The 72,089-nt window shown below is 41.1% G+C and overlaps 2 protein-coding genes across 8 annotated transcripts in view; one reads left to right on the forward strand and one right to left on the reverse strand.

The window, feature by feature from the left end:
* Nucleotides 1-19,537: 19,537 nt before the first annotated feature.
* dmrt2b (doublesex and mab-3 related transcription factor 2b) lies at nt 19,538-23,187 on the reverse strand. Of its 2 annotated transcripts, XM_036522260.1 has the most exons (3): nt 22,531-23,187; nt 20,938-21,034; nt 19,538-20,464 (listed from the first exon to the last, which is right to left on the reverse strand). In XM_036522260.1, exons 1-3 carry the CDS (start codon nt 22,867-22,869, stop codon nt 19,683-19,685), a joined length of 1,218 nt encoding a protein of 405 aa, XP_036378153.1. In that variant the 5' UTR covers nt 22,870-23,187; the 3' UTR covers nt 19,538-19,682. The 2 variants fall into 2 exon arrangements, with proteins under 2 accessions (XP_036378153.1, XP_036378154.1); XM_036522261.1 differs by lacking the exon at nt 20,938-21,034 and having other exon boundaries at nt 20,322-20,464.
* A 36,714-nt stretch (nt 23,188-59,901) lies between these two features.
* Nucleotides 59,902-72,089, forward strand: part of lrp8 (low density lipoprotein receptor-related protein 8, apolipoprotein e receptor) — a 107,835-nt gene continuing 95,647 nt past the window's right edge. For all 6 annotated transcript variants that reach the window (XM_036516379.1, XM_036516387.1, XM_036516392.1 and 3 more), the window contains exons 1-2: nt 59,902-60,047; nt 60,916-61,035. In XM_036516379.1, coding sequence (XP_036372272.1) covers nt 59,981-60,047; nt 60,916-61,035 — 187 coding nt within the window. In that variant the 5' untranslated portion in view covers nt 59,902-59,980. The remainder of the gene's footprint in view (nt 60,048-60,915; nt 61,036-72,089) is intronic.

The raw sequence follows: 72,089 nt of genomic DNA on the forward strand, positions 1-72,089 counted from the left end.
GCTATCGCCCTTTGGCTCCAGGGCTGTTGTCTTATTATGGGTGGATGGACCGCCAGACTCTGATGTGTGGGTGAAGATGCCTTGTTCCCCTAAACACGAGTGGAGAAGGAGAGACTGGAAAATCGTAATCTCGGAGATAACCCCCACCACATACACATACCCTACCCCCCCCAAAATTCAGGGCTTTGATTGTTTTAACCATTTTCTTGTTCTCTGAGGGGCTTGGGCAAAGTTGTGTGTGCCCCTTATGGTCCTGCTAATCTCCCTGTTTTGTCTTTTTTCCTGGAATTGAAATTGAATTTCTCAGGTTTGTATGTGTGGATGAAGTGATATTTAACACAGCATGTTGATTTTAGTCAACTCAGTCACAGACAGGAGCTGAGGTTACGTGAGAGAGTGTGTGTGACTGCCTGACTCACCTTCATGCCTGCTGTGGGATCCCTGCTGCAGTAATGGATTCAGTGTACCTCTAGGGGGCAACAGAAAAACGTTCATACTTCAGATGTACCAAGGAACACACCGTTGTTCAAGTGTAAGAGAATTATAATCTAATTTGTCCTCATGGAAACTCTCTTGACTGCTCTAGCTCATCTTCATTTATTTAGGACTTGATGTGAATACGGAGCCGATGAATTCACCAGCTTGTTAATGGAAATTATTAGCTCTGTTTCAGAGAGGGCGGAAGCACCTTCTGGGGGAAAGGGGCCGGGGGCAGTGAACACCTTGTTGATTCACTTAACGCTGACAGATACAGCCCTGCGGTCTGCACCACTGCTCTAGTTATCACGCCTCTAATGTCCCGGTGTCTGCTGAGGACAGACAGCCACCTGAAAGCCACTTATTAAATTCATTGTTGCATGCAGTTTCATTTGTCCTGATAACAACATCCATTCAGGTTGCTTGTCACAGCCACTTTAGCTGGTGATCACATTAGCAGTAACTGCTGTGATGTCCTGGATAGTATTTTTGCCGTGGTTTTATTCTTGCAATTTGCAAATGGCATTTTATAGGCATCCCTTGTTCCTTTCGTATGTCATATCTCAGTCGAGTATTTGTGCTAGGTCTGTGGCACCTGGGACAAGGACAGCTGCCAGAAAGACTACAGGGATAGTAAGTCAAGGGATATGTAGTGCTGTGTAGTACATTCCTACACCATGGCCCAAATGATGGTAGTTACATAACTGCTATGAACTTTATTATACCGATGGCTTCCATTCAACGCAGCTTACCAGCAGGGTGTAGTGTAAAGTCTGATTGTCATCCTGCTCCTCTCTTTGGTGCAATGTGAACAAAAAAAAATTGAGTCATGGCACATGCCTTGTTTTTCCACTCGCTGGTAATTCTCCTCTGAATCATAGGCTGAGGTTATGGCATGAGAAAGATATTTTCGACATTGACCTAGAAATGCCAAAGTTGTATATGGCCCTCAGTTGTCAAAACCTCAAACAAGGCATATATAAACCAAAGTGCGCTTGTGTTAATGGACTAAAAGAAGGACTGTGGTCATTATATAGTAATATAGTCTTGAATAGCGGGGTATGTATAGTGTGATGGATAAAGCCATAAATTATCTGGACATGTCTTCAGATGGCTGCCAGCTATTTGGTTTTACAAACACTACACAAGATGGATATTCGTTTGTTCATTTGACTGCTCTTTATCCTCTCTGTCAACATGTTCATATTTGATCTCAAAGGATCTGCACAGGTATATAACACACACATTCAATACCCCTCATGTCTGTACATCTCGGTGGGAACCAGTTGGCCTGTTGACTGTTGCATGATTAAGCACTTCTCTGTAAAATGTTTGTTCAGGTTTTTTTTTTCCCCAGCCCAATGTTCGCTTAATGTCATCACTTTGACTTCCATGGCTTCCTCACCTGAAATGGGGCCTGCTATGAATGTGATGGGTTCATTGCCTGTGTCACATTCCTCCCTAAAGTGGGCTTTGTTTGGTAAAGAGATCTCTTCAGGACACGCCCTGGAATGCGATGTAGTTGGGGGTCTCTTGACAGGTGTCCAAGGCACAGAGAATGGAAAACGCAGAAAGTGAAAAGATCACTTAAGTACCTTACGCACTCTCTTTGTTGGTGCAATGTAGGTAGCTTTTACTTGTGGAAGAACCTCAGCAGACAGTGCACTGTCAACTACTTTAGTGATAAAAAGCTGTTTGACGTCCACCAGAGAAGTGGGGCAATGTGAATATGGTGCCCTTGCCACTAGTGTTCTTTAGTGCTGGGAAGCTGTGAAGTCTTTGCTGTAATGTAAATTCCTGTAAAAACCCTTTCAAACTGACTGTCAGAGTTCCCATCACATAAAACATGATTTACCCCGTTATGTGCAGTTGTAAAATCAACCTAAAGTACTTGCGGCTTCGTTCTTTGAGATAAGAGCACTCGAGGTTGTCAGCTTTGTTTCGTACGCCGTTTATTACACGAGAGCCAGGTTTTTAATCTTTTAAAAGCTTTTGACACTTGAGATGATTAAATCATGCCCACGTTATGTAAACAATGGCGTTTATTTAAGATATTGTGGAAATTAGATTCTGCCCCCCTTCCACTTTGTGACACGCCAGCTAAATGTCAAATCTATCCACGGCTGCCACTTTGCAGCATGACAAAAGCGGTATTGGGTTTCGGGCAGAGAAGCCAGCCAGTGTTTGCAGAGTATCAGTTGGGACCCAGCCCTGTCTCAGCTCCACTGGGGGAACAGTGCCTTCTGTGAATAAGATGGAAAAGAAAAGTAAATGCCAAACCCGCTGTCAGCTCAGCATTCCCCACTCAGACACCTTAGCACGCATCGAGACAGGCTCGGCCAGCCCACTGTGATTTCACCGATGTGTTAAAAGGCGGTGTCAATCATTCCTTCTCGGCAGACCTTTTCTGCTGAGATCAGTGCCCCCATCTTTTAGGGGTGGGCACCCCTCTTGTTCCGTTCGTCGACGGGCGGACTGAGCTTCGTTGGCAGAGCACAAGGTAGCCCGTTACCTTGTTACGTTACCCTGTCGATATTCAGCCATTTATGATAACACAAGTCTTTTGGTTTTGTGTTTCATTTGACTGATTAATTAACATTATGTAACTGTACACTTTATATACAAAGTATATGTTATTCGTTTATTTGCTCATTGTAAGTTCATGATGAGTTGACTAGAAATTATCTGCACTTTGAATCAATAAATGCAGGAACCTGTAAATTGAATCAAGAGAGCAGCCGGAGCTACACCAATAATATACGTAAGAAAGAAAGGAAGATGTCTACATGCTGTATAAGTTCGTGATGAAAGACTATGTCCACATGTGCACTGCCTCTATAGCCTTTATGTGTATACTAATAGGTTATGATTATAGATGAATAAATACATGACATTTGTCCATGCAAGATTTGATGGGGTATGGTAGGAGATGTACGTGTGGTAATACCTGCATGCAGTGGACAGTGGAAGTGCCGTTAGTAAGTACTGTACAGGTAGATATAATTATGTATATTGCTGGATGGGTATGATTTTGTTGAACTGAGATTTCACAGCTTTTTGGGTCCACTATCAGTTGATATGGTATAGGCAAATAATGCTGTTGTAATACCTGTATGGTTGGTTTGAGCAGGAGTTAAATAGTTTGATGAAGTTTATTGTACAGAAGAAAACTATTTGGGAGGTACTGAAGTGATGTTCATATTGTTTGATAGTGTTGGATATTGTGGGATATACAATGTATATGTATATATATATATATATGTATATATATATATATATATATATATATATATATATATATATATATATATTAGCAGTGTAATTTAGTAGCCTTAAAATCCAGTTATTCAGTCATAAAATATATGTGGGGAGGGTTTACAAGTATGGTATAGCTGGGCTGGTGTGAAAGGTTTACTGTTTGGGTCCTCATTATTTTCACTATTCACAGTATACTCACAAACCACTGGATTTTTTTGCTTTTGAAAGGTTATAAATAATAAGTAGAAGTTAAACTGCATGGCATCAAGCAACCACCTGTTACTTGTATGGTTTGTAAGTCTAGTGAAAAGCTGGAGAAAAGATACAGAGAAAAGAAAATCATCTCAATATGTAATCATTTTTCACACTCAAATGTATTATTTATGTGGATTTTTATGTAGTTCAGCCCTGATCAATCTGAGATTGATGTTCTTCTTAACTCATGAATGACTCAATCTTACATGAGCCCTTGCACACGTTATTTGCCTAAAGGTTAAAAGCAGCTTTACAAAGAAGCTCATCCATTGTATATGTTGCATTTATTAAGCAATTTTGTTTGGGGCATTTCAGAGGGAAAGGGGGTTAACAGACAATTTGTCAGCCTTTTCATGCTGTCAGTATTTTCTTTACTTAGCTGTTCCTTTACTCCCTGTAGGAAATTCTGACTGATTGATGGAAGGCTCTGTTTATCCAGAGAGCTGAACAACTAGGTCACATTTTCTGACATCTTCACACGCCCTTTGAGCTCTTAAAAAAATCTCAGAGTGACACTATCTCCCATGCTCAGTTGTACCACTCGTTTTCCCATTGTCAGACTTCCTCTCTACCACCTCTCCCTGTCTTTGTAGAGAGACCTTGGGGCTACCATGCGTTTGATGAGATTGCCAAGGTGCCTTGGCTCATGTTCGCAACACAGAAATAATATTGCTAAATGAGGCCAGGTAGGTGTCCATCTTATCATGCTTTAATTGCTATTAAAGATGATGGCCTTCACCATTTAATGTAGTTACAGTGAAGAAGAAAGTGTGGTGAACAGCGCAGCATTTTGCTTGTTTCCATAATATTGTCCTGACCTATGAAAAAAAAACTGCAGACTGGCACTTTTCACAACACAAGAAAACACACCAAATCCACTCCCAACCCTTTTGGGAAATGTTGATCACCAGCCAGCCCTTGTAATGCTGCAGTGTCTGCCAACAACCAATCATCACACTTTTCACCTGGCAGGGCCCTCAATGCGCATCCTTTGACTAGTCATATAAAAGTGACAAAAAGCAGAGCTGGCTCTGGTGCTCTCTTAAGTGCTTCTTTCAGGTAGGTATAAATTGTGATCTGGTCTTAAAAGGACTCCATGCTCAATCCTATTTCATTATTTGTACTGTGCAGCAGGGAAATGGCCCATTCAAGGTATATCTGCAAAGAACAGCATAGCCATTTAGTAAATTATGTAAAAATTGAATACATTTAGTAAAAGTGGGGTAATGCCATTAGTAATGTCTCTGTATCATTAGCCTTTGGGGAATATCTTCATTGCACAAGAGACCAGTGATGGTCCATTTCCCACACTCAGCATCTGCACAGTTCCCCACAACAGTATTACACTGTAAGCCATTGACAGCAGTAACCAACCAAGCAACGCACACCTGCTACTGTAAATGTAAGGTATTCCACATAGACAGAAATGACAGTGCCCATAGCAGGTAAAGCAGAGACACACAGTAGACAAAAACAGTAAATCAGAGAATACATAGTATATTAAATGACAACCCCTGAAACAAATAAAACCACTCTATAAAATTCCCTGAAAAGAGCAAACAAAAAAGGAGATGCATGGCATTATGGAATGTCAAAGACAAGTTAGCCAGTTTTTGACATAATGCTGTGGGTTACACAGTTTCTGTTGGGATGGGAGGTAAACAACCTTTTGGGGATTGATCTCAGTAGCAGTACAACCAGTTGCCATTTTTAATGTCCTTGTGGTACTGGAAAAGTCACCAAATGAAAACTTGTATGAAAAATAAAAACTAATTCCACAAACATGAACAATGGGTCCTGCCACTCAAATTGAAATCAAAGAAAATGAAAAACGTATTGTTCTTGGAAGTACAATACATGTTTATGAACGCCTGAAACTTGTTTTATGTATAAAGAGAAATGCGACCTGATTAGCCATCAAGTCACAGTATCAAATTTCCCTTATTGGTTTCTCCGTAATTACAGCCCCCTTCTGTGTAATGCTTTGATCTGTTATGATCAAAACAGCAATAGAGCTTAACCGTGTTAGCATGTGCATAAGTGTTACGCGCTTATACACATGCGTCTTCTCAATTTTCTCATAAGTGAGAAAAATGAAAGCCACCTGTTAATGGAAACCTTTCCCTCTTTCTTGCACACGTAAACCAATGCCCCTTGTCAGGACTGATGGGCTGATTTATTCCTCTGAAACTGTGATGTGTAGGTCTACATAGTGTTACTGATGGTTGGGAGATTCTTTCTGGACTGTATTTTGTGTGTCTCTCATGGTATTTCAGAGCTGAATTACAGGTTGTCAGAATCTGTCTCATTAATGTGCTCTGCAGTATGTGTTCTTATCCTTGTCTGTTGCCTATGAAGGGTGGATTTGCTGCACATCACCACAGGAAGAATAAACCTATAAAAAACTGAGACTTGTCACATTTGCAGTATTATGGCAGGACGGTGATTTGAAGCATGTAAGAACCAGGCAATTGACAAGTCAGCCCGATTCACGAAGCCTGTGAACTTGTTAACCGTTTAAAACACGACCTCTGTGAAGACGAACTGCACGCAACATGGAAAAGCCTGTGTAATCAATGTTCTTTGGTTACCTGGCAGTGGCCGCTCCACGCTGCTTTGTCGACGAGGTGGCTCAATAGGCCGAGAGCCAGCCACAGCGCAGCCTTCCCCCACACGTCATGCACAGCCCCGCTCGCAATGAAAGCTCTCCTTAGTAGAGGATCTACACTGGGACTGACAAGAAAAAAAAAATCCCCTGGACATGAAATCCAATGTGCTTGGGGATTGGGTTTGGCTTCAGAAGGCTGTCTGGATCTCAGAGCGTGCTGCCAATCTTTGGAGTGCCGTCAGTTTCCCGAACAGCTGTAGGTCCTACACAAAGACAAACACAGGCTAATTTGTTACATATTAATTGCAGGGGCCCAGAATGGCCTGATCCAGGCTGACAGTTGCACTGACAGTAATGACTGTTTTTAAACAGAAAGCCTCTTTGTATTTGTCTCCAAAACCCCCATTTTTCCACTGTACCTACCAAGTTATTTCTCCTTGAAAGGAGCAGCGCATGTAATATGTACACTCACAGGAAAGCATCTAGTGTTGTCTCTGAGTAAGTGAACTAGATTTACTGGTGCATGAATACTTCATAATTAGTGACTCAACAAATGGATTCTGTTACATTCACTCCGATGTGTCATATTAGGTGTTAAGTAACACGATTATCATGCGTTTGGATACCTAAGAAAATTATTACTTTCTGTAATAAATCTAACTCATTCATCATAATTATTGTTCCTTCATTTGGCTGCCAGCTTTATCCAAATGGACTAGTTTTGTAACTTGTTTATACAGCTGCCTTTTTACAGATATTGGTATATTGCAGAAGTGAAAAAACAGCACACTGGTCCCATAACCCTTTGGTTGCTGATCCGACCCCTGTGCTGCAATACGACCGCTGTGACAACACTAATAGCTTTTCTTCAATACGAGTTCTGTTTTAGAATGTTTTTGTTTGTCGTAGCTGTCATTTTCCCCCTCTCCCCCAAAAAACTTCAGATTAAAAGAGCAGTGGTTACGGATCTTGTCTTTCTCTGGAGACAGTTCCAGTGTGGTTTACCCTGGACGAGCGATAGCATCGGGCTGAAACAGTGGGCTTTAAGTTCTGGAAATGCAAACAAGCCGGAGGGGCAGATCGGCGAGGTGCGCGGCGGAGCAGCGATGGGTCGAGATAGCGAGGGAGGGGGGTGAGGCGTCAGGGCTGACACGCAGGCTGGCAATCAGGGGCCGATCAGCGCGAGTGTCTCCAGTGTCACGCACCACAGCACCCCGTCCTGTTAGTGCGCAGACCGCACAGAGACCCGGGGAGGAAGGGAACAGCCCACGCACAACAGAGAGGCCACAGGACTGTGCTCTAAAAAGCTGTCTGCTGTTCACCACGGAATCTCATTTAACACAGTCTTCCACTTGGATCTTGAAACTCATTTTTACATGTTCTGAAACAAATCAAGGGTTTCAACATGACCAAAACGTACCAAGCATACACCGTGGCAGTAACTCACTGTCTAATTTATAAATGACTAATATGTCTGGCAAAACACATTTCTGTGTTTCATTTTAACATAAAACTACATAAGACATCTTTTAAGCTATGACTGAACGTACAGTACACTTCACTTCTCACGAAGGTACAGCCTCATTTATTTTGTCCAAGTGGTGACAGACACATGAAAGAAGAGTACAGTCCACCCTCTGTTGATAGGACGTGTACTGTGCATTGCTAGCCGGCATACCATAGTATGCTGGGTGTCTTATATTTGAACAGAGTGATTGAAGACTGAAAAATATTTATGTCCTACTTAAAGGTTTACTGCATTTTTTCAGTAAATAAGTTTATAAATGACTTGGTTTAAGGCATTTAAAAATGCCTGTGATGACTGTATGAGGATAGTGGCACACTATATTGGTGGATGGTCCAGTCTCTCCTCTTACCCCATTACCGTACTCAGAGAAAATCATACTTGAGGAAAAACGAAACACATCACTCTAATAGGATACGTGAGTCATTAGTCAAGTGTTTTTTAAGGGCCCATTCCAGTGATTGGAAGTTCACCTGGGAGCAGTGAGTAAGACCTCAGTGCTGGAAGAACAGTGAACGCCTCAACTTATACAGAATGTGGAGCTGGGGCCCAGTTGCACAGTCTCATGTCTGTGCACTTAATCCAGACTTTCAGCCACTTATTTTTCTGACATTGGATTCTTCACAAATACAGGAGCCAGCTTTAATTAACATTTGAATTTGTTTTATTTTACTTATTGGTATACATAATATAGTAAGCAATACGCTAAGTATATACAGTGTTCCTAGTTACACGTTATGAATATATTATGTTTTTTTTCTATCATAAGATATATATGTATTTATTTTTGGATTTCACAAAGTAAGAGTTCCTCTGAAAATCCATGTGCTGTAATATTTCTGAGATCTAAACAGAAAGATGAATACATGCATACCTCCCCCTTACAATTTTCATGCTCAACACCTATGTGCAGTAAATCCTAAATCCTCCTTCATTCAACCATTTGAACCACTAATTCTGAGCTTAGTAAAAATGCTAAAGTGGAGGTATCTCAGGAAGATGCCTGGCTCCTCTCAACACATGAAAGTAAAATGGTTCTGCAAAGATTGAATTCAGCGTAAGAGGAAACCTAAAATAAACGTAGGGCCATGATCCAAGCACAATGCTCGGCCCAAAACAAACACAGAGGCGCTGGAGAGACACGCTGCTCGACCTGCCTCAGGAAATCAAAATAATTACCGAGACACTCGGATAAAACGATACTCTTTCCATCCGCACGGTCGCGTTTCAACCGCCCCTCAGAGGAGGCCAGTCAGAGGAGCTTTGGAGCACAAACTGCTGCTCACGAGCACAACCTGGAAATTCAAACACTCCTTGGCATTCGGCACAACTCCCCCAGCTCTTTTGAAAGGCATAAAAATCATTGAACGTCTTGTCAGTTTTCCTAACCTTTTTTGTTGTTGATGTTTCTTGTTCGTGGTCTGCTGTGCTGAGCTTTAGGGACAGAAGTCGGTCAAATCTCTTAATTGCTTTAAGAAGGCTAACATAAAGCATTGACATGTGTACAAGCCTTGCTGTGTTCTCCCCTGCTTTCATGGGGGAGGATAAAGAATTGGTGAAAAAGGAACTCCAACAAAACAAATATGTGTACAGTTATAAAAAATGAGAAACAAGCAATTCAACACATATTAACTGTTCCCTTTATGTTTAACCGCACTATTCACTATTCATTTGAACTATTTAATTCCAAACTCATGATTGCCAGTCATTAACTTAATTCTATAATGCATTAATTAGCTAGTATGTGAGGGTTTTGTTAACGATGTTCCAGGCAGCTGATTGAGAGTAATAACTCATTTGTACAGGCTTCTCATTCAGTTCTCCTTGAAACTCCTGCTGTTAATTTGGGCCTTTTGTGTGGCAGTAGTGTGTATGGCAGTGATTTGCTGTGGAATGAGAAAACTGCACTGTGTGGGAACAGACATGTTGGATTTTCCCTGCTTTCAGTAAAAAGTAGTCGTGAAGATCTGTGTTCTCTCTTTTATTGGTGATGAAGCAGTAGTGAGGTTTGACTTCTCAATTGAGTCAAATCTCGCAGAATGACCATGGATGTGAGACACTGCCACTGTACTATGTGTTTATTTATGGTGTGTTTTTGTATTAAGGATTTTCTCACACATTTAATTCATACCACAGGTTTTTGTACTTCTCATACCAATCACATTACAGTGGCAATATACCTGTGTAATTACATATTTAACCACAATTTAATTTTTTTTCTGTCTACATTTGCACTTGCATTGAATGTTGTGGAAGTTTCATGCAAGTACCAAACCTGCTGGACTTACCGCTATCAGTAACTACTTTGCACCTTGATTCAGAAAGAAAAATAGATATTGTATCATAGTGGAAACTTGTCAGCAAGAAATGTTAAATATTAGTAAAAGCTCTATGGTTACTGTAAAAAGCCCACTAAAAATACATTTGATTTTTCAAGATATTTACACCTGTTTCAATGTTATTTTATTTCTGTTATTGTACTGTTACTACAGTTCGTTTACATTTATTCAAGCCAAATGATCCCTGCAAGCATGTGTCGCTGTGTAACATATTTTTAAAACCAGGTTTTGGTTTGGAATAGATTAGTCTTTTTGATACACTGCATCTCAGAGAGAAATACAGAGAGAAAAATGGTTCCAAGGTATAATGGGGTTATATGGTTTCACTGTATATTCAGATATATTATGGTGTGTTGTTTCCTGCATGTCATGGCCTTGTGTTTAAGACTGCAAGAAAAAGTCCTCAGTTAAGAATTAAGTGTAATGGTTTATCAGCTTATGAGATAAATATATATATTTTAAAAATGTGACAGCATACGGCACATAAAAGGTGAACGTTTCACCTACAAGGGTTCTGTCAGCCTATTGTATTGCACATTGCTTCCTGTTTATAAAAGCCCTGATGCGGGATTTCACATTCCATCGTGGGGGCTCAGCAAAACAAGTTCCAATCTCTGCAGTCAGAACACATTAAAATCATAGACTCCCTGCTCAATTCTCCCGCTTCCTCTCCTGCCTCCTCCAGCCCCCTGCATGATTGCAGGTGCTCCTTCTGCTGCCTCTAACTGACATCATTATAATTAGAAGGCAGGAGCTGAGAAATAGATGTTTAAGGGCTGAAAGACTCAAGAATAAATAAATTGGACCTGACAACATGAACTAAGAGTGCAAAACAATATGTGATATAATACGAGTTTGTGTTAGCATAGCTTAACATTCACCTGTTTCTGTACATGCTTTCTTTTACTGCAGGGATAAAGTGCAGTAATATAAGTATTATGTTCAGTGTCGGGTGAATGACATGGAGGTTATCTACATAATGACTGAGATGATACAGGAAGATGATACTTTTAGGTATTTAATCTTGTTTTGCAGAATTCCTTAAGTGTGTCTGTGATATTTCTTAAATGTGTTCTGCCGCTGCTCAATCCTCACAGTGACGAAATGCTAGCCCTTCTTTGACACTCAGTTCCACAGGGACAGGATGCAGCCATGCTGGGACATATTGGGGGAAGGCATGCTGTCATGTTAGCAGGGTGCTCCTCTTGCACAATCCTGTAATCAGACCTTGATCCCCTTGATGTGCTAAAGCTGCATGTCAGGTGGCTCTGCCTTTTCAGCTGCTAAGTTGTGCCTGATATTCCCGTCAGACAGTGATGCATCATCATTAATTTTTGAATGGAGCCTGAATGTGCTCTGGGTCTGTGCCAGAATCAACAGTGGTCCAGAATTCATTCCTGCTGTACAGGAGAATATACCTGAGTCAGTTTTTTGCAAGTAAAAATGTCAATCTGCTAAGCCCCTGTGACAATCACCCCGCTCGCCAAACAGTTCTGAAGTCAAGTCGTCTTTCAACTGTGACTTCTAGAGGAACTTTTGCTATTATACAGGATTGGTAAGAATGTCAGTGTTGTCACAGAGACTGAAAGCCAACCCTTGTAGCTTACAACTCTGAACACATCTGTCCAGTCATTTACTAATAAAATAAGTTTTAGAACAGGCAGAGTAAATATTTTGCACAAACCTCTCAGCTCACAGGATTACTGCAGTGCTTTCACATTTCACATGTCTAACTGAGCAGAATGTGAAAGAAGCTTACCATAGTGTGACCTCTAGTCCTCACTCACATGTGAATGGTGGGGGGTTAGTGTAAACAGTGTATTCCCTGTCTATTCACTGTTATGATAAAACATATATTTTCAAAAACAAAGTATCATGTCGTATCGTGTCCTATCCATACTATGCTCCAATTGCACCCATGCAAATAGCTAATGTACTTAGTTAAGTGGGCAAATGGAAGACATTGGCTACCACTATTAAGCCACTTATTTTGTCTAGAATGGATAAAGTAATAAATACTTCCATTATTTCTTATTCTCATTACATGTAACCAGAACATTGATTGTGTGTGCAGGTTGACCTTCTCTCTAAAGGCATACTTGCTTGCATAGCATGGCATGACTGATGGTTACCTTTTGATTGGCAAATGAAAAAGTGAGCTTTAAATGGAGAGGGGAAGAGCATAAGCATACTTGCATCTGATGTTCAGGTTATCTTTTTATATTTTAAAATAAAGGCTCCAGCATCTTGCCTCCACACTGCCTCTGTAACATGGATCTTAAGCAGACCTGACCAAATCAGTCACACCCACTTTTTCCCCTCAGTACACCCTGTCAAAACTCAGCAACCTCACATACTCTGGTCTCCAGGTCAACAAGCCACACCTCTGTGAACCCATGCGAGCATGCATCTTAAGCCTTATAATACAAACTGTTGTTTATGCTAACATACTATGGCAAACATACATTTAAAAATAATTTCAAATCCTAATGAGGAATATTACTGTATATTGATTGTAAATTTGAATGAAAAACAAAAGAAGGCAAAGAGCAGGAAAAATACAGTTTGGCATATTAAAACTTCATTCAGTTGTTTTTTCCATGACGTTTGACACACCATAGTGAATGTGACATCCATTAAAGCACATGGATTTCTGTGGTGACCCTCACAGTAAATCTTGTCCTCTCCCATCTGACAACATGTGGCCAGTGTTTGGCAGGACATATGTCTTATACTCATGTAACAGGAGAGACCCATCTTTAAATACGTGTTCAAAGCAAGTACTTTAGTGTAAGATATCAAACATTTGGCAGCTCACCAGTGTGCGTAACCCAGTAAAGTATCAGCAGTAAGAAATACAAGCAGGATGTAAAAAAACTGTGTGTTCCTTGTTGTTGGGGGGCGGGGGGTGAAATCTGTCCTTCTGCCTCGAAGCACACAGGCCCTGAATCAGCCATTTAAAAAGGACACAACCATGTGTAAAAAGGATTTTTTGTTTAGTTAATGTTTTGTTATTCAGCACCAAGTGTTAAGGGAGTTCTCCCCTTCTGAAAATTACCCTGTGGATCATTAATAACTGTATGTCTGCCTTATTGGTTCAGCATGCAGAGAGTTTCTTGTGCTTGGGTTAATTGGGAGTGATTAATGTGATTAATAGCTTTGTTTGAAGTGAAAACACAAGACAGAATGGTTTGTGTTACAGGCTAAATATTTTTCGGAAAAAGCCATCAGCAGGGAGTCATAACAAATGCAATCAGGTCTGTGTATGGACTGAGAAGTGGACAGAATGCCAAAACAGACTAGGTTACATAAGGTGTGGGACACTGCATGGAAATCTCTTGGCCAAATGTTTTGGGGAAAAAGACCCCAGAGCATGCATTAGGGGGGAAAGAGTAATATTGACACGGCAGGGCCTGGCAATAAAGAGGCACTGTTTCTGCTCGAGTCTCATTATTGTCTGTAGGGCTCGGGCAGTTGGAGCTCACAGTGGCTTTTGAGGGCCTCTGTATGGAGTAACTGTTAGCAGTCATTTTCTTTAGTGCTCCATCTGTAGGAGAGAGAAACTGAGGTGGCTGAAAAGCTCCCGCTGTGTAATTTGTAAGGACTGAATGATATTTGCAGGCACAGTGATGTTAATGCATGTCCGTCCGTGAGGCGCTCTGCTTATTAATAGAAAGCCTGAGGTCATGTTATTGTAGTCAAAGGGATTGTGGGGTGGATGTCTGGTCATGAATGGGCAGGGCTGAATTGAATAGCTGCACAGTTATGTAATAGCAAGGCTGCTTGTCTTTAGATTATGAATATCAGTTTTTCTTTCAGTTAAATAAGTGTGCTAGACTATTTACTGATTTACAGTCAGCTGTCAACATGTAAATAAAACAGGAATTACACTGTGACTGTTTATCCTTTTATGTCCTTCTTCATTCTTAAAATTTCAGACCAAAATAATGTTTGCACAGTAACACTAAAACATTTATTCAGATGTTTTATGTAAAAATGTTAAAATTATTCATGTAATCACAGTTGTCCTGTCACCAATCAAATACAAGACAAATGAAGACTGTCTGCATTTAGTGGAGGGTAGAAATGATAAATCCATTCAGTTTAATACTCAGAATATGAAGGGGGAAAATTATATTTATATAATTCAAGGTTATCTCTTCACACTCTTTCTCGTAACATAAGGAAATATTTCGTTTCAAAGTGATTTATTGGGTTTATTTTGAATTACCTAATTTCCTGTAATGAAGCCATACACAGAAGGTCTATGAATCAAAGCAGCTTCTGAGACATTAGTCACAATAGTGCTCTGGACATGGGCTTCTTCATATTCAGGTGCAGCACTGCCATGAGGTGAAAATTATTTTAACAAATGGTACACAGTAATTCTATCTGTGTAATAACCCTCTTAAATGGCAGTATATATTGTCTTGGCTATTAGAAGAAATTTATTTTTTATCCCCCAAACATTTTTCTTCCTCCCTGAAATTGGGAGCTGGATTGTCATGTCTGTAACGGTAATCCAGTTAGAACAAATAGCATTTAAAGGTGCTGTTGTTCTTGGCAGGTAAGAGGTTCCCATTCACCCAGCAGCTGCAGTGGCAACAGTGCAGCTTGTATCACGCTATCTCTGCCTGCCAGCCAAGCACATGGGCTCATTTCTCTTGGCTTAGCAGCTGTTATTCTTCTTATGCCCCACACTCACCGCCTCCCAGCGCTGAAATGTAGTTTTATGTGTCAATAACCCTTTTTTTCCCTTTACGAGCCAGGTTCCAGTGCCATCAATCAATCTTAAGAAGGTGCCAATAAGTTTGCACACTACATTTATAGACGGGGACCATATAACATGTGAGGATCGTGTTTCCAGAACTGGGAATATTACTGCCATTTGTTGGTTTCGGTTACCCAAGAACAGAATCAAATCCAGCCTTCGTAAATATCACGCTAATGGTTCACACAGGGGGACAAATCTATTTTCATCTGTATATAGCAGCCACCGTCAAGTCATAAAGTTCCTGCACTGGTCTGGCATGTGCTGCTTCAACTGGATGAAGGACATGAGGTTAGGCTTCAGGGGTGGGTCTAGAGGGTGCACAGGCGCTGATCGTTATTTTGAAGGCAGCCTGCATGAGGACTGTGTGTGGGTGGTGCAACGCTTATGACACGGCAATAAGAACCGTGTCCTAATTACCTCTGAAGCTGAAAAAGCTGCGGTTTGTGCGCTGGGGCTGCAGAGGTGGGCTTTGGTGACCAAACAGCCCGTGAAAAAGTAACAGTATAGCAACACAGCTGCAGCTGGAGGACCAGAGGCAATTACCCTGGAGTCCAGGCTCGCGGAGGGGAGCTTAAGGCGAGCTCACCAAGAAAAACCCAAACATTTGGATATGGAGAGGGAAAACTATCCTCCCTGTTTCCACAGAATTTTGTAAAGTTGTGAAATTTTAATTCCGCTGTGGCTTTCTCACTTTCAGACCCATTTTTGGAAAAAAATGCCCTTAATTGTCAAGTGCCCTCATTTTGGGCTTCTGTATGTGCTGAGTATATTGAGACTCATGTAAGGTGAAGAATAGGAGACCAAATCAGTCTGCTGTAAATCCAGCTTACTTCATATACAGTTTGTGCAGAGTTGAATATTTTTCCTTACAGAAAATTAGAAAACAATCATGTGAATTTCTTAAAATCCAGTCAGTTTCACTGGTATTAAATAGCAACATTTATGTCATAAACAGCGCCATATTCCTGAGAATTTCAACAATTTGAAGGCGTATTCATAGAAAATCAAAGAACAAATTTCACTGAATTAAATAGCCATTTCATCTGTACAAAAAGAGAGGGAACAGAACTGCAGGGCTTTACCTAAAGGGGAAATATAGTTACAACCTTTGGAACTGAAGACAAAAATTGTACAGGGTGAATCTGAAAGGACAGGGTCCAGCGTTTCCTGATATCAAGGCATCGAGAACAGGGGTAAAATATTTCCCAGAGAGTATACATACGTCTAATAGTTCATACACGAGGCAAAAAAGGCTTGTGCACACAAGTGTAGAGAGTAAAGACCTGCTACCGCACTGTTTTGTCTTAGCTGGATTGCCATTTCCATGTTGTCCCAGTACGTACGGAGTATATTCTAAGGTCAGTGACACACACACAGACTTTTTACTGGGCTCAGCAGGTGATGTATCTGTGGCCTCTGGCCAGCCCACCCACTCTGTAAGAGACACCCCAACTTAGAGCACAGGACGGGCTGTAACCCTATAGCCTGCGTTTTGGATTATGCCTGCCAAGTGTGGGAAGGGAACCCTCTGAATGCCGCATTAGAGAATCTGGCAGGGGGATCAAAGGCCTGCTTTGGGCCTTGATACTAAACGTTGCCGATATTCTGTCAAGAGAAGGAGATGCTGATATCTAGATTATACAAACATGCTCGGGTGGCTTCTTGCTATGAGCAAGCTACATGGATAAATAAACTCCATGAGCTTTTTGAGGGTTTATGCTTTGAAGTAATACATATTTTTCCAGCATGAACCAGAGAAGTGTTTTTAAGGGAAATAAAATGAAGGCGTGTGCATTCTCTTTCGGGAAATTAATGTAGCAGAAATGGACAAACAAATCTTAACCTATTCAGTAACAAAAGACAGGAAGTTAATGCCTTTTGTAGAGTTGGTAAAATCTCACAATGAGTTTAGAACCTGAAATCTGCTCAGTCAGCTAGCTGGCCTTTAGTCAATATTGGCCCTCATTTCTCAAAAGAAAACGTTAATAAACCAGAAAAAGGAGGGAAGTGCACACATCTTCAAACAATGGGAACAATATAGCTAATCGGCATTCTGCACAATCCTAATGAGAAATAGAGCAAGAATGGCATTTAGAAAGAGGTCAGAATCTATTAAACCATGCTGCCAGGCTCTAAAGATCCTGAAATGAAATGTGGGGAGAAGATAAATGGAACTTCTTTGTGCTAGAAATTAATTTATATCCTTGTATTATTCTTCAAAGGAGTCATTATCTTTGTGTCTGATTGATGTTTGTGTCTTTCCTTATTGCAGTAGAAATGTTAATTTAAGTGCTAAAGTGATCTTAATACTCTAAATCTGTGTTGATTGAGTACAAAAGCATTGATATGTTCTCTCCCTGCTTTTAGTGTTACTGCGTCCCCTTCTGAAAGGGTGCAATAAGACGCCTATCTGCATTCCATGGTGCACTGAGATAGCTCCACACGTAGCCAGGAGCTGTATGCTATCACCCATGTTGACGCCACACGGCCCAGAGCTGTCAAAACTATCTCCCTGCCATATCATAGAGTTTACAATAAGGGGAAAAAAGGCAGTATTTGATATAGATCAGCACAGGGTTCAAACAAAATTGCAGAGGCTCCGCATAACGGCTTATGATAAAGAACAATGCTGGCAACACAAAACTTCCCACCCCTCCATCTTAAAGAGAAGCTGCAACTCAAGGCATTCTTCTGAGGGAAGATCCAGGAAAGAAGGGGCATCTTGTTACAATCGACAGTACCTCTCTGAGCTCTGTCACTTTGCTAGCACAGAGGTCTGAAGGCCCACTGGTCCCTGGGCAAGAGCATACCACACACAAACCCAATGAAAATGACTGTGTATGATGGTGTCCACACACTCTGTTAATTACTATGTCTCTGAGGACTCATAAACCGATTAGTATTCTTTGACAGTGAAAAAGATTTTTGAAACCCACAGAATTTTTTGGACAGCCTTTGGCCCAGGATGCCTGAGAGAGCCAAATGCTTTCATGCTGTAACTGGGCACAGAAAGCTAGTTTAGCTGTTTCTATTCAAACTGCAGTGGCTTTTGAAATTTGAAGCATTTTATTAGTTATAAACAGTATGTATAAAATATGTTTAAAATTAATTTATTTATGTAAATGTAAATATTTTCATAAAGATGTATATAAAAATACACAAATACAAAATAGTATATTTTTTCTAACTAAATTCAAATAATTGTGTAATTGTGTATTTTTTAATTAGTCCATTTAAATGACAGTAGAAATTTTCTTGCATTATTTATCTGAATTTTTTTTGTTTTTATTATTTTATTATTAAATCATTTTATTAAATTTCTGAGAAAAATAAATGTTCAAAATGACTCTACCTTATGGATGATGAAATAGTTGACAGTGTATTTTATTCTTCTTTAGCTGTGTTACAAAATTCAGGCAACTCTCAACTTTTATTTAAAGTTACTGTGCTGAAGAATGTTCTGTGTCATTTAAATCTATTCAGCCTGAAGCCGACACTCTTATTCAGAATGACTTACATAGTTTAGAATTTTTACAAATTATCCATTTATACAGCTGGGTATTTACTGAGGCAATTCAGACTAACATCCAAACCCAAAGGCACATCAGTGGCCCATCTAGGAGTAGCAACAGGGTTATAGACCCTGCTCCTTAACCACTACACTAGCGTTATTCAAACCTTTCCTGGCAGCCCACTGTCCTGCGTATCTTCTATCTATCCTTGCTGCTTGATTAAATCAGGTGTGCTCAGCTAATCAAAAGTGCCACTGATGAGTTCAGTCAAGTAGGTAGAGCAAGGATAGACAGAAGATATGCAGGACAGTGGGCCGCCAGGAGTAGGACTGAGAAACACTGCACTACACCACACCGCCACCCAAAATCACTGAAAGATTTTGAAAACATACAGCATGTGCTATAACAGACACAACAAATGCATTACGACATTAGAAATAAAATGTATTTGAAACTGATTTGTAACTCTTGTAACAAAGACTTTGTATTTGATGATTTAAATTTTCCTGCATACAATATGATCATAAGTTTGTGGACACATTTAAATTCAGTTACAGTGTATGATATACAAAGATTGAAACATTTTCAGGTTTTTACTAAAGGAAAAAGAGCAAAGCCTGAGAAAGAATACCAGAAATGGATGAGAAAAGAAACACTAAATACAAAACCATATAAAAAATTAATTAAAGCATGTTATCATTATTGTTCAATGCGATATCAGAATTCCCACTATGGATAAGATAAAAATATACAGTATATTTTATCCCCTAATTTGAATGTTGGCATCATACTGTCTGAGAATAAATACCTTTGTTATTCAAAGAGTTATTCATAATGGGATCTTTTGGACGACTGTTTTTAACAGCCATGATTCTGTGTTACGAACGCCTCAGGCATTTATGGCTAAAACATTTGTTCATTTATGTAAGTGTTTTCAGCTCTTTAGTAATGAGTCCACAGAAAAGGGTAGAGTGCATACAACAGTGTTTTTGACTGATTTTGTCTGTAAGCTGTAACAGTTGTCACCTGCTGAATTTTTCTTAGGTGTGAGACAGTGAAGATCTGGAGGGGGACAATACGTGGCTGGGTGCAAACAGTTTTGAAACACTTGGTCTGGCAGTGAGGCAGGAGACGTGATGCCTGGCTTTGGGACGCTGGGAACTCTGGCGCTTGGAAGCGCATTTGGTCCGGGAATATCCATGTCAAAGCCACTCAGATTCTCAAGGCAACTCCGCTGTTGTAGGCAAGGAAATGGCACAAGGTATCCCTCTTGACAGGTCTTGCTGTCCTTGCAGTATTCCCAATTTTCCAGCTCTTTCATCCTGGTCACATCCAGGCGCTCAAAAGGCAGGGAGCTGCACTGCGCTGGTAACTGTGCGTAACTGTTCTCTGTCGACCTGGCATTAAACAGCTCTTCTGGACAGCAGTGAAGGTCACACTCAAACAGCAACGGGCTGGTTTTGTACACAGATGGGTAGGCTGTTGATAGTGGCTCTGCAAGTGGACAGCACAGGGGAGACGCAGACGACAAAACTGGATGAAGGATTTTAAATCCAGACACATTTTCTAGTTCTCTCTGTCGTAATTCCCTTTCGAGCATAATGCCCTCCAGCTCTTTGTCGGCGAAGGCGCGTCTTTTTCTCATCCTCTCACTCAGGGTGGGGTACTGCATCCTTTTCGACCAAGCAGCATCTTCCAAAGCAGGAGGTTTATATCCTAAAGAATGAGAGGGGTGGTCAAAGTTTGAACCTTCACTTTATGTGGTACACTTCTGAAGACCTGAAAACATTATATTGTAAAGCATTTAATGATAGGATTTACATCCAAAAATATTTCCCACAGAATTTCGCTTAAAGATTTTTTAATTTCTCAATATAAATTTATTTTTGACAAAACCTATTTAAGGCAGATTTACACATATTACTTAATCACTACATATGCATTTTAAAATGTTTTCATTAGGAGGTTGAACTCAGATGGTTGCCCATCAATCAACAGGTTGACAGAAAAATGACAGCTGTTATTTTCCTCACTGCACTGTATTTCCATAAACAGAATACACACATATAGTATTATTAACATACACATATAAAGATATTTTTAGTTCTGTAATTGCTTACTGATGGCAGCAACACATTATGTGTCTTCTTGAGCAGAAACTGAGCCGCAGAGCACTCATTAAACTTTACCTTCCAGAATGCTCTTTGCTAGAAGACTGGGTGCCTTTGAGTACCGCTGGTATGCTGTCTTTCGGACTGGAGCTGATATCTTGCCATCTTTTTTCCCCTGCCACAGATGCATATATAATTATAAAACTAAAATTACTGAGAGAAAAAAAAACTTATTTATATAATAAATAATTATAATAAATAATAAAACTGTACCCATTGTGTAAATTCAGCTGAAAGCATCTATGAACTTTTAATTAACATGTGTCACAAGAAATGCTTTAAACTGAGTTTAAAGGCACTCTGAGTTTTCTACTTTTACAGCAGAACCCAGGCTGTGAAAGTTGACAAAATATTTTACATACACTGGAAGTACCACAGGGCTCACTTCTGGAGTCAATTATATTCATCATTAACAGGTTTCCACCAGGTATGATACGGTGTGGCCATTGGATTGCGTTCAGTATTTATGCTGCAGATCTATCTGTGGACAGTTTCTCAAACTGTAGCTTAATCAGATATGTATTGATTGCATGATTTTAATGGTATCAAGAAATCGATTCAAGCAGATTTCATTCAGATAAACTTCTGCTTGTGTGCCCCACAAACCACGTTAAGGAATACCATGACTTTACCGACAGCTGACAAAATGAAGTCCTCCCGAGCTCATTTGTGAAAGTCATCAGAATAATTTTTGACTCAAATCTAAATTTTGACAAACTTGATATTAATATATATTTTTAGCTCCACTATATCGCCATACTTATCACAATCTGATGCAGAGGTACTCATTTATGAGATGATGCTTTCTGGAGTTTCCACATCTTTCTAGAATAAACTGTAAGGCATTCAGCCAGCAGCTTGGATTTTAAGCAGGAGAAAAGCCCATTTCTTCTCCCAGAAGAATTCAGTTTTAGATTTAAATTTAAAGCTGTATGTGGTCAGGAGCCTCTTACTTAGAAAAATGTGCAATGCACTGTTGTTCCCAACACCAGAAAAGGTGTATTTTATGTTTTGATCTTGCATTTTCAGAGCCTTGAGGTGACCTTTTTATGGTATATAAGTGTGTGTGTGTGGGTGGGTGTGTTGGTGTCTTCACAGTAAGGATGTACAAGTCCTCGTGATGCCCCAGCAATGTTTCTACATTGCAACAAAAATTAAAACCAGACTATATGCTGTCCTCCTATTTGACTGCTCTTGTTTAAGAAATATTTTCACAAGTTTCACGCCCTGTGTTTTAAACGATTGCACGTGCAGAAAATGGAGGGAATAATATATTGTACGTTTATCCGACATCCAATGATTCAATTATACTGATAAATCAACAAGTCTACTCACTGAACCTCTGAGAGCAAAAGATGGACATCAACGACAGAAGGTATTGAATCCAACATACATTCAAATTAAAATATTAGAATGTTATTGTCATCATACTCAGTAACAGTGAGTTTAATAGTTTAGTAGCTTACAGTGTCGACATATATAGTACTGTTATTTTATTGTTAGTGCACCATGCTGAAATAGATAAGAAGATTAATAATTAACAAACCGGTGTTTGTGATTGTGATCTTTAAAAATGCAACACAGATGATTCAAGACACGCGAGAGTCAGACCTCTGTAGCTTGCTGTCTCCTCAGGGCGACCTGTGCTGCCATCACTCGCTGTCGTTCCACCACAAGCAAACAGTTTGCGCACTGGCAGTCACGCCAGCGACAGAATCGTTTGTGGCCCTTCAGGCAAGACACCACCCCATGGTTTCGGCAGCGAGCGCACTTCGGGCTGCGGGTCAGCCTGCGCGGCAGCTCGGGCTTCGCCCCCTTTTCGTTACATTGCTCCGGACGCAGACATCCGTCAAGGCTCTCCACATCGATCTCCTCCTCATCGCACTCGGATTTGACTAAATCAGGCTTTTTTGAGTCTCGCTTGGTATCTACTTCCAATGGGGAGGACATCTATGATGTACGTCTTCCCTGCTCTGTTATTACTACTGTATCCACACTTATCACAACTAAAATAACTAAATCTAAATCCGTTTTTCAGATGTGACGCTCTTGGTTCTGTCTTTTGGTGTCACCTGTTGGTGTTGCAAGGCGCAAATTTTCATGTCTTATAAAAAATAACGTCAAGAAAAACATACTAAAAAAAAGTTCGTAGTGACAATTTTTTTTTCTTGATGGAAACTAGTAACCGAAGCAGTGCACTTTCATAAACCACGCGGCTGCTCAGTGACGTCCGGTCGAACTGTTTCCAAGAACAGTGCCACACTTCTGTGTCTCTGGCAAGCAATTTCAAGTAAAGTGATATAAGATATGTACACACATGACACACACCGGTACCTGCCCCGCCACCTCATAGTTTGAGCTCCTCTTTCAGTTATTGCGTTGGATTAATTCCCTGTGCGGATCCCAAAGTAATCTTTGACGTCACGGGCACTGAATTAAAGGCAACCTTGCCCATTCTTAAACGTCTATGTGAGACATTTTGTGCACTTTTTTGCTGACTGTTCAGAACGGTTGATAATCACAAGAGCGCGTCTTTATTTTAATGAGACCACTATCATTTTAATAGTAGTCGTTTAGGTTTTGATGATTTCTCATAAAGGTATGTGTCTATAGCCTACATTCTTTCCGTTCTTACTAGGTTCAGATGCCATCGCTGTGTTGGATGAAAAAATGTGTGCCGAGATTTCTCCCTTAACGGGATGGGATATGGGATATGGTTCAAATTACTGGGCAGGTGACGAACTTGTTAGGACATTATTTGCAATGAATACAGTTTGCTCCATTAAAATTAGCCGATCGTATAATGTAACATTAGACAGATATATCCTAACAAACAGCATTGAATTAGGCTATGTCAACTGTAAACGTTTCACAAATAAGTGACGGTATTAATAAAAAAAAAGTTTTTACGTAAAGCAGATCATTAAACTCCTTACATACTAAAACGCCTAGATGTTTAAACGGTTAAACCAACGTGACCTTCATTTAAATGTTTAAAGCACATTGCTTGTTAATTATGTAGTCTAAATGCCACAGGGTACGGATTACGGTTTTAAACGACACGACTAAAGGAGTCGTAAAACAAATTACATTTTCCCATTACTTGAGGACATCATTCTATTCCCCCTTAGCCATCAATGCTGTTGAATAATTGAGAATTTGCTATAATTGGATGGTGGATATTTGGGAGTTTTGTGTGCAGAGTAAAAGAAGAAGACTATTTAACAAAACATAATGACACAACGCAAAGTAAAAATACCGTCTGCGTATTTTATTTTCAAACGTTGACGAAACTATTTTATGAATGGCTTATCGATTTGTTATTTATTAATTTACGGTAGGCTACATCTCATAAAACGATTATTTTTTAAACAGACTTTATCCGACGTTACAGTGTTGTTGACCATGGAGTTTGCGATCTTAAACCATTAAGATTTTTTAAATGAGAGAGCGAAGCCTTGGATTTGCAGGTGCGCGTCTTTGTGCAGTTTGTGTATTGTACATCGTCACATATGTTTACACTAGCGATTTAACACCGTTCTCTGCTAATGAGGAGTAATCAGTAAAGTGACAACAGCGCCACCCTGTGTAGTTTTTACTAGAACCGAATAAATCAGCGGCGCAGGAAAATAATGGAAACCTCACGTTTCTGTGAAAATATAACCAATTTAAGAATATGTGTTTTCCACCTTTTGTTTCAGAAACAGTAGCATATAGATATAACATGAAATTCTTTGTGGAGAGGGAACTGGTCTTGACTGAACGTGAATCGCATTTGTACAGTTTTGATTGAGCGCAGGAAGAACATCTGGACCTGTCCTGCAAGTAGTGAAGCTATTCAGGAATTCTCTCACTGTAAAATATTTCTGTAATACTCTGTTTCATAACAACAAGATATGAGAAGAAATGTAGGTTTTGAATATGAGATTCCCTGAGAATGAACAAATTTGGTTTACATGATCTAGAAAGAAAAGAGAAAAAATATCAATGTATGCATTATATCATATGGACTCATATGCTATTTAGGTAGAAACATGGCATGTGAACACTTCCATCTATCTGAAAGGATTAATGAGAGATATGAGCAAATTTGATGAATTGACTTCTTCTAGCAGAGGGAAGAATTTACTTCAAATATTATTTCTGGTATCATTAAGGATGAAGGAGATATACACTGTGCAGAGGATCATTTTATAATATCACAGGGTTACTTCACGAGAAATGGATTTCAGACCAGTAACTTTTTAATTACAATTGTCCTTGGTCAAATGTGACATAGTTAGAGCAGAGAAGAAAAATAAAACACAAATTCAAAACGTTTCAATTTCCTCAGTGCTATTCATAAATGGTAATATTCATTCTAGTACAAATTTCAAAAATATAACAGAATCCTGTATATGTGAGAGCAAATCATTTTTGTTCTTGGGAAGAGGAAGTGAGTTATCAAATAGCTATATGCCACCATCAAAACTACAACCAATCATTTAACATGTTAAACATGCAACCACCATTTGAGTCCTATTTTGGCATATTAGGAAGTCTAAATTCTAAATTAAATACAACCGCTTGTGCTCCTAATCATGTTATTTCCATGACAACCTAAGAAATCACAACACTTACAGCTGCATTTTCATTTGGAGGTACTGTATACAGATATGGTAAATGACAGACAGGGAAAAAGATCTTAGATGCCCCCTACTGCTGCATGCAATCAATTACACTTGAATAAAACCATTGCACATTTATTTAGTTTTAGCTCGTTAGATGTGTAAGACAAGCCAAAATGTAGTTCCCCTAAAATCAGTTGATGGGAGAGGAATGCATATCTCCAGTAGCACTCACATATTTAAGAATATACATATGTATTACTGAAATATAAACAAAAACCTTCTTCTTCTTTAAATATTTGGTTGTTCTTTTTTAATGGGAACCTTCTAAACATGGAATGATAAATAAGAAAATGACAAAATCCTCATCTTTAGTCAGACTGGTTAGTGTTGCTTTTAGAGAAATGAAGAATGCTTATTTTACAAGGTTATGAGATTTATTACCTGCTGTATTTTGTACTGGTAAATGTGTCTGCTGTTGAGAGTGTGTGTGTGTCTCTGTGCCCTCTTAGAAGCCTAAGGTTTCTTCTGAGTAAAATAATCAGAGGAGGATCCTGCCATCAAGAGTGGGTGTCAGTCGTAGTCCAGTTCTATTCAGCATAAACACATGAGGGAGGCAAAGTCAAAGAGACAGGCAAGATGCAAATGATGCCGATGTCACTAACTGAGCTATAATTGCTATAAAGCAATACAATATCGGAGCATTGTCTCCTGTGATCTGCATTGCGAACCTCCAGAACACCTATATTTTCCCCAGTAGCCATAATTCTGGGCAGTTTGCTCTTGTGCTTTTTCTCGTTTCCCCTAAAGCACAGTCATATGCTTTAATTACAAATACTACAGAATCTGGTACTGCACAGTATAGGTGCTAGATCCACAGTGTAATAAGAGCTGCATAACATATTAAATAGTGCAGCGTTTCTCAATCCTACTCCTGGAGCCCCCCTGTCCTGCATATCTTCTATCCATCCTTGCTCCAAACACACCTGATTAGTGTGATTAACATGCTCTCGATTAAATCAGGTGAGCTCAGCTAATCAAAAGTGCCATTTATGAATTCAGTCAGGTAGGTAGAGCAGGGAAAGATGGAAAATGTGCGGAGTAGGGGGGCCCCAGGACCAGGATTGAGAATCAGTGAAATAGCGCATATCTGGTTTCTTTTATGTGTCTGGGTTCTGGAAAATTAGGCATGTCTGTCTGGAAAGTGAGGAAGTGTAAATGAAGGCTCTTGAAGGGTGTAGGCCCATGAGGCATGCTTACCAGAATGGCCTGATAAATTGTTTTGGCAGCAAACAAAGACATGAACGGTAAAGGTCATGGTCACCTGTTCACACAAGCATGTCTGCCTCTACATGGCCTCCATTGTGACATAATCAGTTATGTTTAGAGCACATCAAAGGCAGCATGTGATGGAAGTGCTGCTCTGGCCCCCTACAGATAGGCTCTAGCATTAGAGAGGAACTGGTAAAGGAAGGGGTCGTAGCGAGTCCTCCCTGTCTCATGGTAACAGCATCAAAGAGAGTTTGAAGTAGAAGCAACAAGAAATGTTTAACAACCTAGTTATGAAAAATGTTAGAAGTTTTCTTAGTTGGCTTTCATGATTTGTGAAAGATGGAAACTGTTTTATTCTTTTTTTGTTACATAATTTCCCCCAAGATGATTTTTACTTCATGTCATGATGAATGATAATCTCTGCATTGAAAACGTATGACACTCAGAGACGGCAACAGTAAAGTTCACCTGTATTTCCCTCTGCTTCCTGGCTTCCAAGAGACATCCTTGTGTGCAATTACATTGGACATTTTAATGTACAGTATGTCAAAATTAAGACCACCCACTGCGCACTACATCTAGTGTTTGCCAGAGTACATGAGTGTGTGTCCCACGCCTGCTGGCCGAAGTCTTTGTTTGAGATTGCACTGGGGCTTCCAGGTGGCATCTTTATCACTCTTTTCATGCCAACATGGGAGCCCGGCAAAGCTAGTTCTGTTGACTCATGAATAAGCAGCTGAAGTCTTGAAAGGGCACAAATGCTGTTCGTTTAGAGACTCTTACCATCAGCACTTTCCCTTCTGCCTGCTCTCTTCCTGGCTTGCGCGCTCTCTAAATAAGGCATCCTCTCCCTAAGCTTTCCTCAATCATCTTTAGACTGGAATTCTTCTCTTTTTTTGAGAAAGATCCAGCACTTATGCTTTTAGGTGTATGTTCAATCCATGATTCCGGCATCTTACGCAGTAAGTGTTCATTTCAGCCTTTGTGTGCAGCAACCTGGTTCAGCTGATTCTCTGGTTTTGAAATACAGACTAAACGAATGTCACGTGTTCACTGTAAGGGATTTAAAGAATCTGTTTAGTCAAACTTTCTCATATAAGCTTGAGAGGTCTTAAACATTCAGTTGGAAGCGATATGAAACACTGCTCTGGACCTGAAACAAATTAGCAAGCATAATTTCCGATGAAACTGAATTAAATATATTCTATGTTACATATCACCTCAGACCTTTTAATTCTGTGATTCCCTTGGTTGTCACCTTTAGAATAAAACTGAAATAATCCCTAATTGTGAAGAAAATTATACCATTATAAAATGCAGTGCATTACTTAAGTATGAGCTTTGCTATTAGGGTAAAGACACAATATACATATTTATAGAAAATATGTAGCAAATTGCACTAATCTCTGTTACTGAATTTATAGATGTTGCTCTACTGGTGGAAACGTATGAATTATTCACTGAAGTTGGCACCCCCTGCTGGCTTGTTTGTGATGTGTATGGTGGACCATATAGAGGAATTGGATGCTATCGCACAGTTGGCAGCTGCAAAGTACTTTGGCTTTTCAGACATCAGACAGTCACTAGCTGCTCACTGAGGATCTGAACATTAAAAGTTGTCTGATTTCCAGTTACATAAAATGCTTGTAATGTAATGCATATATGGGTTACTGGTTTCTGTAGTGTAGCTGCTTTGGTGCAGTTGTCGTTCTCAAAATGAGTACAGATTTTGCAACCACCAGCCTTGGCAGAAGACCTTCCAGTGTGTGACATCACTGTCTGTTATATGCTCATTACTCCAATGAGCCCTGTTCTGAATGAGATTATGTCTGCCCCGATGACTTCTAATACTCATGCTTGCCTTTGCCCGAAGCAATGAAATTTGGAAAGCCCGGAGGAAAAGGTTTTGTCTGCAGAGAGTGTTTCTGCAGAGCACTGTGAGAGATGACCATTCCCTCACCCTATGCTTGATTGTGTGTTACAGAGCAGGGAAAGGCCAGACATTGATTTATTAATCCATCTCCGAGCTAACGGAAGTGTGTGAGAACTCTGCTCTCTGCCGCTTTTGTCTTGCCTCCCAATGCCCTCCGCTTTATTTTATTGATAATAAACATATCACTTTCTGACTCGGAGAAAATGTAGTCACAAAAGGTGGAGCATTCTTGACTTTATTCCAATTTTTTTTTTAGTCATTCTTTTTTTTTAACGTTCTAAAGCCTAAAGCACTTTACCGTTAAGACCTGATAATAGCCTTTTCAAGTTTGCTGTGAGTTTGTTGAAATTCAGAATGAGCATGCTGAAATCAAGCAGTAACTTTAACAGTATGGATATTGGAAGTGTGTCAGGTGCTCATATCAGAAGCTGTGGGATTCCACATGAGGGTCCCTCTGGGCCACCTCTGACCTCTCTTTCAGGAAACCACCCACCCATCCCACTGTGAAGGACATGGACAGGCAAGTGTGTTTCCGACATAGCAAATAAAATAACTAATTATATCAATTCATTCAGTTGTAAAGGAACAGCCTGTTTGTAAATGAGGCTGACTCTCAGATCACAAATCCACCAAAGGATAGAAAGTGCCACCTAAAGTGATGTAATTTGAAGGTCCCATCCCTGCACTGCTGCACCTGTGGTGCTGCCAACTGTCATGGACCTGTCGACAGGTAAGCAGCTCAGCATCTACACCCCACAAAACTCAGTTCATCACACACACACACACACACACACACACATCTGTGGAAACAGGAATAAGGGCTTTCCTTATCTACAGGGAGCACTGCTCCTCTATTGCACACTCCTTCAGGTCACTGGCTTCAACTCCGTTCTTGTCGACCCCACACCAGGAAACTGTGCCAATTCGCCTCAGCTGGCTGGCCTGAAACACAGAACTAGGGCTCACCAGTTGCACAACTTGTTAGGTATCAGAGCCTTGACTCCTGCTGATGATCTTGCTGTAGCCAACTTGTATAGCGTGTTGGGTACACTGGCAGTACACTTGAAAATTTGAAAAATCATAAGGTTTGTGTTCTGGGTTTAGCTGGGACCTCCGCACATCCTCCTGATTGTTGCACATCTCGTTAGCCAGGGCAAACAAAAGCCTGCTAATCAAACGTATCTGGCGCACACTAAGTTTGTACCACTCCAGCACTCGTGCCACTCAGATTACAGCTCAAAAAGCAGATTAGAATGATACTGCTTCCCTCTGATTTTCATGTATCAGCGGAAAATGAATTTTGACAGATTAACAGGTTCTGCTCATTTGTATCCTTTGAGTGCAGCGGCACGCTACCTTCACCTGATTGCTGTACCTCAATCTGTCACAGCACCAAATTTCGGAGAGCAAAATCAAAAGAGCACAGAGGGAATCTGGAAGTTAAATTCAAGGGCAGAAGCAAGCTGCACTTTTCATTGCTGAAACTTAAATTGAAATGCCACCTTGCCTGACTTTCACAGATTCCCCAGTATGATTCCAGGATCATCTGCAGAGGGAAAATAGAGTATGTACATATTGTGTGTGCTTATTTTTGTCAGCGGCTGCTCAGCAGTAGCTCCTGAACACAGTACTATTATGTGAGATGCCAAAGTTTAGATCAATACAGGCTTCTGATATAGCTAGACTTTGCTTTGCACATAAAAAAACACATTTTTAAAAACCTGAGAATGATTGCAAAATTACAAAAGTGTTCAGGTACAATTGATAACAAGCTAGTACTGTTGAAAATAACAAGCTAATAAATAAAATGGTCAGGGCTCAATAGAAAAAAGATCAAATATTTGAGATGCAAGCAAAGATTAATATGTCAATCACTATATCATTATACCTTTTTCAAGATCACAAATTCATACGCTGGTGATATATTCATCACACCAAGTCTTTTACTGTATGTGTGCAGGTTAATCAGGCTACTTCCTCACGGGGCTGTTATCTGTTGGTCTGCTGAGGAACAGTGAGGTAGTCAGCCATTGTCGCTGCCATTCCCATAGACTACTGTCTCAGACTGGTTGGCTGTGCTTCTGAAAGTATGGTTTTTGGCAAGCTTAGAGAGCAGATGAGCACTGCCAATGTGCTGGCCCCACAGAAATGTATTATGAATACTGACACCAGCACATCTTCTGTGTCATACTGGCAGAGGCCTGAATTAATAGCAGTTCCTCTCCCCATCCGACCCCTGGATGGATGGAGTGGAAGGTCAGATGGGGAGGTAAAATATAATCAGATAAAGGAGTCAAGATAATCCCAAGATTTACCAATGAGATTGGAGCCTGGAATGTGCGAAAGCTTGGTGCAGCAGGCAAATTGAAAAAACCGACACACTGGCTTACATGCTATAGGTGGGATATTGTAGTGTCAGCAGCAATTTGATGTTGTGGGGTAAGAGAAACTAAATCTAAGCACCAGGACATACCAGCAGTAGCATGTATGGTGCCCAGACGAAATCACATAGTTTGTTATGAGCAGCCCTGCTATCTACAGTAGAGTAATCACATCAAAATCACAAACCCACAAGTTAAATTTGAACAGAATTGGAAAATATTACTATCACACAAACTTGCAGTGTGCACCTGCATTAAATTAGGATGATGAAGAATGTGACAGATTTTATGAAAGAAGCAATTATGAACTCACTTGGAAGAGGCGTACAGGTAATTATAGGTGATTTACACAATAAGAATGGAACACATCGAGACTGGGGTTGCACAGTCTACAAATTAGGAACAGAAAACACCAACAGGAGATGAATGCAGAAGCCTCTAACCGTCGACCTCAACAAATTAAAAGACCCAATCCTAGCAGTGGGATTCCAAGCTGTAATAGGAGAAAAATCTGCAGCATGGAACCACCTCTAACCAGAAAAAAGTAATCAAGCAGAACATTCAACAATAACAGACACTGCAGAGGAGGTCTTGGGTAAGAAATGAAAAAAAATCGAGCTTGAATTCCATGGTGCACTGGAAATATGCAATAAATAAAAATCACAAAGAGAAAGATGGATGATGCAGTGCAATGTAGAGGCTAGTGACAGAAGGTTGCGCAGAATTATTGAGAAAATCAACAAAGCATTCAAAAATGGCTGAGAAAAAGCAGAGGGGGCTAATGGAGGAACACCAATGAAGGCTGGAGACACAACAGCAAGCAAGCAATTTCATTCTTCTGCTTACAGAGAAAAATATGGTCACAGCACTGTGACAGTCTTTACAACCATCAACTTCAAATGGATAATAGCACACTTCAACAAAAAAAAAAAGGTCACAAGACAATGATGGAATGGACATTCCAATCACAAGACAGGAAATAGAGTCAGTTCTCCGGGAATTAAAACTGAACGAGTCGGCAACTGTTAATAACATAGTAGGTGAAGTCATCAAACATGGGGCAGAATGGTGACAAAAGCACTTATGGCCATTTGTCAGATAATTTGGCAGGCAAAGCACTGGCCTGAAGCTGGGGCTAAAGCTCCGATACTGTTATTACCAAGAAAGGCAATTTCCTCACGTCTCAACAACAGCACCATCACCGTAATAAGCCACCTATGCAGAGTGATGCTAAGCCCAGCTCTCAACAGACCTGAGATGTCAAGCTGAGGTGCCACTGGTGACAAGCAGAGCAGCAGACAGAATTCAAGAGCAAAACATGTGTACTAAAAATGAAATGTACGTCATTAAACAAAAGGGCAGCAGGCTTCGCCAGAACCCGTTGGATAATGTGGGGTCCAGTCCATCAGGGCAGCGGGTCAATGTTGCCATGGAATGGCATGGTGAGACCCAAAGTGGTTTTTCTGGAAAAGACGGGACCAGTCAAAGTCATTGGACAAGGAACCCTGGATCCAGCAGTGCAAAAAGGGGTATTGAGGGGAAGACTGAAGCCCTGCATGTGGGATGAGAGAGGAGGAGAGAATTAAGAGGTGCAAGAAGAGGGAGAAGGAGAGGTAAGCAAACAGCTGGCACAACTGGAAGAGGAACAGCTAGCATCTATATATTTACATGCTGGTTTGGATCGGTTGGGGGGGAGAGCAGTCATTATCAAGCAATTTACTTTTTTCCTGATATTTAATTGTTAAGCTTTTATTGGTGGGACCAAATGGTAGTAACCAGCAACCAGTCAGACACCCCAACAATAGTATAATTCAAGTGTTATTATTTTATTCAAAAGGCCTTTTTGTTCTTTTTTTTCTTTTCCAACCCCTCTTCTGCAGTTAAGCTGTGAAATGCCTGACAGATGCAACACACCAGTGAGCCCACAGGCTCAGATTTGCTTGATGAGCTGCTTGATGACCTGAAGAAATTTCACTGTAAGAAACATCTCTGTTCTGACACATTTCAGGAAAAAATTCTGGCATTTGTGATTCTTTCGTCTGCCCGCAACATCCACTAAAATTTTTCTCGTATAAAATTAAAACTTACTTACTTATAAATTTACTTTCATCCTGTATCTTTGTCAAGACTTACGTTAAATAATAAGACTTCTTGTTAAATAATTTTCTTCTGAAATATTGGTCATCAACTGATTTCCAATCTGAACTGTTTTATCCCTTTTAAATTGACAGCATTGCCATTTGGTCATGTTAATGATAAACATGCTCCTCTAGTGAATTTTCTGAAAGGGGGGTGTTATTTCAGGTAACCCTTCCATACTAGCATAATAGAGTGCTTACTTGCCTCTAAAATGACCAGTTGTATGTGTGCTTGGTGACACAATCTGAATGTTATTCTCTTTGGTCCCCAGAACCTAATCAGTTCTCAGGTCAAAAGGTTGAGAGGCAAAGTCATAGATATTTAAAGTAATTTTTGATCTCTAACTCAACCAACTATGCATAGATTTTGAAATATCTTTAAAGATTTTGAAGATCTTTAAAGATAAGAGATCATCAAGCTCATAAGCCAAACAGTAAGACTCCTAAACAATTTGTAGTTAGTTTTTCTATTACTTCTGCCATTTTCATTTAGCTGGCCATCCATGATGCTAACAATGATAATGTTGATGATGATGTTCTCTGTTCATTTGAGAGCTGTGTTATCCAAAAAATGCGATATGTCTGACTGTATGATTTCAGAAATTAAGAGGCAAATCATTGTCTAGGCAAATCCATTTGTTACCCCTGAAGATGCATTCCATTATCATCAGTAATTACATCTTTAACCATCTCCAATGTATCTTTCATGAGACTCAAAGCACTTGCCTTGCTTCAGTAACTGTATTGATTTCTGTTGTGTTTGGCTGAGGTTAACGAAATTGCATATGCAGCAGTGCCTACACTGTACTGAGGGTTTTTACTCTGGAGCTGTCTAAGATTTTTTTTCTTGTCTTTGATCCTACTTTCTCATTGACTGGCAAGCAACCAAATGGCCTTCTGCACTCTGACATAATGAGTTCTGAAAAATAAAGACCCGTACCCTAACGTTCACTGCCTAGAAGATGCAAAACATTTCCTTCTCTAGTCTTCTGCAGTGCTGTGGAAGTGTACAGTGAATATATCCACACACTCTGAAATAAACAAAGACATTAGGCAAAGCCTGGGACCTTTTAGTGTGTCAGTCCGACGTAAATTAATGTGCGAGTACTTTGCATTGCAAAACACATCATTATTGTGAAATTTTATTATTCAGAGAGATCTGCATGGGGGAGCGGGATTAAATGCTCTTTATGCAATTTAATTCAGAGCAGACACACAAACAAAAACTATGATAAAGATAATTGCCAGCCTGCATACTGAAAATGCTGAAATGATTTCCCAGAACGTCAATTATGTTCTGAAGGATTTTTTGATATGTGTTTAAAGAAATTAAAAAGCTTCAGATGTATTTTGACAGAGAATTAATGTTTCTATCAAGTTTTTTTTATGGTATGTATTCTAAAAATAGGCACCAGAGAATAGCTGGAGTAGCATGTTCTTCATAATTGTTATTTGTTTTCAATTATCATATATTTTTACCAAAAAGTCACTGCTTCTAATATTAATAGGAGCCGTGTGTGTTCACAAGCTTGAATTGACATGACAGCTGGGCGGAAATTATGGAGAACAGTTGCTACAGGAATATTATATATGTCATCATGCTTCAATGTTTCTTCCATTAAACCTACTCCTGAAACAAATTAGGTCTCCATAACTTACAGGAACTCAAACCTCAAACAAATGGAAGCAGGTGGTATAATAGGAAGGATAAATGAATGAATACATACATAAAATAAATAAGCTGAAGGTGGCTGGCGTGTATGAGGAGCTGGGGAATATATTTGCATAAAATGAGCATTTCCACATGATTAGGCTTTAATTGTTGAGTCTCTGACTGCCTGACTGACTTCTCTCTGCTAATTATGTCATGGTCTCAACCTCCATATGCCCTGGAAAAAAATAAGCTGTGGGAAAGTAGAACTTGATTTTAAAGTGCTAGATATCTGTTTTAACAAGGATAACAAAAGCTCCTTCATTATCCCGTTTGAACTTTTAGACTGATGTTTTCCTACACTGAGAAGAAATAGTTTGTTATTAACCATAAGTGAAAGTCATGTTTGTGAGAGAAAAATGAGGTGTGGTTTGACAATAATTATGGCATCAGGAACATTCTCCACATGAGAAAAACAGCCTGCTGTAACATCTGGATGAGAACATAGTATACACATCGTATAAACAGGACATATCCATATCTCTCCAATGCACATTAATAATAAGATCAAAGGCTAAAAATGAAATAACTTTGTCCAACATTTTTTCATTTAAGGGACTCATTTTGTTTTTTTCCCTGTAATGTTGGATTGTTTGTTTCTCTGTGTAAAATTAAATAACTGGAAGTAAAGACATAAAAGATCACGTTCACTGATATACACTATTATGAGCTTTGAAAGAACAAATGTTACCTCAATTACCTCAATCTTCATTATTTTCATCATTACAGATGAACATGAAGGAATGGCATTATATTATTTGCATTTATTTTTTTCTCCATTCATTGCTATTTTAGAATATAGTGCTTCCTTCTGAACATGTTCAGATGTCTGTCTAACTCTTCTCTTTAGATGAGAGCCATTGGCTGGCCTAGGACATCTCAGAATTTCTGGCTTCCTGTAATGTTGTTGGCTTCACCCAGCTACAGAGAGAGCTCAGGGCTTTGACAGATATTAGGGCAAAATCACTTCCTCTGTGGTTAGATTAACCAGGAGAGGGGGAGTTTCATTATTGAAGAGTTACACTTCAGCTCATCACCTGATAGCACAGAAGACTACAGCCAGACACATTGTGGGTGGACCTTCAGGTATTTTTTAGAAATCAAGGCTATTTCCCACAATCATTGACTGCTTTGGTTGTGCAGATAGAGACAGATAAATATGAAAAGATCTGTGCTGTAGCATCCCAAAGCACAATCAATACTCCTGGCTCCTGCATAGGTCAAAACACTTAACCCGCAAAATAATATATATATATATATATTTTTTGCAGTTGCCTACAGATAAGCATTTAATAAAGTGAAATTGCTGATCTTGTACATCCCCAGTTCTCCCACTGAATTTCTGCTGCTGTCGTTGTTTCCTGGGGGACAGAGTTCAGGATGTTGTTCTGCCTCCCATATTGTCTTCTCTCTGTTACAGACTGTCACATCTCATCCTGGCCTGCCTCTCACTGTCACGCGTTTCCTCCTCTCTGTCCCGTCTCTCCCAAAAGACGCGCCTCTCGCTCCAGTCAGGGATAGACAGCACCAGCCTCTCCCCTGCCCTTTCTTATGAACATGCCTGTCAACTTTCTCTAATTTCAAAGGAGACACAAGTATCTGATATAATTAATCTCTGCTATGTCAAATTCCTGTCACGCACAGAATGTGCACAACCTGACAGGTGTATATTAAGTCAGGGAAGAGATTTCCTCTGTTCTGCTATGCTTCACATTTGAAAAAGGAAGGTTTTTTTTCCTTAAGGTGTCTTGTGGAGAGATGTAGTATTACAGTGTGTGGCATCATGGCATTGTGATTGGATGGTTTGAACAGTACTTTTGTGATATTTTCTGACACTAGTGGTTATCCTGTGATCGGGTCAGCAAGTATGGACTTCTGGATGGACTTGAGAGGCAAGGTGTAACTGTTAGATAGACAGCAACATCTGCCTCTGTGCCTTTGGCTGCAGGCTCCCAGGAGCATTACATATGTGAGGCAGGGAGATGTGGTGATGCATGTATGCTGATGTCTTATTGTTCTAGCACCCAAAGGAGTAGCATTACCCCTGCATGACAAGATTGTTCCCACCTGCTTTGTTCTGGAGTGCACAAGGCAATATATTTATGATTTGAAAAGACAACCCTTGTAGGTGTATCTCAAGTATTGGGCGATTCTGGAGTGCCTGTGTGTGATTTAGCCTGAAAGAACCTTGCAACCCATGTGTGGCAATATTTTTGTCTTTTTTTTACATCTACTTGCTTATGACATCTAGAGGCAGTGACAGAATCCGTGCCCAACAATCTTCAAATGGGAAAAAAAAAGTTATGAATCAGTTTAGCTTTGAGCAGAACCTTCACTTCTGACTCATTTCAAAGACTGGTATAGTACAAGTTGTCTCCTCCCAGGGGGTGTTTATCAACAACAATCAAGAGAGAAAGTCATGTAAGCTTTTGCTCAAATAAAGGTCATTGTATGTTTCATTGCAGACATTTAGATGTTCTCAGAAATGACATCAGAACTGAAGTGCAATGCAACTTGGGAAGGGCTGGTCACACTGCTTGTGTATTTAACACATTTTAGACTGTCGTCTGATCAGAGATATGAAGCCATGCTCACGTCAATCAGAGATATGAAGCCACATTCTGAGGAGATACATAACATGAGAACTGCAAAGTGGCTTCAACACACAGTAAATTTGGAGCTTCTAACGTAGGAGCTTGAATAAGGCTTGTGAAGAAAATGTGATTGTGAGGAAATTGTATGTTGTGGGTTGAATTTGATTTGAAATGTGTGTGACTGTGAGAGAATGTATTTATGTTTGTTACTATTTGTGCATTATGAATCATATAAGGAAGCTACAGCATGTCTGGACTCAAACCAAGCTTATGATATTATCTATTTGGACTTTCAAAAGGCATTTGACAAAGTTCCGCATGAGAGGCTCATATTGAAAATGAAATCTGCAGGAATTACAGGAGCTATCACTGAGTGGGTTCGAAGTTGGTTGTCTAATAGAAAGCAGACTGTTACTGTGGGAGGAATTGTATCAGAGCAGGGTCCTGTATGAAGTGGAGTACCACAGGGATCGGTGTTGGGGCCCTTGCTATTTCTTATATACATAAATGATGCAGAGGTTAGTAGTAAAATAGTAAAATTTGCAGATGACACAAAACTAGGGGGTCTAGCCAACAGTATAGAATCAACCAAGGTAATACAGGAAGACCTAAACAGCATCCAAAAGTGGGAAGATACCTGGCAGATGACATTCAATATAGATAAATGTAAAGTCTTGCATGTGGGAAATAAGAACCTTAGACAAGACTACTTCATGGGTGGAAAAAAACTAGAATGTGCTCAATTTGAAAAAGACTTGGGAGTAATAGTTGACTCAAGCTTAACAGGATCTAGGCAGTGTGCTGTAGCAGTAAAAAAGGCCAACAGGATGCTGGGATATATAGCCAAAAGTATTGAGTATAAATCTAAAGAGGTTATATTGAAATTATACAATACCTTAGTTAGACCGCCCCTGGAAAACTGTGTGCAGGTCTGGGCACCGCACTATAAAAAAGATATCGAAGTTCTAGAAAAGGTTCAAAGAAGGGCAACTAAATTAGTTCCTGGCATGAAATATATACGAGGAAAGACTCAAGGTACTTACCCTATTTAGACTAAGCGAGAGGAGGCTTAGGGGTGATTTAAATTGAGGTATTTAAATTTATAAAAGGAAACAATAAGGTTAACTATGATAGATTCTTTAGGGTGAGTTCAGTCTGTAAAACAAGAGGACATAAATGGAAACTAGTAAAGAGTAAGTTCCGCACTGATATAAGGAAATATTATTTTACACAAAGAGTTAATACATGGAATAGGTTGCCAGGTCATGTAGTTGAGGCAGAGACCCTTGCTGTGTTCAAGTCTAGACTTGATGCAGTTTTGGATACTCTTTAATTAAGAAATGGCAAGCTTAGTTGGGCCGAATTACCTGTTCTCGTCATCATATGTTCTTATGTTCTTATATCTCATGTTGACACTGGTTTTTCCTGCACAATGAAAAAAAGCATTTTGTAAAATAAATATTAAATCTGGATCTTCAAAATGAGAGTTTAATTTTAAATAAAAGAAATCAACAATAATCCTGGAACTAGTGGAAGATGCAGATCAAACAGTTCATTTAGCAAGTGTGGATAAGAATGGCTAAATTAATTAGAGGATTCTTATACCAATTTGAGGAATGCTACTAAGAATACATTTTCATTTATTTCAGTTTTAGTCTTCTGCATCAAAAACAACTGTCACAGAGTATTTATGGCGTGATGCATACTGTTGATATTAAATTCAGTCATCATCCTTTCTATTAAAATTTTCCACTATGATTGATTTTTTAAATCTCTGATTAAGAAATAGAAATCCAGAAACACCTTGTGAAGAGCTATTTTACAAATATGCCCTCCGGGAGTTGTAATCAAATCTACTGCATCATCATAGAATATGGTGAATTGGACTAGATTCAATACCCCCCTTGATTTCTTTTTGCTAATAAAGATGCATACTAGCTGCTCTCTCCTTGGGGTACTAAGTGCATTTTCAATCAATAATTATTCATCTTAAGTTAATTAGGACAGAGCTTCTGGAAAATGGATTTTTCTTGCATAAACATCTCGAAATGAGACAGATAATGAATCTAAGCACTTTTACCTTATTTACAGCAAATCCTTGTCAATTTGCTCTTGTTTTGGAAGCTTCAGACGCTCCACTATATGTAGTTTTGAATTTGCAGTCATTATCCATGGTAATTTCTGTCTACCCCGGGAACCATTGAGCATGAATGTGGTGAGGATGGGGGTCTTCCGGCTGAAAATCAGTACTGCCTGTGTCTGCTCTCTGTGACAGTGTTTGAAAGGCTTGCTCCCAGTCTCTGACAGGGTATAGCAGATTCTACGGCTTCTGAAGCAGGCGGAGGGAAACAGAAGCCCTCAGCCAGGGTTCTCCGTCTCCCGGCGGGAACGCCAAGCTCTGTAGCCTTGTTCCCGCTCCCGTTGTCTCGCCCTCACAAGCACAATAAACCCCGAGGCGTGTATTGCAAATTCATGCCAGCAACCAGATTCTGATTTCTTGTCGTCAACAACCTTACGAAGTCCAAAGTTCTCCTCCTGCTCTGCATACTTTTTTCCTTTTTTTTTTTAGAAGGGAGGGGATGGGGGGGAGGTGGGTAATTTAGGCTTAGGCAACCTAGATGCTGGATGTGGAAAATGTGAGAGCACAGAGGTTGTTTTGTCCTGGTGGTCCTAGCTTATTTTTTTCAGTTTTCACGATTGGAGTGGAGGATCATATGGTACCGTGCATTTGCTGGTGGTTGACTGATGTAAGGTGATCCTCCAGTCAGCGCTTTTTTTGCATTGGCCAAATGTAGGTCTGCACATAAGCAGCTCTGTTCCTCAGCCTGGCTGACTGTAAAATGCCATCCAGAGACCCCAACGGACCCAGGAGCAGCTGCCTGCAACAATTAACAACTCAGCGCAAATTCATTTTGACATTTTTCCTTTGATTAATTAAACTGAAATACAAATTGGGACTTAGAGTTGGAACCTTCACGTTCACACTCTTTACCAGTAATGTGAAAGGGCACAGTCAAAAAAAAAAACAAAAAAAAAAAACAAAACAAAGTATAACCGGTCGTAGGACACAGAGGTTAATTGCTAGTTAGATGCAATGTCTTTAAATGGCGTCCATGGCTGCTCCTTTTCATTAGTGGGATAACTCATCGGTTCTATCAGCGCTGTACTCACACTCAGCCAATCCAGAAGTCGCATGCAGGGGTCACAAGACAATTCACTTTGTGATCTGTCAGCGGTGCTTTCTTCCACAGCTTCTGCCTGCGCACTGTCAGATACTCAGACTCTGGTACCAGTGGACTCGTTCATAATAGAAGGATGGCTTTAATAAGGCTTAGTTGGACAGAACACCATAGAGGGAGACGACTACATTGTACATTCTTGTTTTAGCTGGATTAATGCACTGCTGCCATTCACATGGAGATGAGCGCTGGGTTGGGGCAGTCAGAGAGCAGGGCGATGGCAGGTGAATGTTGATGCAAATTGGGCAGAGTTTATCTGACAGCTGCAACAATGTGGCCTGTCTGTTACATCTGAATTACAGTGGCACTCTGGCATCTATTAGTTGGGGGGGATTGCTGTCATCCACCACATGTTTATCACAGCCGGTGATGGTTTATTAGAACATGTGTACCGCCCCTGTAATGGACTTCAGTAATCACACAGGGGTGAGCTCCTCGGGGAAATGTATATGTAGTCTTTCAGGAGACTGTTTAAAGGAAGGCTTTCCTCCACAGCACCTTTATGAATCATCTGGTCACTACCTCATAAGCATACAGTTATTTTATTTGAAGTGATTTTGCCCTTGCTATTGTAGAGGTGATGGCGTATCTCTTTTTCTTGTGTCTTGGGGAGGAGCTGACATTAAAGTGGATTAAAGAAGCCTTGACAGGACTGGGACTGAGAGGGATGGGAATTGAAATGGAAATGGGTGATGTGGTGATGCTGTGGCACAGGGCAGACTAGCAGCGTGTGCCGGAAGAAATCAACACGAATGTCTGGTCATGTTAGGATGTGTCCTGAGCCCAGAGTGTCTACCAGCCTTAGGTCAGTGTGTGTGTGTGTGTGGAGAGTTGTAGGGTAGAGTGTGTCTGTGGCTGTTGACCTTGACCTACAGAGGTGAGAAATTTGTGACAGAGAGTGTTGGCGTGTGTGTCTGTGTATATGTGCGTGTGTGTGTGTGTGTGTGTTTGTGTGTGTTGTAGGGTAGGGTGTATCTGTGGCTGTTGACCTTGCCTTACAGAGGTGAGAGGTTTGTGATAGAGAGTGTTGGCATGTGACTACGAGCTGCCCGCCTCGCAATGCTGCCCATGCCCTTGCCTGTGAGAAAGGTCGCTCTCGGCCTCCAACAGTCACCCCCGGAACAGCAGCAACCTCTCCTGTCCTCTTCAAATGCCAAAGAAGTGGGGCAGAACAATGTGCCTGTCGGGCTCCTTTCTCTCCGAGCACATCATTCCAACAAAACCACACAAAAGCACGGGGCACACGGGGGGAATGCATTTTAATTTTTAAACTCTCTCGGTCTTTCTTCTCTTTGTATTTCCCCCTACCAGCCCTTCCTGAGAACACGTGAAGAAGGTAGACTTCACCCAGTCTGCGGGAGACGTGAAGGCTTTGTGAATGTCTGAGTGCGGCCCGCACCACTCCCTCTCCACCCCGCAGTGAAATCTCAGACAGCCGCGGCTTCAAAGCCTGCTTATGCAGGAGCCTGGCCCAGGTGCTGCTGGAGTTTTCACCATGTGAAGATGTCTGTGTCAGATAGAACTGATAGTAAACAATAAGGATCTCTGGGTAATCTCTGGCTCTCCTCTTTAGGAGGAGCAGGTGGAATTTCTCCAAAAACTTGAGTTTAACCTCACTATTTGCAACTGTTTAAGCTCAACTTCCATCGATTTCATGTTTTTATCTAGGAACAAATCTGCATTTGACGGTGGCATTGTTTTTAAACTATGTTCATCTTTAAACTGCTCATATGTTAAATGTAAGTCATGATTTAATTCTCTTAATGTAAAATGATAACTAATTTTGCTCATTGCCAGTTTAGTGTTAGCTGTAGAAATTGTAAAATAATAATATATAATTATAATTATTATATTATATTATATATTATAATAATTATATTCTGTTCCTTAATAATAAATGCTCTTATCAGAGAACAGAGGAGACTACTTATCCTAACAAGAGTCTGAAACAATTGAACATGTTTTCTACTCTACAATATCAACTTATGAGCTGAACCTTGCATACTCTTCCCAGGAGCATTGGCACCATGGTGTTGCAGTGAATATTAAAGAAAAGAAAGGCTGCTCACTGTAATTGAGGTTACTGTGAAATATGACTTGACTGAGAGCTATGCAGCCCGGCCATTACCACCGAACAGTTGCGAGACACCGGAGAACTGCCCCAATAACAAATGTACCTCAGCATATCACACCTCTCTGAAACAAAGTCATAGACATTCAGTCGTTGATCACAGTCAAAGGCAATCTTGTACACCATGCCGAAATAATAGCTTACTTTAAGAGAAGGTTTATTTTCGCTCCCAATGTAATTTCGCTGTTTTGTATTTGTTTTGCTATTTGAACGTCTCCTTGTTTTGGGATTTGTTTGTGTTTTTGGGGACAAACTCCAGCGGAGTGGAAACTGGGACAGAAAGCCACTTCGTGTACGTTGGAGCTGCTCGTAGTGTTCAATATTCTCTCCCCTTGTATTCACCAAAGAGAATATTTACAGTGTCCTTTCATCCTGCTGGCTCAAAGTGCTCGTTTACTGTACGCTCTGGAGTGTTAGGGGAGTTCAATATCGCCCTCCTTCCTCTGCCATGGGTTTCAGCTCCTGCTTATACAGTCATTGCCCATGCATGTGTGAAATGAGCCCAGATGATTGGAGCCATGTTCCGCAAAGTGCATTTACTGGTATTTACGGGGCGTAAGTGTCTAGTCCCTCGTTCATTTTTCTCCGGCAAAAACCTCAGAGGTGCTTACATGGCCATTAGAGAGGGACGCTTAGTGGGTACGAACACCACTCCTCCAAAAGAAGCTTGCTGCTACTTCGCCGAATGCAGTTTTCTCCTTCGTCTTTGATTTCCTTGCATACCCACTGCTGGTAGCCAGCAGAGCAGATGGCGAGAGATGTTGAGAGAGGCTGTGAGGCATCACTTAAAACAAGCTGGGTAACGGCCTTTTCCCAGGTAAAGCGTGCTGCTCGCAATGTGAATTGTCACAGCAATGTATACAGAAACTGTTTCCTAGGTAGCAGCAGACCTGGTCTGACTCTAAGACTATTGTCATTCGCTAAGTTGCACTAGTCTGTGCCACCGCTCCCCACCACTGCCAGCCCAATAATGGTCCAGTGGCCAGTAGACACTGCATCTGCCAGTACTTAAATTGCGAGGTGAGTCAGTGCTTGGCCTGGCACCTCTGCAAGCTGGGGGTGTACATGAGAATGACAGGCTCTGATGCACAGTCAGTTCAGACAGTCCATTAACATGCTGTCACTTGTCTTGGCATGCTGGCAGCTGCTGATCCAGACAGCGTTTGCTGCCCACGGTAAAATAGTCATTTTAATAATGACACATCAATGTCAGAAGGTGAGACTGTAGATTTCTTAATCTAGAGCAGATTTGCAGTCATCCATGATCTTCATGTGTGACCATTTTAAATATGATTTGTTTGCTTTGACACCGAATAGATAAATACATTTTAAAAATCAAATTACCCTCTTCAACAATGAAGCCAAATGTCAACATGCTGTTGAAATGTTGATATATTCAAACCCAAAATTTTAGTTTAATTGAATAAAATTGTTTTAATTGAATGGCTTATTTTAATTTTCTGCTAAAGAGAGGGTTTTCAGGTAACAATTTGTGTGTGCATCTCATTTTTTTAACCTCTAGGCATAAATTTCAGGGTAATATTAATATACCCAAGTATTCAGGGTAATAAATTCAGTTGTTGAAAACCTTTGCTTTAACCCGTTGAGAGGAAGATGCATCATTAAAGCAGAGATGCTGTGGAAAAATGCTCCCATGCTGAGACAGAAGTGGAATTTTCCTCACTAGGGGGAGAGACGTTTGAGGCCAGGTAAATGTCACATCTTGTGACATTCAGTGACGTGTCCTTTGTGGCTCGGCTGTCATTCCGATGTGACACACAGAGATTCAATCTCATTTCCCCCCTGGTGTGTCTCTGCTTGCACAGGGTTGTTTTTTTCGCCATGGGCGAGGCTCCAGCAATTACTGCTCCGAATCTCTGCTGAAAAACAAAAACATCCCGGCCCCATCCAAAGCAAACAGTGCCTCTGTGATGCTTCTTTCCTCACAGCGACTTGGAGGCGCGAATTGAAGAGAGCTTCGTCACAGCTTGTGTTGACTGAAGACTGATTGTATGGAGACCCCTTACCCCAAGCGCACACACACATGATCCCCACTGCTGTCAAATGCGGAAGACCAGGGATCATTGAATGTAAATCAGGTTCAAACGGGTTCAAGTGTGACGGCCAGCGGAAAACGTTATCATTTATTCATGTGACCATGGATGTGAATGCATCTACTATCATGTGAGCGTTTGAATGTGAGAATTTCTATATTAATGTATTCCTTTTGCAGTTTGAATCAGCCAAGGGAAAACCTGCTTATCTTAAAGAAAAAAAAAATCCTCCCTCCCTGTGATCAGAATAGTGAAATATGGCAAATTTCAGGTGTGTTTCTCAGTATCAGTGGTGACATGCTTCTGAGGGTCCTCTTACAGTGTGTGACACAAGGCCCAGGTGTGTGCACCATGTGGAACTGGAAGGCAGAATCCAGACATTAGCCACAGCAGGGTGGCTCCACGCAGGCGCCACCCTCAGCGCACGTCTCCTGCAGCCTCACTGTAATTGCGGGACACCCCCAGAGATGAATCAAGAGGGCTGAGTTATTAACAAGCCAGGCAAAAAGTGGTGGCTGGCAGCTCCTCTCCAGCTTATAGCTCATTCCCACAGAGGCAGCCAGAGTGGACTCTTGACTTTCACCCGGATTAATGAATGTAATTTGACTCACTGCAAAATGACCCAAATGAAAAGAAGTTCCTTTGGTGCCTGACCAGCCCCATAAATTATACATGCAAAGCCGAGCAGAATTTTTAAACATTGCTGATGTTGTTTTACAGTGTCTTGGAAGTGACCCTTCTCTGTTACAGCCCATCTTGGTTCAAGGAGCTGCTTTTCAGTCTCATGTCCCGCTGTTGTTTTAATTTTCTAATGCTTTAGCTGTGTCTGTCCAGTGGACCCAGGGAGAGAGGCTGCAGTTTCGTGTCTTATGATAATTTGGCTGTCAGCGATTTTTAATCTAATCTCATTTCAGCCACTCAGCCAATCAGGGTAAATGGAAAAGGACATTGTTTAAATTACAGCTCTTGTGAACTGATGAACTCTTTTCAGATCTTCGGTGCCATACAAATTCAAAATTCTATATGGACTACAGAAAGTAAATGTACAAAACAGTTTTGAATTGCCAAAAGTTTGCATCAGATTGTCTCTGTGTCAAGCAAAATGTTTATACCAAATATCCAATCCAAAACATTCTTGTTTGGTAAACAGATTTAGGTAATCCGTAGTTTTGGATTATGACTCTCCAGGATGATTGTTGAGGACTCTTACTCACTTGGTTTTTATTCAAACTCTCTCTGTGGCTAAATCAAACATGTACTCTCTTACATCCTGTCTTTGTGTCCTGTGTTTGAGGTGCGGCAGACCATTGGGAGCTTGAGATGAAAGCTGGTCTCAGGGTGGATTGAATGTTCATGAGTCTTATTTAAACCTCACCAACTTTCAGGTAAGCCTGTGTGAAATCCCACTGTTCTTCTTTGAAATGGAAATGCATCCATGTATAAATGTATAAGTGGCTAGGAGTGGGGGTGTGTGGTGTGGTCATTAGTCCCCTGGCTTGAACGAATGTGAGGTTGAAGTATGTTTCTTGATGTCTACTCTGAATTTAGAGTATATCCATTCACTACAAACACTTTCATTATGTTAGATTTGATGCTTTCAATCTAAATAAAGAGTCTGTAAGTGTATGTAAATGTAGTTACATTATAGTGTTTCTGCAATTACATAGGGTGGACCGAGGCGTAGGGCAATAATTGGAATCAAATCTTTTCAGTGTCCTAAGTAAGGTTGACACATTTGCCAACTAATAATAAAGCTGGCTGCAACTGGTCCCAAAATTTGCTATGCAAACACCAAACACCACTGGTCCTAAAATTAGCTATACAAACACCACAGCAACACCAATGTGTTTGCATGTAAGTTGTTGATTTCTGTGCTCTAACACTATCTGTTAGCAGCAAACCATGTCAGTGTAAGGCTAACAGATTAAAAAAGAAAAACATGATAGCAATTCTTTGTGTAAATTATACAGTCGCAGCATAGTTTACCTTTTGATAATGCTTGGAGTCCTAATGTACCCATCTGCGTGTTCAGTGTTCAGTCTCAGTGTGAGGTCATCTGCCCGGGTGTACGGAGCAGAAAATCCGCATTCCCCGCGAAAATCAGAGGGAAACTGTCATGAGAGCGCAAGGACGGCTTTTAGAAAACAGGTCACCTGGAATAAACGCTGCTTTATCTCCTCTGATGTCTACAGTACAACTTTGTAAAAGAAAGTGGGTTTGTGCTGAAGTGTAATCCTTCAGGGTTAGCCTTTGCCCGAGCTGCTGTGTGGTCTGGCACAGGATTACTCTTGTAGAAACAGCACAGCGTGTCCCTCGGCTGTTTCAGTGGATGGTAACGGCCAGCAATTAGTTGACCCACTGGGGTGAGTTTGCTCCACTGCACGTAGTTGGTTTTTTGCATTCGCTGGGTTTGAAAAAGGAAAAACAGGCAAATGTACAATTATTGTCCTGGCGTGAATGCAGCCATGTAACTGTTTAAGATTCTGTCAGGGAAGTGTCGTACCCCGCTACCTCAACTACAGAGTAATTTGATTTGGTTGTCTAGGGGTAACAGGACCCAGCAGTTGTGGAGCATGGATTCCAGCAGCAGTAGGTCTGTTTGTTCTTTCACTCTTTTGAACTTGGCTTGAATACTGTTGTTTGATGTAGTTTAGAATAAAATCAATGCTTACGGTTAAAAAAAACATTTTATGAGTTTGTTTAGACTGTTTGAACAGCAATTCCTTAAAACCATAATGTCCATATTATGTCTGTTGTTCAAAATTTACATCAGCTAGTGCTGGGTGCATTTCAGACAGAGTAAAAAGAATTGCCACCAGACCGCCTCCTGGAACAGCAATTGAACGGGACAGCATTTGCCATGTCAGACATCAGCATCACCATGGATGCAAGGCACGGCCGTCATTTGATGATGCCTTGCGATTCTTCCTCGGCGGTGTTCTTTATTTCTGAAAGAAGTGCGGTGGTTGATCGACCCGTGACCCTGGGCACACGGAGACCTGCTCGCTCCGCTGTTCCGGTCTTTCAGACTCTCATTTATCTCTGGGCCATGTCGTCTCCATCGCGGCTCAGGGCGGACAGCCCAGTGAGTGATGGATGAAGACGGCTTGACGGAGGTCTTATTTTCTCCACCAGTATCTGTCTACCGCTGCCCAAAGATTCCTCTGGAGTGTGATGATGCCTACGATTATTTTGTGCTTTGCATGTAAGTTTTGAAATGTGTGCCTTAATTCATGCGACTAAACAACATATCTTTTGATATAGATTTAATTACTTCATGCAGATGAAGTAATTAACTCTAATCCTTACATCTGATTTCTGGTAGTGAAGATGATAGAGGATGAGCATGGTTTCACATATGTATTGTGTCACAGTAGCCTGCCCTGCTGACATCATATATCAGGACACCTCTAGCTGGAGGGTTCATGTTGCTAATGACTGGCCTTTCGAACTCCAAACATCCATACCCCCTGATAGGTTATTCACCTGACAGTCACATTTGATGATGAGCAGGGAGGAAATGTTTCCATTATTATTTAATGGTGGCTCAGAAAGACACATCCATCCAATCTCATGTAAGCAATGCTCCAAGGCTGAAACATGAATATCTAATTTATGCCAAGGTAGGCCAAACAGTGTGACTATGCTATGCAGTTGTCTGCTAGCATGGTAGTGAGGTAATACCCTGTGTTTAGAGAGCTCAGAGACCAAGCAAGTGTTGGTAGCCATGATGTGCAAAATGCTAAAATGGAATACATAAGCTACTGATTGCTTGAAATGACCTGATTACTCCCAGGAGATAAGAGGTATTCATGAATGAGATTCAGAAATTCCAAGACCATGGGAGGTCAGGTATCATGAACTGGGGTAAATTATTAGGTTTTTCTGGACTGTATAAGGTGCAGAAGTCACTCTTGTTCTTTCTGAAATTCACCCTGGTCTATTCTGTGATGTTATTTACCTAGTTGTACTTTGAAATGCAAAGCCAATTATTACAGCTAAATTAGGTTCAGAAAACTGTTGATGGCCATTTATTGTGTTGTTCTATTCTCTCCATTGCCAACCTAAATTGCTCTTGCAGTGTTTTTTTTAATCTCTTGCAATCTCTCATTGCAAATGTATTCCCAGAATGCCGCAGTAATTGTGGAAGATTACCATTTCTATCATTTTAGTCAAATCGTCTGCTGCTGGAAGGCAGTGGCCAGGAAACATGAGAATATATACCTGTCTCAGAGAATATTCCTCCATGCCGTACCCCTAACCTTGTTGCTTTTCAAACAGGTGCAATGTTTATGGATGAGGAGAGGAAATCATGCTAATGTATAATATTTCAGCTGGCCCAGTCTATTTGCTGATGCTATACTGCTCCACTGAATTTAGTTATGAGGTAGATCTGATTAATGACGGACTGTACTAATACAACCCCCCACCCCCCAGCCTAAAATTTATCCCCACCCACTATTTGAAACATTTTCTTTGTTTAGCTCTGACAGCGGTCTTTCATTTAAAATGTGTGGAGAACTTTTAAATAGCTGCCCAGCCAATGAGAAATAAGTTGATGCCAGTGTGCCGTTGTCAGTGGTGTGACATGAATACATTAACTGCTTTGATTTGAGTGAAAATAGATAGTTTCACTACAATGCAAGTTTCTGTAGAATCCCCTAAAGCTCCTTTGTTTCCTTTCATGGTCTCATTGTTTGCTGTTTTGGAAAGCCTGCTGAAATTATGTGTAAGGATGAATTAAAAAGCATGCCGTGCGCAACACCCTGTCCTACGCATCTGAAATGCGCTGCCATGAATCGAGGGGCGGGGGTGACAGTTTGTCACAGCTTTTCATGCACTTATTTACCATTTAGTCCCAAATGTTTGACACTAAGGCGTGCAGACGATTATGGGTATTGTTAGTCACCCCCGTGTTGTTTATGTAGTTCTCAGTGTGTCAGCGTGTGGTGGCATCGTTGCTGCAGCTGGGGTTTCTGGGAATGATGAAAGTGGCTGAAAGGTTATTGGAAGGAAGCACTAAGCCCTCGCTGCCATAGCAGCTGTTTTCTTTGCCAATTGGATTATCCCCTCATCTGCACAATGAGTCAGTGTGTGTGGCGTGGAATCCACGGCTTGCGTATGGTCTGGAACATACTCTTCTAAGGAAGGACTTTCATGACCTTATTTATAATGTGGTCACTTTTTTGAAGACTACCTAGTGTCACCTGGTGCAGTTTTCTGTTTTGGTGCTCCTGTATTATCTAAGATTTTTTTTACCACCAGGCAGAATTGATTGTTCTCACATATTTTTGCAAAATTGTTGATGGCTGGTTGAGTAATCTGTGTAAAAGAGAACCAAAAAGAACAAACAAGAGACACCCTCTTCTCTCTCTCTCTTTCTCTCTCTCTCGCTCACACACACACAGTTTGAATGAAAAGGGAGTTAAGCCAGCCGTTGCTTTGAAACTCCTGGCAGATTCTGCGTTTATCATATGCATGACGGCACTGGCCGCAAATGTAAAGGAAAGAGTTGGAGATGAAGAGATCTCTGTGCTTTCTGCTTCTCCACAGAAAAAAAAACAGGGGGAAGAGAATACAAGACATGAACAGCACTGAAGGCAACAGCAACATCAACCAGCGAAAAGGATGCCATGCCAATTGTGATGATGCAGCCTCTTCAGAGTTGTGGAGTGGATAGACTCACCATCCTCCGGGTGGACAGGTTCCTCGCTTTATTTTTAGAGGGGGCAGCGGCCACTGGTTAGCAGCGTGCCTGCACTGTTAATGAGTCCTCAAAAGGACTCAGAGATAACGCTAAAACAGACAGAGCAGGTGGGATTGGCCGTAACACCTTATCCACTTTTCGAGTTATGTGGAGGAGGGAGAGTCAATACACCTCTGTGACTGCCTGTCTGCATTAAACAATCACAGGCTGATTCAAAGGTGTGGTAGAGGCTTTTGATACATTTAGTGTTCCTGAAGCAGGGTTTCAGTGTTCAGTTTTAATATGACTCAAGCAAAGTATAAACCCTCCTCTGCAGGCCACAGATTAAATTTCCTTTTGCTTGACTTTTGAGATTTACTATTATTTATAAACATCCTTGCTTCACCTTCATGTCACTGTAATCTCCTTCGTTTGATGTAAAGCTACCTGCATGTACTGTATGTAGCTCTAATTCTATGTTTGTTTTGTATAAGAAATAAATCCTTTTGTTCTCTGTTCAGCCTGCAATTTCAATAAATATACTGTATTCTAATCCAGAACTCCAGAATTATAAAAAAAACAAATCGAAAAGGTACTCTTGTGGGTGTGTGGAAAGAAAAATGGAAAAAAATATATAAAATTGCCCTCTTTCTCGGTTTGACAGAAACTATTTTTTAAGATGCTTAGTAAATTTTAATGGAAGGTTTCTTTGGAGACTTAGCAATATTCAAATGCGGAAGGCCGGCTTATCAATACCCCGCAAGCTCTTTTAGCGTGAACCATTTCTTTCAATGCAGGTGTTTCCTGAAGGCTTTAGGCACCATTTTAATCCTTGGGCTCAGGCGGGAACAGATTTCTGTTTGTTTGTGAAAATAGCATGACCAGCTTGTTCAACAAACTGCTTGGGAACTAATCAGCTTGCTTCCCCGTGAGCCCGCTCTCGATCTTTTAGTTAAGATGGCCTTAATGCTGTTTTGCATGGATCGAGCATTATTGGCTTTCCACTGTGAAATTTTAAGAATATTTTATTAGTCAACCTCTTCTCATCTTCCCCATCAAAGAAAGAGCAGAGAAGGATGATTCTGATTTGGTATCTGTTACACCAAATTCATGAAAAAAAAGAAAATGGATTCATTACCGGCAGAAAACCTTTCAAGTGAAATGAGGCGGCTTATCCATGGTGTAATTGTATCTGTTCAAACTTTCATTCTTGGGGAACATGTTAAATTTGGGCCTGAAGTAAATCATCTCATGTTATCTTCAGGTAACAACATAATAAGGAGTTTTAGTATGCTCCCTGTCACATTAATGACTACTCACAAAGATGCAGCTATTTTCACATTCCTCTCACTCAGATGATTTTCCTTTTTGCTTTCACTTGATAACGGCATTTGTTCAAAGGCAATGCTATGGAATACCACATTTTCTACATCTATTGTACTTTCATTTTTAAGTGCAATTTAATGTTGTTTATCGGTCAAGCTGCTGTCATATCGTAATAAATCACATTATGCTGATTTATTGAAAGAAATCTGAGTCAATCAAATCTGAATCAATCAAATCAGTACATAATCTGACCAGGGTATGGTTGTAATAGATCTAACTTGTATATCTTCATGGAGCTAACTGCATGTTAGGAAGACACCTTAGCAGACATGCTGCCTATTTTTAGATGGACCACTGGAGGCTTTGTGCCACAAAGTATATCTGTTGCAACAAAGTATATCTGAATGATTCACTTGCTCACTGATTGGCAAATTGCCATTACAATCTTTATTGATACAGTCCCTATCACATGGAAAAATTTTCCCTTGGTTCAATTATATGTTCAATTCCCAGGTGGGGCACCACTGCTATTGTGCCCCTTAAACAAGGCAATTAACCTCAGCTGCCTGAGTAAATATCAGGCTGTATCAGCCGATGGTATATGAAAATGCAAGCTACGCAAATTGTGCTGAATATGGCAGCCTGCCGAGCAAATAAATAATCATGTACTCACAGCTTTTACTGAGGCCCTGTGCATCCTATATTTCAATCCACTGTTCACCCATGATGCTGCTGTGCTGAATGACATTGCCAGTTTGCGACATTTTAGCTGTCAGTCACCGTGGCAGACGTCTGAAGTGTAGGACGGTTTAGGAGGACTTCAACCTTCCTCGTACGATATGGTGCTGACTTTTGATGGCCGTCAGAATCTGCTCCTGCTTGATGTGGGCTTGTGAGTCAGTGTTAGCCTGTAATTCTAACGCTGCTGGACCCCACGTTTCTCAGCGGGCTGCTGTGCTCTTATGACAGCACTCAAGTCATTCCTCACAGAGAATGCCAAAACATCTGCTCCTGAATCACAGCCTCCCCTGAGTGTTCTCTCAGGAGCGCGCTATATAATGAAGTGCCCACCGCAGAAAGTAAAAATCAACTGAGCCGACCATATTCATCTATGATCTCAAAACCGTAATGGAAAATATTGGGCTTACCTCTGCTCGATACGACTCAGGCATTAATAACCAAAGAGATAAAACCCCATCCCCGGGAAACAGATCTCACAGGAAAAAAAAAAAATGTGGACCATCAGTATACCTCGGCCTATCTGTGAAATCAGCTTTATTTCGCTGCACTGCTTGGCTATATGTAGGAAGCATATACCTGAAACAGATTAGTCTGACACTGACAGATTAATGAAAGTTTATTCCATGAGGAAACTACTGCTCAGAATTCGTTGGTGGGGTTGTTACTCACCCACTATCTGATCTGCGGGCTTTAATAGAAGGACTTATTTTGGCATGGACAACATGCATCATCGATTATATAATGTGGAGAGTGTAAAATAAAGCATTCACTTGTGAATGGTACGGTGGCAAGCTGCTGCCAGGTTGTCTCCTCTCGGGCTCTGTGCACCAAACCAGAGACATCACCAGATTTTTGTCTTTTTTTGTGAGATTGAGGATAAACTAAATCAGATGTCCAAATGCTTACTGTACTCTAAATGAAGATTGGATGCAGGTTTTAACAGTTCTTCATTTAATCCAGTTTTCGGGGGCATGAATCTGCTATGCTGCCATAGCAGTGATGCCAGTGGGAATGCAAGAACCCCTGCAGAGGTTTTGGAGGCTGACCAAAAAAAATGCAGAAAAGGACTGATCTGACTGCAAATGCCAGCTGGAACCGCAGATGACACCAATTTAAAGCGAAATGTCTGCTCACACTCGGCCTGGCTATTGGTGCAGCAGTGTGGAAGCGTCAGATAAATCACTGCTCTATGATGTGGCATTTATTATGAGATAAGACTGACAGGTGCAGGAATTGGCAGGGATGTAATCTAAGGAATCACAGACTGCACTGTGGCAGAGGGGCAGGGCTCTTTCTCTCTCTCTCTCTCTTTCTCAGACGTGATGCGGCGCAAAGCTGGGTATCAGTTAATCAAATACGAAAGCGAGAAAAATGCAGCAGAAAAGAACACGATGGTCCTGTGAGGGAACGTCCTCGTTGAGTAAAAACAGTAACTTTTCTCTCCAACTTCCTGTCCAGCAAGCTTTCTCCTGCACAGCCCCTCCCCCCCTGCCCCACCCCCTGGCAAGGAGCGGGCTTTTGAGCTGGTTGTTTAGAAGGCTCGCTCCCAGCATGCGGTGCTTGCTGAATCAATAGCGCTGATTATGCTGTGGAGCGGCTGAAACATATGTGTTGAGAATCAAGCATCGGGGCTCCATTGTTTCGGATGTTCCCCGACCCATCGCTGCTGTGAAGTACACAGCGTGAAACAGAATGCGAGAGGAGAGGAAGGCTACAATCAAGCCTCAGTGAAACAGTCCGTGCGCTGATTAGCCAGGTGTGACTCGGTGCTGTCTAACCACCCGTCCTGCTTTCACGGCTGACCCAGATGTTATCGGGGATGGCAGGAGCCCCACCGTGTGCTGCGTCAAAGTATATTTTATCTCCCTGAGTGTGTGTGCTGTCATAAGCGTTTTGTTTGGTGAAAATTGTGTCTATATATCACTGCATGATGATTGCCTGTTGGGGGAGGCCTCAAGAGCTGCAGCCTCACCTGTTTCATCTGTGTGTACAGAATCAAACAAACGACATTCAGTATAGCAGTACAGGGCAGCAGCGTGGCTGAGAGGAAAGGAGCTCAATTCCAGTTCAATTCCCAGGTGGGGCACTGCTCTTCTCCCCTTAAGCAAGGTGCATAGCCGGAATTCAGCTGTATAAAAGGATAACATGTATATCAAGAATATCTACATAGTATCCCATTCTAGGTAAGCTATCTATCTAGATATAAGATTAGATAAGGCCCCAATTATGGAAATATGTAATGTAATGATATTTGGCTGACCAGAGAAGAGGTTGGACTCGGGAATTGAAATCACATAGGAAGATACTGCAGTTGTGACTGTCAAGTGGAAACTCGGCAAAAATCCATAGCTGAATTAATTGACATGAAAAACTGCCATGAATGTAAACTGCAAAGCAGCACACTTGTAAATCACTCCAGAGAAGTCTGTCTGCTCAGAAGAATATAAACCTAGATATTGAGATACACGAGATATTGTGCTGCATGGTGGAAGCTAGCAGAGATCTTGTAGCAGAGATATCTTTCTAAAATGCTTAATCATAGCCATATACGCCATGTTTTATATGTCCGTAAAGTGTAAAGTGTATAGATATATGGAGCAGGAAAGTAATATCTCAGCCATTTTTCTGGATTTATTGTGTATCAGTGGTTCATACCCATCTTTTGCCTGCTTTCACAGCGAAAGGACATCGGCTACAGTGTGAGCTAATTCATCCACATTCAATCACAATTCTTTATTTTACCCAGTTTACTTCTCTATATTTTCATTCCTACCTGCATCATATGGTACAATAGACATTTTACCATGAATCACAGGTCGCACTCAGGATCTGTATAATACCTGTGTCTGTATATCTCAGCCAGGATACACGACCCAGCCCACCCTAGAGAAGGATCTAGGCTACAGCTAATGACATCACTCACTTTTATGTGTTGCTGAGTCAGCTACTATACTTTTATTTCGGTGGAGCCAGACTGATTTCCTCTGTCAATCCCATTGTAAATTGCATATTTCAGGCGAGTGAACCCAGGTCTGAGCTGACATTCTGTAAGGGTAGGGACTCCACAGGAAGCACAAGACCACAGGCACATTTTTCATTATGTGTCAGCCTTGTTGCTTGAAATGTTGAGAGGCAGGTCAACAACAGGAATTTAACTTTTTTTTTTAAAATTTCAGTGTCGTTTTCTTAAAATCGGAGGAACACGTAGGTGTATGCCACTGTCAGACTGATTTGTTTCAAGACTGGGGCTTTCTGTCATCCTGTCCCTTCACTGTGACATGTAAAAAAATGACATATTTGACTCCACCCACGCCTGTTGTGGCCTGCCATGTATGCATACCAAACCAAACCAAAAATCCCCATTAAATGTCGATATTTAATAAAAAAAAAAAAAGACCTCATATAAATCCATACTAAACCATCTCTAAAATGTGTTTTCTTTATTGTCCAGAATGCAGAATTGCTGCAAGATCAACGTCCATGATGCCGTTTAGAATTTGCATTTAGACAAGTTGATCATCATTTAGTGTGATTATTACGATCGGGCTGCTAAGAATGGCATGAAAATGAAACAAAGGTGAGGGGATCAGCAGATTAATGCCTTTGTAAACCTCCCGCACCGAGACACAAATCATCTCTTTTTTTTGCACACAAGCTTGGGCGGGGGGGGCACCATGTGTCTGAAGCAAGCACTGTTGCTTCCGTTCAGATTTATCAGAGTGACGTCTGACACGGGCTTTGTCTGCTGATCCCTAGGAAGCCGTAAAAGGCCATAAGAACATTTGACCCCGACATCACAGGCTGCCATCCCCCCCTCTGCCACCCCCCTCCCGTCACATGTACTCCTGACTCTCATACCAATGAGCCCCATCCTCCCGGGGGGAGCAGAGGATTGCCCTGCCTGCCTGGGCTTGGGTAGGAAGAGGAGGGGGCAGTATTCTGTCTTTCTCTCTCTCTCTCTCTCTCTTTCTTTCTCTCTCCAGCTCACACCACCTGGCTTCCTTCTGTCCATCAGCTCCTGTGACTGCAGGAGACAGGAAAGCGGGGGAAACGGTGAGCACATTCTTTAAATGCTCTCAGAACCCCTCCGCTTTCAACAAAATGTAGATGTTTAACTCGACAGAGCATGTCCTTGGAATACAGCGGTGTCAAGGGGAAAAATAAAACCCTAACAAAAAAACAAGCATCAAACAAACAAAAGAATTGGAAACAAGAGGATGCGTCCTGAAATTGAGTCTGAAGTGCAAAGAGCCAGGGTGTGAAATTGCTTTAGATTCTGGGGATATACAAAACAAACAAAAAAATATAATAAAAAATTTCTTCTTTTTGGCCATTGCTTTTAAAAACATACACCATAACAAAACTGTCAGCATCATGCAAGCAAAGTCAAAACAATGTCTGCTTATTCATTTTGAGTCATAGAGAGATTAAATTCCCATGGGATCTCTAGTAAGAGAGAACATTGTTACACATTATTAAGCAAAAACACCCATTTTCTTATTTAAATGAGAACTGTATTATATTTACTGTAATAATACAGATATATGTGCTCATATGGTTGTATAACTGTGTTTATAGGAAGGAGAGAGAATAAGATATGTGGTAATCAATATCTATCATATTTGCTATTTACATTTTTAATATGGTACATGGTACAATATAATCATTCCAAAAAAAAAAAATTCAGTAATGGTTCAGCATACAAGTACTTTGCTGTCCTGCAGTCAGTTACTTGTATATTGCTTTGGATTATCTTCTGGATGTCAAAAGCATAAATACAACGTTAAATGTACTCACACCTTGTATGTCGATTTGGATAAGGGTGTCTACTAAGTGGCAATATGCAAGGTCAGTGTACTTTGCTTTTAAAAAAGATCCTCAGTATTATGAGTCATGATTATAGAAATCATTATTTATAACTTAGACAGTTGGAAAGCGCAGATGCCATGTAAATATTTAATTGCACGACAGAAAGACAACAGAGCACAGAAATTTGGAAAATGCATAATTAGTAACACTCTAACTGTTGATATGCACTTTGTTTCTACTTCCTTGGAGGAGAGAACAAAAGAATTTGCAGTACGCAACAAAACAGCCACTCAAGCTTGCCTTTAATCAACTCCTGTTGAATGAAAAAGCTTGAAGGATTATCCGTTTTGTAGAAGCTAACTGCAATCTGGCCTTTGTACTTGGACAATAGAGTGTTATGAGAGGTGGGTGCTGATCGGCTATTTATAGTATCCTGGTAAGTAATCCACCTTTTTTTTCAAAATCTGCAGAAGACTTTAGAAAGGAAATTATAGTAAAGTTACTTTATTATGCTCACAGATCTTGGAATTTTCTTATTTTTTGTTCACTGATCACATGCAACATATGTAAAGGCTTCTCATTTCTATATCTAGCAATCCCTTTGTCTATCCATCTATGCATCCAGGACAGGCCAGCCAGGATTTCTCTTTCTCTTACTGAACAGGCCATAGCTGACATGTGCCAATCATTGTAATGGCAGCGGTACAGGGAAAAATGACACAAATTTGATACAAAACCAGTCTATGATAGAGGCTGATGGAAATGCTCAGACGTTCCAGGTCTGAGCTACACAGATGGTTCAATATGATTTGCTTGCTGACTCTGTAGAAACCTCGTTTGTTTGATATGTAAATATGCATTTAACATTATTAGTAATAATCTTACAACTAAATTGAAATTGGACAACTGCTTCTGTAACTGTAAACTATAGGATAAACTATAGGATCGATTCTGTCCATTTTATTTTGCACTTTTGGAATGACTGTGCCATTTTTCACTTTCTTATGGTTTGTAATACCTGATTAAGACTGCAGAGTTGAAAGCTCACTGAGTGCCTGTGTACAGTTTACATTGTGGATGGTTCCTCCCTGATTCTGCAACATCCTTCGATTCAGTGATGTTTTAATCCTGCTCAGCTGCACAACAGATTGGGGCAGTTGGCCAGGTATTGACAAGACATCTTTCCTCTTTGGGTCTCAAGCTTGGCAACAGCACTTCTAGAGGTCCTCTCTGAAAGGAGGCTAAGGTGAACACCTTCCTGTCCTCTCTGATGTCACCCCTATTCGAGGACAGGCCACAATGAAGTAAAAGGGAAAAAAAAGTCAGACAGGCTAAAATGATGCTTATGTGACAGTCCAGAGCTTTTTTCAGGTCAGATTACGAATGCAACAAGGTAAGAATTAACATCTCAATGAGCTGGGAAATGAGTTACTTTTGTTGATCTACATTCTTTTAGAAAATATACTAAAACAGTACACAAAACAGTTATGCTTTTTGTAGAGAGAGACACATTATCAAAGGCACACTACACTAACATTGTTGTTATCACTTAGTTCAATTTTGTATTCATGATTTTACTGTAAAAGTAAATCTGTACATATGGCTTGGTTTTAGTATTCTTGTAGCTGATTTACTTCAGGGGAGAGTCCATTGGGGATGGTAGACTTAAAGAATTACGCTTTCTGCTCCAATTCATGTGAGGCCCCAAGCTGATCATATGCAGGCCTCTCAGTCCTATTACAAGTTATGTTTGCAATGTGTTAAAGGAAATCGTGGTCAAAAATGCAGTGGCATATATTCATCTTCCCTTTGATACATGCACTGGGTATTTTAATTTTAATCAGCCAATATTCTATATATTTGCCTGTCATATGCATGTTTGAACAGCAATATATAGACCTCACCATATAATCTTTTGCATTTTAAACCATTTTTTGGAAATTGAGTTAGTGAATCATCCAAAATCAAATCGGCAAAATCAAAAACACGTTTCAATATGTATGCATATTGAATTTATGCAATAAATTTCTGCGCTTACATTTCAATTTGAGGTCTTTATCAATTGCAGATCAACCCGTTTCAAGGTCTGCCAACGCGTCCTCGATCTCAGAATAAGAAGTTGGTTCTACTTTCACCTGGGGTTTAATGTTTTTCGCAATAAATTTCTTCTTTCCACCGTATCTTAAATAAAATTATTTACAGTCCACTAGTCCGAAAATACAGGTCACTAACGCCGGCCGCGTGTGATGTATATATTTTTTGCTACATTACTGCAGGCATAATCCCGCCCATAAACGTCATCGTCACAGATTCAAATTGCTCGTGAGGCAGGAGAGGGTACAGTGAGTGAGGTAGCACGGTAGCGTTGCTAAAGGAAGGGAAACGTAGGGTGGCTTTGTTTGTTATTTTTTGCATGAACACAATTCACCTCTTTAAGAGATGTGGACAGAAATAGGGAAGCTAATGTTGTTACATTTGTTACTAATGGAGCTACATTCTTCAAAAGGTGCGTAGCATTTCCGTTTGAACTTGGAAAAAAATGGTCATTTCGCTGTATGAATGGGGTTGCTGCGGAGCCGGAGCGCTGATGCACACTTTCATTGTAACAGTGGCTGATGCTGTGATCGCCTGTTTAAAACTACAAATTATGTTGTAACCAGCGCATTACACGTTTGTAAAGTTGGTCTTTCGTATATCTCGTGCAATTGAGCTATCACTGAGATATTGATTTCGTGTCCGTGTCCATGTGGAAGGATGACAGTTTCTCTGAAGAGGGAAGCATTCACCTTCGCTTAATTGTTAGCTATGCAGACTACGTATACACAGGGGGCAGTGTCTTAGCCGTTTCATTTTCATTACAATATATGAGCAAATTGATAACCTAGCTAACGTTGCATGTAAACGGATTCGCTAATGCTTATAGTCTAGCGTTCTTCAGTTTCAGCACTTCATTGTGCCAAACACATCGAAACAGACATTATTCAACGTAACGATTTCTGAAGAAGTGGAAACGTCAAGTTAATAATTATCACACAATTACAGCTTCATTTTGTCTGTTTTTACATTCTGTCATACTGTCCTACGGGTTCACTAGTGGGGTCTTCCGATTGCCAAGTGGACCACTACTGATTACGTACATAATCCGTCCTAACCAGCTACTTACTTATACAGGTTGATTCAAATGAGTAAATGTGGCCAAAGTAACCCTATACCCTAGTATGTCATAATTAAATGATAAATAGCCCTACTTGCGCAATATTTCGAGGAAGTATTTGGCTTTGTATTGATATGTTGGGAAGTGAATCGTAACACGTGACATTCTTACTGTGAACGGCAGTAAAGTCGCGTTCTTAAAATTATTTTTGTTAACACAGGGACAAAAACGGATTGTGAAAATGGTCAATTTCAATGCAAAAACGAACGATGTATACCATCCATCTGGAGGTGTGACGACGATGACGATTGCTCCGACAACAGCGATGAAGAAAACTGTCGTAAGTAAAAACTTAACACCTCTTAATTAAAACGTTAATTGAAGTTGCGATATCTTTATCTAAAGGGTGGGAGCCCTTCCTCTGTACATGTCTATACAATGTATACAATGTATGTTTATGCGCAAACCAGACAAAGGCTGCGTTGCAGAGTTTGTGGTCCTGTAACCGCAGAGGAAAACCAGGCGTTTTTGTAGATGTTCACTACAGGTGCTTATGTCGGAAGTGATGCATCTTGTGCGGGGTGTCCCAGTCACAGTGTTATACAGACATTTAAGTTGTCAGACGGGTCTGTCCGGCTGACGATGCAAACTGTCTTCACATCCTAGTCATTGCTAGGGGACCGGTGCGGCGGAGATAATCACACGCATGCACAGCCCAGCACACACACACACGAGATTTTAAACAACTTTAAAACACGTAAAACAGAACTGCGTAGATAGATACTAATCACGTTGTTATCTTGTTGTATAGCGTCATAATTGTTTGTTCTGGTTCATTACCAATGTCAAGTTGGGCGCGCCTCAAACTTGATTGAGAAGTGCTTTGCATGGTGAAGAAATGCGAAGAATCAGCCAAGAACAATTATCATTTTAGCATTTGTAATGGAGCTTATTAAAAGAGTGGCTGTTGTAATAGTAAACACACTAATGTCAAGGAGAAACAGCGTTTCAGAAGAGCCTGCAAAAAGCCAATTTATGAAACTTGATATGGCATAGTTAGCTGGATGGTAGCTTTTCAAGTCTGTGACAACAGCAAACCTGTATTATTTGCATTTACTGGGTTGCGTTTAATCTTGGTTATTGTTCTTGGAACATCACAAATCAGAAATTTAGCTGTAAGCATGCTGTAAGAATCCTTTCAGGCTCACGTTCAGATATGCCTGTTGGCAATGTGAAACTGTCACAGGATTTGAACATTTAATGTGGTCAGCACAATCATAAAGCCTGGAGAAGGAAACATGTCCACTTTGCGATGGGGCTGGAAGCTCAGATAGCTCCAGATAGTCTCACATCCTGCTGGCTGTGTAGGGTATATTGTTGTATGTACCACAGTGGTTCCAGTTTTGCTGCTGAATGTTGGGTTGTATGTTTTGGGCTGAGCCCTTAAAGTGTGTTCTGGCCCTGGGCTTCTGTGTCAAACAAGTATGGACCGCTAATTTTATCCTGAGAATGGGGATCATCTGACAGATTAACAATAAATACACGCCTATGATTGATGGACAGAGTATTGCTCACTGGCATTGTGCAACCTTATGGATGTTAATATTGGCTGAAAGAGCACTCCCACACTTTAGTGTTTTGCGTTGTTGTCTCGGGTCAAAACGAAGCCCTGTAAGAAAATTATGCCAACAAATCTGTTGGGTTAGCAAGAAGCCCGTGTGGCTGTTCCACAGTTGGGAGTCTTGTCACACACTGCCTCTGTGCTGGGCCTCTCTCTGAGGAGATTACCCAAACCTCATCCACAAAATGAATTAGAATAATTCCTAGAAGATTGTCTTTTGTCCTCTCCTCCCAGCGACATTCACCAGAGCAGCAGGGGGATTCTTCTCTGGTTGCCCATAGAGACCGCTATGCTAACATCACTCCCCCTCCCCAACACACACGCACACAAAATAATGCACGGAGATTGTCTTTGGAGATCGAGTAGGGGCTTTTACTGAGAACTGGACGGAAGAGCGCTGAAACTGCAGCTGCAAGGAGTGCGAAGCTCACTCTCAGAGGAGAGTCTCGGGAAGTCTGCTGTCCTACTCCTGTCAGTGAAACCAGCAGAACATATTTTAAGGCTCCAAATAGAAAGCAGGTCACTTTTTCTCAATATTTCATGTGTTGAGGCATCATAACCTTGTTCACACATTTTTATTACGTTGGTGTTCCAGATTTCGACACAGGGCCTAAAAGAAACATGTAAACTGTTGTTTTTGTAAACCCTCAGGCACGGAATCTGCTCTTCTGTAATGATGTAGGACAGGTTGCCTTTCGGTATTAAGACAGTCATTGTTGTGCTTTTTTTGATATCTGTAACATCTGTGAGTTTTGTATGATTTTATGTTGTGCTTTATTATTTGGATGGGTGCTTTCCCATATGTGTGATATGGAAAGAAAGACCTGTTTTATCCTGCAGTCTTGCTGACATGTCTGAAGAACACAAAAAGCTTTGAGACTGGCTGTGTTTAAGAGTCCAAGTCCATTGTAGTCAGAGATGAGGCCCTTTGGTGAGGGGGCATCACAACAGATTTCACGCATCTGTGTCTCTGAAACTAGTGAGGGAGATATTCACACAGCGGTGTGACTAGAGGCAGCTAGAGAGGGGTCTCAATTCAATACACAAACACACACACATACGCTCAGATCACAGGGTGAAAATATATGCAGCCCTCAAGCATTACTGACCCTGGATCGGTTTCAGATTTTTTATACATAATGGTTGGGGCTGAGCTAGATGATCCTGGAACAGTGCTAAGGGGCAGAATTTACCCGGAGCAGCACAGAGAGAGCTGCCTCCTGTCTGCAGTTCTGCAGTCTGCAGGCTATTCTGGGACAGAGTTCTGGAACTGGCAAAGAGACAGTCGTGTTTGTCAAAATTCTACCAATGAGTCCATTCACCTTTCCCAGGTTAGAACACTTCAACATTAGTACCGCAAGTACCACAACAGTATGATATTATTAACAGCAGCAGGCAGTGCAGTAAATATTTAATTACACCTACAGATAAGGTCAAACCTGACATGTCATCCGAGTTTATATGCTCACACGCATACACATGTAAAATATAATTTATTTGCAGTGCAGAGTTGTGCTGTCCGTGTACTTATCATACTCCGGCTCTGACTTAGCTTGGAGCTAGCTCTGCATGCGAGCCTGGGACCCGCGGGAGAGGAGGACAGGACACGCAGCCAAGGAGAGGCGCCGGCGCTGCTGTGCCGCCACATGCGTTCCCCTGCGGTGCCCTGCCCGCCTCCCCTCCACCGCCGTGCCCTACATGAGAAGTGCAGCGTCACTCTCTCCTCAGCCGTTGCACAGACGAAGTTATGCAAAGCAAATCTGCTTCTGTTCCTCTAATAAAGATGATTACCAGACTTGAGCACAAAGCAGTGTTTTTTTTTTTTTTTTTTTCCTTTGGAGTGCAGTGGAAGCTGCGTTGTGGGTACCCCGACCCCCCCCCCCCACCAGCCCCCCCAGCCCCCCCTCCAACGGTGCTGTAAAGTACATGCTGCCACATGCTGCGAAGCATGGCGCTTGCTGGGAGTAGCTGCCGCACGATAAGATGTCACTCACGGTGTGAGACGGAGAACAAGGCGTCTCCCCGTGTTTTGCAAATCAGCACATGAGCCCAGGGTATAGTTTCCTTTCCCACTTGCTCACTCCTGTGTACGCTGTAGCTCTGGCCATCGCAGGGTGGTGGGTTGTTGTGACACGAGATAAGGAAACGGGACGCTGTAAGTTGTGACTGAAAGTGCCAAGCTCTTGGTAGTTGCCACAAGGCACAGAATTAGAGGAGAAGAAACTAACTGACTGAGTGGCTTACAGGAAGCCCTGCTGTTGACGTGCTCCTTTTTGATTTACCTTGAGTCGCGCAGGAGACATGGCAGACTGGTGTACATCTGAGATGGGTAGAGCTTTTAGCCTGGTGCTTTCTCCCACACAGAGCCAGTGTGGCCCTGTGAATGCATTTTCTCACGACAGTAGTCTTGTTCTTGCTGTTATGGGGTTGTTTGTTGTCTTACACACACTCGGGAATATAGCTGAGCTTAACCTGTAAATGAGCCGGGGAAGGAGGGGGGGGCTGTGTTTTCCTGTGCGTCGATGGAACCTGTGTTTAAAGTCCTATAGAATGTCTTCAGCAGCTACTCGCTATCGGTGCGGCATGTCAGAGAAGAAAACGATAGGATTTTTCTCAGTGAACGCTGCTTGGCTGGAAGGCCTTTGTTAATTAAAGCCCATCTTTGTTGCCAGCCCAAAGCGTTTTTTGTGAAATATTTCATGTGGGGTCCAGGGGCAGATTGTGTTAATATGGCGGGGCTGGAACTGGAGCTGTTAGATTGAGCGTATCTTGTATTTATAGACTGTTTCTTGTGACCAAGTGTGCTGTGCAGACCCACAGCGATGTTCATCTGCATAATAATCAAATTAGTGTGCAGGTGAGAACGCATGGTTGAAGAGGCATGCTTGCTTTGTTGTGTCTGTAGTAGGGATGGAAATAGCAGTTAGAAATATGTGCCAATAACAGTTACTATACAATTAATGCCCAAAATTACAGCTAAAAATTGAATGGTAATGATTGTCTGGTTAATCTTTACTAATAATTGCTGAGTCCTCTGTAACAAAATTTGATATTGAACTTGCTTGCTAGCTTGCAAAAATAGCAGAGAGAAAGGAGAAACTACTGCATTATCTTAAGTGTATCCGGTGGTGCTAATGGGTGCTTGGGCTGTGTTGGTTTCTTACTTTGCTACTTTTGTCCTTCTGTGTCTAAAAACATAAAATGTGGAATCATTTAAGTGTTAATTTGTTCACCTGTTAATCTTGCATTAATGGCTAACCAAATATCCAGATTTTGGTGAGCATCCCGAGTTTACACAGACCCAGCAGGCCGTGCCAGCAGAGGTGCCGAAAGTCATTAATCTCTCAGCTCTTCCGGGACTACAAAAATTAATCTGTGACTGTAGCGCGCATTTCTCTCTGCGAGCTGCAGTTGTTCTGAGAGTTGGGTCCAGCAATCGTGAACGCATTCATCAACTGGATGGTTTCGTACCTCTCCTGCTCTGGTGCCTGAAACTAGCCCTGCCTCTAGAAGATCACATGACCCGATGGCCGCCCAACCAGCTATTGATTTGCATTCTCTCACAGTGATTTATCGCGTTTTGGATTTATGGGTTAGGATTTTTCATGGCTTTTTATGATCTGTGTGTGTGATAATGAGAACGCTTCCTGCAATAAAAAACCCAGGTCTTTCTGGAAATGGCAGAGGAGAGCTGAACAAAGACAAAGCCTCCAGCATTGCAGACTGATGTCAGAGGCTGTTGAGCTGTTATTAAGCACAGGCTTTTGTTTTCTGTTGGCTGGTTTCTTCATTTTAATGGCTGGAAATATGCATTGGAATCGGCTATGGGCTGTTGGTTCATTTGCAGGCGGCTCGGAGAGGAGCAGTCCTGCCGGTGCTTTTAGCTGTCAGTAATGAGGTGAACCTTTCTGTGGATATCTGTGTCAGAAAAGTACAATCCTCTCAAATAACATGGCTTACAGCAGTGGAACCAACGGGCAGATTTTGCTTTCTGTTTTACCATTTGATCTATACTACGCCTGGCAGGGTATCAGCACTTAATCCTTCCTCAGATTAGAAAATATCTTAATGTGACTCAAGTTTATTTACATTCCTGTAATCCCTTTTTTTCCGAACCAGTTGTCACCTTGTATTCAGAGATGGGACACGTGCAGTGTTCCAATAGGAATATTCATGAATAAAACATGTATTTAATACCTATCTGCACTGCAAGAGTGGTTCTCTTTGTAGAATGTGAAGTTTTAAAAACACTATTAATCCTGATTCAGTTTGCAGCAGAGACACAGAGGGAACTTTTTTCATTTCTTGTCAGTCTAGAAAACTGCAAACAGTGTTTGCATGTCTTTGAATACTTCAGCATTGCGTGTGTGGTTTTCTCAACTCTAAAGCTAGAAGCAATCTCTCCAAACCCCAGAATGGCAGCAGAAAATAAATTTGGCTAGCATCTAATTGGTATTAGAGGTGAGACAAGTCTCCAAGCTACAGCCCTAGGGTACAGACTATTTTGGAGGCAAAAGTGGATTTTCGAATGCTATCCTTGCCAAAGGAAAGAAATGTGTGAAGCATTTGATATCGGTGCAGTCGAAAGATCTCACATGACCACTAAAGCTTCCCTCAGCATTACAATTAAGTACATGGAGCCCTCCTCCTTCTAAGAAAACAACAAAAAATCAGTGACACGAGCCTCATTGAATGGCTTTCTGTCTCAGCTATGGATGGAAGCTATTTATTTGTGTTGGATAATAATAAAAGTGTCAATCTTGGATGTTGGCATAAGCATGCCGTAAGTGTAGCTCTCGGTAAGGAGATTTGCATTTCCACCCTTGGTTCTGAGGGCGTTGAGCTTCATGTTCCCTTTGATGTGTCGCACGCCTATCCCGGGTATCAGAAACATGTGGCTGCTGACCTGATATGAGGAGCCCAATACGCAGCTTTCATTTTACCCTTCTGTTCCGCCTCTTTAGCTGCTCTTCACTGCGAGTGCTGACAGCGCTTCTCTGGGAAGGTGGACCTGAATATGATGATTGTACAGCACAGTGCGGGTCATTTTCTGATTTTTATGAAATATGAACTCAGTCCAATTCTTGAAGCAAGAACAGCATGGGGAATGCATTTATTTTAAAGGACAAAGACTTTATTAGGCTCTAAGTTGTCTTTGGGATGACATGCTTGTCATAGACACCCCTCTGCCCATATGTTTGCACACTGTTCCAGGATCACCAAGGCCTCTGTAGGCTCTCTCTCCCTCTCGCCCTTACCCACTCCCTCCTTTTTCTTTCACTTCCTTCATATTGTCCTTTAGGTCTGTTTGCAGTATGCACCATGAAGGCGCTTTATTTGTCTCCCTTCTGCAGGCATGGGGGACCCCCTCCACATATAAGAGCCCCTTTATATTCATGTCTGTGCGAACACCTCTCCTGTCTGCAAACACTCTGACACTTTCTCAATGGTCCTCTTTGCCACCTGATTAGTAAAAGACCCACATTCCAGAATGCTGCCTTCAAAGAGATTTAAAGAGTTGCGTGGGGGAGGAGGGGGATGGTTGAATCATCTTGATTTGCAGGCACACATGTGTGTGTATTTGTGTACCAGTGTATGTGACTGTTTTTGTGTCTGATGGCTGCCATATTTTTCCTCTGTTGTTGTTGGTGTTTTTGTTGTGTCTCAGTCTTGAGAGGGCACTTAGAGCACAGTGATAAGTATTTATTGAAGCAATTTTATAGGGCTATTTTTATAACCCTCTCACCCTTTTTGGAGGCACTCCGAGGTCTGGTTAGCCAGGTGCCAAAAGCACTTACAAACATCAGAATGTGTGCAGTGATAAACAATGGTATAAATTTGGATCTGCTGCCATTGTAGAGCATCTGATATTGATTTTCTGGACTCTGCTTCTCGTGTAACTCAATGATAAATGCAAAATGAGCTAGCTGTTTCTTTAAGCGTCACCGTAGTTTTAACTCAGTTGGGAGCCACCCACATTGTGTGTTCGCAGATGACAATGCCATTACACCAGATGAACTGGCCCGGTTGAGAAATTCTGGACGTGGGCGTAACCACAGAAACCCACACACAAAGCAGAAGCACCGAGCATCATTAAGCATCCTTTTGACTGCTGATACGAGCCAGCGTCTGCTCGTACCCCCTCCCTTCGCCATGGAGCGGAGTGGCTTTCGGGACCCCTGCCAGAGAGATGGGGAAATAACTCACAGCCTTGCATGATGCAGCTCCCCCACCCCCTCTCTCCCCCTCTCTTTCTCCAAGCTGTTCTTCCTTTCGCGGCTGGTGCTGTGGCAGTGTGGAACCGGCACAGGGCTGGAACTGTCACTGTCAAGCCTCAGCATGGGCATATTTTTCAAACTGAATTATATGAAGCATTATTAGCACAGATATCCAGGCTGAATGTAGGTGGAGGGGAAGGTTATGCTTTTGACAACATGGCCTGCGTGGAAGCCGGAGTGATTTACATGAGACACTGTGCATGGGCTCTGTGGAAGTCCTCATTAAGTTTTTACGGTCTCCCCATGCTGACTGATTAGGACAGTTTAACACCCTCTGATTGCGTTTGAGTGGGAGATGCTCTGCTCATAAATATACAGTATGTACAGTGTGGCTTTCCCCCATACAGCCGTGAATTTGTGCTGTAATTTGGTGTGGAGATCATGCCTCGCTTGGCTTTACCCCCCTGCCCTGTCTACAGGCAGCTGTCTGGTATGGTCATTAGTGACTCTCCAGTTCAAATTCTGTAATTATCTCAGATTAGTCTGTGACACCAGGAGCTAGAGGTGCATTCTGGTGGAGAGTTTTTTTAAAGGGGCAGGTCCCCACAGAAAGGCATCATTTACAATCAGCTTGAAGTTCCCGCTTTATAGTCAAAGTTCAAATGATGCCTCTCTTTCTCAAAGATCCTTTCATTTCCTTGAGTGAAATGGAAATAAGGGTATGAGTGACACAGTTTAATGGAGAGAGCTGTTTTGTTCTCTCCCTCCTATTCTTCAGCGTGTTTCTGCCAAACCTTATGATATGATAATCAAAAAGACTCCTTTCTAGGAAATGTATTGGAATTGGCTGTGTTCACCGCCAGCGAGGAGTAGAAACCGATGCACAGCAGTTGTCCTGTGGACTAAAAGAAGATGATGTTTTGGTGGAGTTGGCATGTAGACCAAGTCACGTCTGCTCCCTTGCTGCACCTTGTATCACGACATCACTGGAACAGCACCACCCTTTGTCTCTTCCCGAAATGGCGTGATACCACACACACAGCGTAGCATGTTATTGCTGACTAACCTGGGCTCTACAGAGGTTGGTAAAATCAGCCAGGGGCCTTTCTTCTCTGACAGATTCATACAGTACGCTCCGTCACTCAGACCACTGGAGGCCAATGCACCACATCACAAACCACAGGCTGACTTACCAATAAATAACTGCTGGTTAGTGCATTGATCCAATGCCACCTGCTGAATTTTTGTCATCTTTTTTTTAACAGTATATTAATTGCTTTCCATCACAGCTGTAAATAATGATTACACACACATTCAGTTAATACATTTCAGATGTTAAAGATTACCTGACAGATATTTAACTGTAAAGGTTGATTTCACTGTGTCAAACACCATCTTGTTAATTAAGACATAATTCACACCTTCTTACCTTTATTAGATAGCAGTAGTTAACTTTATCAACAACATGACATTGCAAATGTTGCAGCACTGCAGGTTCACAAGAATAATTACAATAAGGAAGCAAAAGTATGGAAGTAAATTAGTTTGTTCATTACTGTTTTTATTTACCTTTGACGATGTTAATAAACAGTTATTTATTAACATTCCTTCGTGCCATCACATCATGAAATGTATCATGAAATCAAAGTGTTCCAAAGATTCTAAAGAAGGCTCTGATGCAGTCTAAATCGAAATGCATCTGAGTGCATGCCTCACAATGCAGTCACATACTGTGCAAAGTCTGTCAGTAAATGGAAAGTGCTAACTTGGTATCATTCTATTTGCCATGGTCATTTTTTTTCCCCTGGATGTGGACTTTGGTAATGAGAGAAGGATCCCGTGTAATTAAAACTCCTAGCAATTACTGTGATTAATTATTTTAGTTTCATCTTCATCTGGAGCTTATAAATATTAAATATTGCAAGTTATCATTCTGTCAAAGGTTCTGAAGTCTAATTTCCGATTAGCTGCTTTGTCAGGTATCATAGCTGTTTTACAGTTATGAATTTTAACAAGGACCAGGCTTCTTATAAAGTTATTTTTCAATCTGTGGACATGCTGCCATTTGTTTTTAATCTCCAAACTTCAATGAATCCTAAATATTTTATGTAGATTTATGTAAAACATGAAAAAGAAAGCTTTCGTTAATTTGAATTCTGCATGTTTTGTGCTTGCAGTTATTTTAATCAAATGTCTTTCACACCTTCTTGAATATAAAATAGAATACTACATAATCTAAAAGCCCTCTGAAGTGAAAGTATGAGAAAGTAAACCCAGAGAATGCAATGGTGAATCTGGTGTTCCCACAACAAAGTCTCAGGTCCTTCATCCAGCGGAGAATATGGATCTTTTGGAACTTTTAGCCGTAGAAGGGATCATTAATTTAAGAAAAGTAGCCTAATGACCCATTTTGAAAGAGGCCTCTTGTTCTGCACAGAGAAAGATAAATGTGGGTTTATTGAGCAGATTGATTTGCTTTTAGTTTTCAGGGCATTATTATCCCTCCTAGAAGAACAGGAAAGCAACTGACAGCATGCAATGGAGGCAAAGTAAGGGAAAAAACAAAAGCCCGGCTGGCCTTTACCCAGTACGAAGGCAGTCTCATTGGCAAACCATAAAGTTTGTCACTTGAATTGAGTTTAGGAACTGCAGTATGATCGGGGAGGAAATATGGTGCTCAATCACAAGATGCAGACTCAGGCAGAGACAAATGCATTTCCTGTATACGTTAGACCATCTTCTTGTACCCCTCAGGTTTAGAGGCTATAGATAGTGCTGGTATGGTGGAAATGAATACCTCAGGTTTTTCTGCAGAGGTTTCTCTCCATGGGGACTGCAGGATATCAAGAGGGAACTTGGCTAATTGAATTTAATTAATGTTTGGGTTTGTAAACCACTTATTAAATTACTCCGAACAGTGACTGCGGGGGAAGCTGGTGCACGTTGCCTCTGCAATCTGTACATACAGAGCTTCACTAATTAGATCGATCCTTTATTTCCATGTCTCTCAGATGGTGAACTCCAAGGGTGGGCACAGGGGCTGCATAGAGGGATTGGAGTGTTTGTTGAAATCTGCCAGCTGTCTTTTTGTTTTGTTTTGCACATCAAACATTGCACATCGATCCATGAGGTAGTGATGCTGGTCCGAGATCAATGAAATGTATATTGAACGCTTTTGAAAAGAGCCGCTGTCATTACTTCTCTGAACAGGTCTGCAGGATTGTCAGACAGTGGCAGACAGCGCATTGTTTGTTAGGATTACATCACTACAGCTGCTCAATGTCACCCAGAAATGTTTCGTCTCCTGGATGTACTGTATCTACTGTTTATTGTAAGCCTGGAGTTCCACCACAATGTGCAAACCGTTAACTTTAACTCAACATGACAAAGAACCATTAGAGTAAGTGAACAAGATGGGGTTGGATATATTATGGAGATCTTTGTTACTAGTAACACTGAACTGCACTAATGTGAAGATGAGGCATTGTGATGGTGACTCACAGCCAGTTCAAAGGAATCAAGATTAGATGTTTGGCTGTGTTTTAGTCAGCAGAG

Source organism: Megalops cyprinoides, chromosome 2 (assembly GCF_013368585.1).
Source record: "Megalops cyprinoides isolate fMegCyp1 chromosome 2, fMegCyp1.pri, whole genome shotgun sequence".
Taxonomy (NCBI): Eukaryota; Metazoa; Chordata; class Actinopteri; order Elopiformes; family Megalopidae; genus Megalops; species Megalops cyprinoides.

Excerpts from the sequence above, each read along its gene's own strand:
- dmrt2b (XM_036522260.1), bottom strand. The coding sequence starts at position 22,869 with ATGTCCTCCCCATTGGAAGTAGATACCAAGCGAGACTCAAAAAAGCCT. Across the intron at positions 21,035-22,530 it reads GGAGACAGCAAGCTACAGAG|GGGAAAAAAGATGGCAAGAT; the intron begins GTCTGACTCTCG and ends CATCTGTGGCAG. Across the intron at positions 20,465-20,937 it reads AGCAAAGAGCATTCTGGAAG|GATATAAACCTCCTGCTTTG; the intron begins GTAAAGTTTAAT and ends CTCATTCTTTAG.